At 43.4% G+C, this 57842-nt stretch overlaps 2 protein-coding genes and 1 long non-coding RNA gene across 5 annotated transcripts; 1 reads left to right on the top strand and 2 right to left on the bottom strand.

Annotated features, from left to right (window-relative positions):
• Positions 1–8264: 8264 nt before the first annotated feature.
• On the bottom strand, positions 8265–16891 carry LOC126930011 (uncharacterized). Of its 2 annotated transcripts, none has more exons than XR_007717421.1 (3): positions 16609–16891; positions 14222–14316; positions 8265–8497 (listed from the first exon to the last, which is right to left on the bottom strand). It is a non-coding gene; the product is annotated as an uncharacterized LOC126930011 (long non-coding RNA). The 2 variants fall into 2 exon arrangements; XR_007717422.1 differs by lacking the exon at positions 8265–8497 and adding an exon at positions 13615–13713.
• An 11196-nt stretch (positions 16892–28087) lies between these two features.
• LRRC10 (leucine rich repeat containing 10) lies at positions 28088–35761 on the top strand. Of its 2 annotated transcripts, XR_007717937.1 has the most exons (2): positions 28088–30613; positions 33732–35761. XR_007717937.1 is itself a non-coding variant. In XM_050750345.1 (1 exon), exon 1 carries the CDS (start codon positions 29409–29411, stop codon positions 30246–30248), a length of 840 nt encoding a protein of 279 aa, XP_050606302.1. In that variant the 5' UTR covers positions 28088–29408; the 3' UTR covers positions 30249–31678. The 2 variants fall into 2 exon arrangements, 1 of the variants encoding a protein (XP_050606302.1); XM_050750345.1 differs by lacking the exon at positions 33732–35761 and having other exon boundaries at positions 28088–31678.
• Positions 35762–37973: 2212 nt separating this feature from the next.
• CCT2 (chaperonin containing TCP1 subunit 2) lies at positions 37974–53948 on the bottom strand. The gene is made up of 16 exons (XM_050750344.1): positions 53741–53948; positions 52954–53028; positions 52479–52544; positions 51669–51780; positions 51285–51361; positions 51035–51147; positions 50083–50285; positions 47641–47741; positions 46687–46814; positions 46181–46284; positions 42481–42600; positions 41989–42117; positions 41687–41790; positions 41343–41442; positions 39533–39674; positions 37974–38249 (listed from the first exon to the last, which is right to left on the bottom strand). The coding sequence occupies exons 1-16, from the start codon at positions 53903–53905 to the stop codon at positions 38219–38221; spliced, it is 1770 nt and encodes a 589-aa protein (XP_050606301.1). The 5' UTR covers positions 53906–53948; the 3' UTR covers positions 37974–38218.
• Positions 53949–57842: the final 3894 nt, after the last annotated feature.

The raw sequence follows: 57842 nt of genomic DNA, 5'->3' as shown, positions 1-57842 counted from the left end.
TTTGAGACCAGCCTGGCCAACATGGAGAATGTCTTCAAATCAGTGGGGAATGTGGAATGGAGAGCCTCTTCATCTGCAGGACATCAAGGAACAGACCTCAGAGGCTGCTGATACCCGCTGGCTCCCAGCTGGTTGGAGTAAATGCATTCACAGTAGGTCTCCATGTCACTGACCTGTCAGTTCTTATAACCTTGGGGTGAGAAGGAAATTTTTGTGTCACCTGGTTCAGTGCCTTTTTGTGTGATAGAATTCTCTCTACAATCACCCTGCCAAGATTCATCCAGCTGGAATCCCTTTAGTGAAAGACAATTCACCCTTCCTGAGACAACACACTGCGTGCTGGGACATTACACTCTTTAGAGGCCTTCTCCATGTTGAGTGAAAAGCTGTCCCCTGACAGCCAGATCCCACTGGTTCTCATTCTGCCTCTGGGTCCACACCTAAGAAGTCCATCCTCCTGCCCACTTAGGACCTGCCTCAAACATCTGAAGAGTATGATACTTCTATACATGCTCTCAACACACACACACATGCACACACACACACACACAGACACACACACACACACACACACACACACACTTCGTTCCTTGAGACCAAACCTTGCCAAACCAAGAATCAAATTGTTCTTTACATCTGATGATCCTGAGTCCTTCCACTGTCCTGATCTGTCTCTACTGGCGGTGTCAAAAATGGTTCTACTCAAATGTGCACCCGGAAGCAAGCACAATACTCCTCATGTTTGGTGGGTGGGAGGTGGAATTTTTTTTTAACCAGTGCAAAGTAGAACAGCAAAATCAGCCTCCTTGTTAGGAACACTCAGCTTCTATCCATGTGGCCCGCGATGCTAGGGTCATGCCTGTTCTGTGGGCTGCTGTACCTCCCAGAGGCTAGACCACTGTCTGGCACTGGGTAGATGCTCAAGAAGTATTTGTTTAATAGACATGAATGATATATTGAAAGTATAAGTTCATTTTTGTTTTACCTTTTTATAGTAGCAGTTAGTGATTGTTGTTGCCAATAGTCAGGAGGAACTTTGGGATTTCATATCAGATATGATTCTGCAGGCTGGGCTATTGGCTACGTGTAGCAAAGTCTACTAATTGTCTCCCAGGATCCATTCTCGGGATCACAAGTGACTACATTTGGGCAATAGAATGTGAGCAAAACGTGACAGGTGCAATTTGCAGATCATCTCCTGGAAGGAGAAGCTGCATCGCTCCCTTTCTGCATTCCTGCTGTCTGGGAGATGGCTGACTGCAGCGATCTTGGAAGCCACGTGTTGAGGATGACAGAGCCACCCCCCGATGCTGGACCTGTTTCATGACTTGCATGACACTGGATTCGGGGGTCTCTTTGTTACAGCATTTCAGCTGGTGCCCTAACTAATACAACAACATATCCTGGAATTTCATCTCAGGAACTCTTCATAGCATCGGTCCTCTCTCCCATATTACCCTTTAGTAATATTCCAGAGCCCATTACTCCCAGTACCATAATCACAAGGTCTCTGAGCAACGACGACAATTCCAAGGACTAACCTTAGGCTTACTGTTGTCAATCAACATTTGACACCATTGGCCAGGTGTGATGGCTCACACCTGTAATCCCAGCACTTTTGGGAGGCCAAGGTGGTTTTGGAGGGCAGATCATTTGAGGTCAACTGGCAAACATGGTGAAACCCCATCTCTACTGAAAATACAAAAGTTAGGTGGGTGTGGTGGTGCATGCCTGTAATCCCAGCTATTCAGGAGGCTGAGGCACAAGAATCTCTTGAACCTGGGAGGTGGAGGTTGCAGTGAGGTGAGATCATAACACTGTACCCCAGCCAGGATGACAGAGTGCTACTCCATCTCGGGGAAAAAAAAAAAAAAAAATCTACACTTTAAAAACTCCAAGGCAAAAATATCTGGACAATAGTTGAAAAATACAAAAATGAAATTTAATTAAAATACTGAAAACATTATTATAAGAAGAAATCATCAAATAAAGACAGAGATTCCAACTTATTTTCTCCTCAAGGTCACTACCAGCAACAGCTTTGCCTTTGATCCTGTTATTTTCTTTGACCTATTTATGGCACAACTACTAGTCTCACAGCAACCATGCAGTGCCGGTCATTATTATTTACAGATGAAGAGTCTAAGGGCGCCAGGCACAGCGGCTCACACCTGTAATCCCAGCACTTTGGGAGGCCAAGGCAGGTGGATCATGAGGTCAGGAGATCGAGACCATCCTGGCTAAAACGGTGAAACCCCATCTCTACTAAAAATACAAAAAATTAGCTGGGCGTGGTGGCGGGCGCCTGTAGTCCCAGCTACTCGGGAGGATGAGGCAGGAGAATGGCGTGAACCTAGGAGGTGGAGCTTGCAGTGAGCCGAGATCACGCCACTGCACTCCAGCCTAGGAGACAGAGAGACTCCATCTCCAAAAAAAAAAAAAAAAAAAAGTAGGAGGGAGATCTGAGGGTCAGGAAGGTTCACATTGCTTTCTCAAAGCCACACAGCTATCAGGCAGCAGAACCAGCATTCAAGCCCGTCAGTCTCCAGGCAGCAACTTTCTGTTACCACCTCAGTAAGTAAGACTTTGCTAGTAACAAATAGAACAGGAGTGTGCTTTTCAACTTTGAGCTGAGCCTCCTCACTGAGGCTCTGGACTTGCCTCTTCACTGGGTGTTGGCAGGCACCAAGACAGAAGCTGCTGGATTTGTAGAGAAGCCAGCAGTGAGGGAAGTGTCTGAATCTGCAGTGACTTGACAACCATCAAGACAAAATTCAATTTGCCCTCGAATTTTCACACTCAGGGAAACATGCACGTGCACATACACACACATCAAAAGAAAGTTTGCCAAAGATTCGGGGTGGCAGGCCAGACGTAAACTGCGATCAAAATCATAGAGAGGGTGGTGACAGCCTCCACCCTGAAGGCCAGGAGCATAGGACTATCATGGATGACAGAGACATCAGAGAAGGTACCTGGAGTGCCACAGAGTTCCCGAGAGGGAGCCCAGAGCTGCTGACAGCAACAGACACAGCCCCGCCTGTCCCCACATCCCTTTACCTTGCTTCTGCATCCTCCAGTACGCTGTAGAAGCACTCTCCGGGCAATCTATATTAAAGGACGTATCACAGCAAATTGCAGACAGAGTGAACTTTCAAAGCCTCAGGCCTCATTGTTTCATTCATAATTTTTAAAAATCTTTCAAAAGACTAAAAGCAAAGCCCAAATTCCTCAATATGGCATACAAGGCTCCCCAGCTCTGGCCCCTGGTCCCCTCCTCAGCCTCACCTCTCACCACTCCCCTCCTCCTGCCCCAGCCATTCCCCAGCCTCACTTTGCACTTGCCTTTTCCAGCCTATCTGCCTGTATTGCAGTTTTACCAATGGCCTCGTATCTCTTCCAACCAAAACGTTTGTTTTTCTCCTGAGTGAAACCACCATACCCAAAAATGGCCTCCATTTGGTTGACTTCTACACATCCTTAAGAGGGTGGCTCTGATGTCACTTTATCTAGAAAGCTTTCTCATGCCTTTCAGGCCAGGGCAGGCTACAGAATTCCATATCCTCTGTGTCCCCTGTCACAGCACCTATTCCCTATTGGACTGCAGTTCTGTGATGGCACCAAATAGCATGGGACATTTCATTCCGTGTCTAACACACAGTAGGACCTTAATAAATATTTGTTGAATTTGCCTTTGGGAGACCATGAGCTCTGTGAGGCTGCAGAGGCTACAGTCCCAGGACCTGGTGTGATACCTTTCATATGCTAACCATTCACGACTGTTCTCAGACTAATGCTTTTCCCCCATCCCTCCTGCTACCTCGAATCTTTGGCAAACTTTCTTTTGACATGTGTGTATGTGCACGTGCATGTTTCCCTGAGTGTGAAAATTCTAGGGCAAGTTGAATTTTGTCTTGATGGTTGCCAAGGCCCAGTCATCACATGTTTCAATGTTATTGGCTCCCACTGAACCAAAGGCATGGTTTAGTTGAAACTAACTCTACCACTGTTTGACTTCCCAAGGGAAAAACTGCTCCAGGCCAGGCACAGTGGCTCACACCTATAATTCCAGCACTTTGGGAGGCCAAGGCAGGAGGATCACTTGAGGTCAGGAGTCCAAGACCAGCCTGGCCAGCATGGTGAAACCCGCATCTCTACTAAAAATACAAAAATTAACCAGGCATAGTGACTCTTGCTTGTAGTCCCAGCTACTCAGCAGGCTGAAGCAGGAGAATCGCTTGAACCTGGGAGGCGGAGGTTGCAGTGAGCCAAGATCACACCACTGCACCCCAGCCTGGGCAACAGAGTAAGACTCCATCTCAAAAAAAAAAAATAAAGAAAGAAAGAAGAAAAAAAAGAAAACAACGCTCCACAAAACAATAGGGCCATTTTATCATGTGCTAATGTGGATCTTGTATTACTCCTAAGAGGTCCTTCCAGGTCAACCCAATTAAACTTCCAAAGATACTTTCCCTCTTTGATTCCATAGAGTCCTTAAGAATCTTGGCAACTCCCAACAACCTAGGACTAAATTCATTGTCGGCTGATACTTGTGACTAATGTTAGTAAGGAAATATATGAGGCATTTCCTAGACACATCTGAAAGACATGGTGCTGAAAAGTCAATAGGTAAATAAAGCAAACGAGCCCAGCAGAAACTTAGATGCATTTCCATCATTGTGGCTTTGTTCCCATTTACTGCCAGTAATCTGTCTGTAACATCTTTCCCTGAGCTTGACCCAGTGAATTGATCCCAAGTACAAGGGATGGTCAATATCTCACAGAAGCAGCTCATCACCATGGCCTTTGCCATGGCTGAGAAATGTAAAAATAGACATCAGGAAGCCAATTTGCTTGCAACAATGAAAAAAAAGCAAAAGGAAAAACTCACACCTTCTCAAAACCATCCATCTGAGCTAGGGCTGATCATGTTTTGTGTCACAAGACCAAGGATTCCAAATCAGACTGACAATGATTGTGCCTCTGATCCAGAGGGCCTTTCACAGCCAGGTAAAATCACCATGAATGGCGCGTTCCTGGGAGCACTGCCAACTCCAGAGAAGCAGCAGGATAAGGGAGAAAGAGCATGGGACGCAGAATGACAGGACCTGGGGTTTTGTCCCATGGTGCCACTTACTGTGTGACCTTGGACAAGCCATTTCAATCCCTCCAGGCCTCAGCATTTCTTATATTAGAGAGTTGTGAGTATTTATTGAGATAAAGCATATAGAACACTTTTAGAAAAGCAAAGCATAAGTATTCGGTACTATGTGATGGCTAATTTTGTGTGTCGACTTGGCTGGGCCATAATGCCCAGATATTTGGTCAAATATTATTCTGATACTTATTTTCTTACAATTCTGGATTGTGGGAAAGGTAAGGATTAAAAAGAGGAAAATAATGACACTGGAGAAAGAAAGAAATTATTTTCCACTGAGACAGCAATCCTAAGCAGTGGTTCCAGATCGAATTTACTTTGCACCAAGAGTGAGGACATTTGGTAAATAAACATAAAGGTGAATATTAGATGAAAAAAGATCTAGGCAAATTAACATCATCTTGCACACTGAATTAATTACACATGTTAGCATTGACCGAGAAATGTAAAGTATCTCCAATCTATTTCCTTCCCATCACAGATGAGGACTCAAAGGCTCAAGGCTGGAAAGTGGCTGGTCTAAGGTCACACTGTGTGTTCTTAGGACAGTTAGAAAGAATGATTTCTTTAGAATATGCAACACTGCCTCCTAGAGTTTAGTCCTACAACTAGCACTGCAATTCAAGGAGGTCATTATACTGTTCTATAATACCACACCAGTATCTTATCAGTTGGGCTGCCATAACAAAGTACCATAGACTGAGTGGTTTATACACAACAGAAATTTATTTCTCACAGTTCTGGAGGCCGGAAAGCCCAAAATCAAAGTACTGAAAAATGTGGCATCTGGTGAGGGCCCTCTTCCTGGTTTGTAGACATCTAGCTGTATCCTCACATGGTCTCCTGTCTCGTAGTCTTTTAGTGAGGGCATCAGGAAGGCCCCACCCTCATGACTTAATCTAACCCTAATTATCTCCAAAGATCTCACCTCCAAATACCATCACACTAGGGATCAGGGCTTTAACACAGGGCTTTCAAGGGAGCACAAACACTCAATCCATACCAACTATCAATTACAAAATAAGTAAAATTCTTTGTAAAATACAAATCTTGACCGGATGCGGTGGTTCATGCCTTTAATCCCAGCACTTTGGGAGGCCAAGGCAGGCGGATCACAAGGTCAGGAGTTCAAGACCAGCCTGGCCAACGTGGTGAAACCCCGTCTCTATTAAAAATACAAATATTAGCCAGGTGTGGTGGTGTGCATCTGTAATCCCACCTACTCAGTAGGCTGAGGCAGGAGAATTGTTTGAACCCAGGAGGCAGAGGTTGCAGTGAGCTGAGATCGCACCATTGCACTCCAGCCTAGGTAACAAGAACAAGATTCTGTCTCAGAAAAAGAGAGAGAGAGAAAGAATCTTTTTCATTCTAAGTACCTTGGTTTGTGGCTCCATTAAATGTAAGAGATGTATAATTTTGTAGCCCTGGGACATGTACTCAGCTTCAGTGCTTTGGTTTTTTTGTTTTAAACTTTCATTTTCAGTGACATCTCAGGCTTGATGCCATTTCTTATTAGGATGCCTTAGCCCAGAAATCCTCCCACCCCATGAACCTGTGATTCTGATGCCTAGATTTTACTTCACCCGGCAGATACGTAGTGAGCACGGTGATGTGGTGAGCGTTGGTCTGGATGCTGGAGATACACTGGGAACCAAAGAAACAAAGTCTCGTCACTGATGGAGCTTACACTGGAGGGTGGGGGACAATAAACACATCACTCAATAAAGTCTATAGCTTGGGAGATGGTGATAGTGCTCTGGAGAAAAACTAAGCAGGCTGAGTGAGAGCGAGCAAAGAATTTTTGCAAAAGTAGCTGAGGATGAAGAACAGGATGTTTGAGCAATCATATAAAAGATGGGATAGGAAGTCACACGCTATATGAGGAAGAGTGTTCTAGATAAAGGAGACAGAGCTCTAGGTCAGAGCAGAGGCTCTGAGTCAGAGGAACCATTTTCCAGTCGTCAGATCCATCTGCAAAAGGAAAATAAGTCTTAGGGCCCCAAAATCACTAAGCCAAAGGGAAAAGTGGAGCTGGGAACTGCTGAGGGCAAACCTGCCTCCCATTCTATTCAAAGTCACCCTCTGCTCACTGAGATAAATGCATGTCTGATTGGAGAGGCTAATCAAAAACTCAAAAGAGGCCGAGCTCCATGGCTCACACCTGTAATCCTAACACTTTGGGAGACCTAGGCAGGCAGATCACTTGAGGTCAGGAGTTCAAGACCAGCCTGGCCAACATGGTGAAACCCTGTCTCTAGTGAAAATACAAAATTAGCTGGGCGCGGTGCCATGAGCCTGTAGTCCCAGCTACTAGGGAGGCTGAGGCAGGACAATCACTTGAACCTGGGAGGCAGAGCTTGCAGTGCTGAGATGGCGCCATTGCACCCCAGCCTGGGCGACAGAGTAAGACCCTGTCTCAATTAAAACAAACAAACAAAAAAACCTCAAAAGAATGCAACTTTTTGTCTCTTACCTATCTATGACCCGGAAGCCCCCTCCCCACTGAGTTGCCCCCTCCTCTGCTTCCAGTCGTCCAGCCTTTCCAGACTGAATCAACGTTCATCTTACATGTATTGATTGATGTCTCATGTCTCCCTAAAATGTACAAAACCAAGCTGTGCTCGGACCACCTTGGGCACATGTCATCAGGACCTCCTGAGGCTGTGCCACGAGCATGCGTCTTTAACTTTAGCAAAATAAACTTCCTAGTTTAGGAAGTCCTAGTTTAGGACTGAGACCTGTCTCAGATAATCCGGGTTCACACATTCATTTGATATTAAAAGCCTACGTTTCTCCCGTTCAGGAGAAAGGAAACTTGGTTTCTTCACCAATTCCTGATCCCTCACCTTGTGAAGATGGGATAGGAAGTGGATCCCCCCGCTGACAGTGCTGGGTACATCAGATCAAACACCGTCCAGTTGTGCCAGGACAAAGGTCATCCCGGCTCAAAGATGACTCTCTCAATCCTTATTCCAAAATGCTAGTATTGCCAAGCCGTTTGTAACAAAGGTGAGAAAAAAGCCCAGGAAGGAAGAAGCCCGCGGACTGCAGTAGGGCTATCGGGGAAGTTTCAGAGTTCACCTTGGGTGGAGGTTTTGGTGTCTAATCTACAACAACTGGGCATGACCATCCTATCAGGCATGATACTGCACTCCACCTTGATCCCCCAACCGGGCCCCACATACCTGTACACAAATCATCTGCTCCTGCCTCCCTTTCACATTTGGCAACCAGTATGTCCCACATGCTGTTCCAGGAGCAAGATATGCAATGATGAACATGACTGGCAACACCCTTCTTTTGTGGCATTTACCCCCATTTGGGGGAAACAGCCAAAACCTGGTAAAGGAGTGAAGAAGATAATTTCACAGTGTAATGAGGAGTATAAAGAAAATCAACAGAGCAATGTGGTAGTCACCATGAGGGACAGAGGGGTGTCTTACTTAGATGTGATGGGGGTTGGGGAAGGTCAGGGAAGGCCTTCTTTTTTTTTTCTTTTTTTTTTTTTTTTTTTTTTGAGACGGAGTCTTGCTGTGTCGCCCAGGCTGGAGTGCAGTGGCGCGATCTCGGCTCACTGCAAGCTCCGCCTCCCGGGTTCACGCCATTCTCCCGCCTCAGCCTCCAAGTAGCTGGGTCTACAGGCGCCCGCCACCACGCCCGGCTAGTTTTTTGTATTTTTTTTTTTTTAGTAGAGACGGGGTTTCACCATGTTAGCCAGGATGGTCTCGATCTCCTGACCTCGTGATCCACCCGCCTCGGCCTCCCAAAGTGCTGGGATTACAGGCTTGAGCCACCGCGCCCGGCCAGGGAAGGCCTTCTGAGGAGCTGCCATTTGACCTGATAGTTGAGTATGAAAAGAGCTAGCCATCGGAAGGGTACTCCAGATAGAAGGAGCAGTGAGGCCCTGCTGTGGGCAAGTGCTCTGTGCATCTGACAAATAGACGTGAGTGTGTTTGAATCAAAGCCTTGAGGAGGTGGATGGAAGTGAGATCACACAGGCCTTGCCGTTCAGAGTAGGGAGTTTGGGTTTTATTCCAGGTGCAGTATGATGCCATTGGAGTTCTTATGCCAGTTTCTATGGCCTGACTTACCTTGTTAATGCAGCATCTGCTGCGTGAAGACCGGTTTGGAAAGGTGTTAGTGGCTTGAACTGGACTATAGCTCTGGAGGTAGGGAGTGGGCGAGCGGGGGTGAGGAGAGTATTCAGGATATATATATCAGAGCCATTTGGTGAACTGGATATGGTTGAAGAAAGGAGGAATTGAAGGTGACTCCTAAATTTTCCCTCAAGCAAGTAGCTAGTTTGTGGTGCTACTTTGTAAGATGGAAAGGAGGGGAAGGCTTGTAAGTTGAGGGCGTGCTGAGAAAAGAATAGAGTTTTATTTGGGTGTATTAAACTCCATTCAAATAGAGATGTCAAATAGACAACTGTATATAAAACAAGTCTTAGAGGAAAGGTGAGGGCTGGATAGAGATAGTGGAGCTATCAACCCAAAGAAGGAAGTCGTGTTACTGGATGAACTTGGCTAGGAACTCAACCTTGGCTAGGTCCAGAATTCCACCCTCTTTCCATGTGGCCTCCCAGAGCCAGTGACTAGTAGAGCAGTGAGCATCTGCCTCTCTTCCAACCTCACACGCCACCCAAGCAGCAGAGATGACAGGCCTTCTCACCTGCCCCATCTGTCCTCCCCCTGTCCCCAGGAGATTCCTGGTGCTGTTCTGAAGGAAGAATGCCTGCCCTCCTTGCTGACAGGGAGGTTTGATTTGAGTGACACGTGCATTCCTGGGAGCGACAAGGTCAGCTTCTACTATCGCTAGAGAAAGTTCACCACTTTCAACTCTAAGGCTGATTTCTTTCTCAGCTTATGGCTGGAAACTCACAGATCAGCAAACTAGGAAGTGGCATTTCTGCTTCCTTTTCACATCTCTCAGCCTGCCATAGGCACACAATATTGGAATTGTGGTGTCTAGTGGAGTGGTGAACTCCCAGGTCCACCAGTGTCCTGATGATCTAACAATAATGATGAAAGTGATGGTGATGGTGCTAATCACTAACACTGACCGTTTACCATGTGCTAGACTTATAATAAAAATTTTACCCAGATTGTCCCATTGAATGCTCAGACTAATCTTATGAAGTTCTACTGTTCTTCTACTGTTTCCTCCATTTTACAAAGGAATAAATTTATAGAAAAGATTGGTCTCTTCCTGGTTATCTAATCTCCTTCTAACTCCTTGAGACAGACATAAGCTGTCCAAGAGGAAAAGGGAAAAGTCTTAACTATGTGTTTTGCACTATAAAAGTAAATGTGTCACATGTTTTGGAAAAAATGGAAAGAAATCACCCATTATCATTTTAACATGCTTCCTTCCGATCTTTTTCTTTCTCCTTTCATCTTTGTTTCATAACTGTAATCAAGGTATAACCTAAATTAATATATATAAGGTATAATATAAATTCTCCATTGAATTTTTATTTATTTATTTATTTTTGAGACAGGGTCTCACTCTGTCACCCAGGCTGGAGTGCAGTGGCAGGATCACAGCTTACTGCAAACCCTGCCTCCTGGGCTTAAGTGATCCTCCCACCCCAGCCTCTGGAGTAGCTGGGACCACAGGTGTGCACCACCATGCGCAGCTAATTTTTGTATTTTTTTGGTAGAGATGGGGTTTTGCCATGTTGCCCAGGCTGTCACTGAATAATATTTTTAAAGATTTTTTTTCAAGCACTTTCTATTCTTAAATGTGATTTCCACAGTTTTGAGTCAAGGTATATTAGTCCATTTTCTCACTCCTATAAAGAAATACATGAGACATAGGCGGGGAGCATTGGCTCACACCTGTAATCCCAGCACTTTGGGATTACAGGTGGATCACGAGGTCAGGACACCGAGACTATCCTAGCTAACACGGTTAAAATCCATCTCTACTAAAAGTACAAAAAAAATAGCTGGGCGTGGTGGCACACACGCCTGTAGTCCCAGCTACTCGGGAGTCTAAGGCAGGAGAATCGCTTGAACCCGGGAGACGGAGCTTGCAGTGAGCCGAGATCGTGCCACTGCACTCCAGCCTGGGCAACAGAGTGAGACTCTGTCAAAAATAAAAAATAAAAATAAAGAAATACCTGAGACTGGGTACTTTGTAAGAAAAGAGATTTAATTGGCTCACGATTCTGCAAGCTGTACAGGAAGCATAGTGGCTTCTCCTTCTGGGGAGGCCTCAAGAAACTTACAATCATGGCGGAAGGCAAAGGGGGAGCAGGCACATCTTTACATGGCACGGGCAGGAGTCAGGGCGGGGAGGCACCACACACTTTAAAGCAAACAGATCTAGATAGAACTCACTCACTATCATGAGAACAGCACCAAGGGGGCAATCTGCCCCCATGATCCAATCGCCTCCACCAGACCCCACCCCCAGCATCGGCGATTACAATTTCATGTGAGATGTGGGCAGGGACACAGATCCAAACCATATCACAAGGCAATAGGTATTTGCCTGGACATCCAGGACAGTCTGTGCCAGACTTCCATGGCAGGAGCTCTGTCTCATCACAGCCTGGCCAAGCGCTCCTCCCACAGAGCCAGGAGACCGAGTGTGGACGTGACACCTCAGGACAGGTCACAGGGTCCATCTGAATGCGCTATACTCAGAGCAGGTGTCCCAGAGGGAACAAGTGGGGTCTTGTGGCTGCCTCACTTCCAACAGAGGCTAGCACAGAGAGTGACCCAGGCTCCAAGCCTGGTGAGGGCCAGGGCAGCCAACCACGGTGCTTGGGATCCTTTTGTTCTGGACGTCAGAGGAACATGGCTATGTAGCAGACCTCTCCACAAATTTTGTTTTCCTTTTTCTGCAGTTTCCTAAAAAGTGCTCCCCTTCATCGTTCGTCAGAAGCCTCTGAGTCTGCCTCTTGTAGTACCGAGACATTCCCCACTGGGCATAGTCCCTGTAAGGCTGTGGCTTCGAGGTCAGGCTCCTAAGTCTGCCACTTACTCACTCTGGGCCTGGGTACTACTTAACCTCTCTGACCTGCTTCCTTATCTGAAAATTAGGCTAATAATCGTTCATATCCCACAGAGTTACTATGGGCATTTTCCTGGGTACTGAGCATGTAGTGGGGATTCAACAAATGGTGGCCATTTTTCTAGAAACTTTCTCCATATAGACAGTTCATGAAGGAAGCCACGGAGCACTGTCTGTGCATTGGGTGGCTGGGCTTGGAAACAGCACATCCTTCATCTGGAATGTCCAGACCCCTGCAACCTCTCAGCACTATTCAGGCGCCAGGCGGAGAGGGAGACTGCCTGAAGGCCCTCCTGTTCCACCTGCCACTCTCCCCTCTTCCCTGTGCTATTTCCTGAGGACACAGGAAGAACTCTACCAGCGGTAAGACCAAATTATGTAAACACTCAGACCAGAGCAATAGGAGGCCAGCCATGGTGCTGACAAGGGGGTCCTGGGAGCCTCCTCCTCCAGATGTCACCTCCCTATTTCTTCACCTAATAGTGGAGACTATTCGTGTGTCTACCTTGTCACCTAGTGGTGGTGTTCAAATGAGATTATATCCCTCAGCATGGTGATGGCATGGGGTCAATTCTTATTATTAGAAATAACTTCATAGGCCAGGTGTGGTGGCTTATGCCAGTAATCCCAGAACTTTGGGAGGCCGAGGTGGGTGGATCACCTGAGGTCAGGAGTTTGAGCCCAGTCTGACCAATATGGCGAAACCCCATCTCTACTAAAAATACAAAAATTAGCCAGGCCTGATGGTGCATGCCTGTAGTTCCAGTTACTCCAGAGGCTGAGGCAGGAGAATCGCTGGAACCTGGGAGGTAGAGGTTGCAGTGAGCCAAGATCACGCCACTGCACTCCAGCCTGGGCAACGAAGCAAGACTCCATCTCGAAAAAAAAGAAAGAAAGAGCTTCATGGAATCCATCCCCCAGCCTAAACACTATTTTGCACTCAGAATCTCAGCTGTTTCTTAAGACAGAAATCCAGCCTAATCCAAACATCATAGCTAATGTTTATTGAATCTACATGCAGGCGCCAGCCCTATTCCTCATGCCTTCTATGAATCTCTTTATTTAACTCTCACATCAACCCAGTCTTGGAGGTCCTACTGTTTTGTGTTTCACAAACTCAGAAGCTAAGGCAGAGAGATTTAATGACTTGCCTCAAGTCATCGAAAGCTAAGAAGTAGCAAAAACAGGCTCCAAAAACCCAAAACACTGACAACACCAAGTGCGCTGGAGGACATGGAGCAAGAGGGGCTTTTATTTACTGCTGGTGGTAAAGCAAAACCGTACAGCTACTTTGGAAGACAGCTTGGCAGTTTCTTACAAAACTAAACCTACTCCTACCCTATGATCCAGCAATCACGCTTCTTGTTATTCATCCAGATGAATTGCAAATTTATGTCTGCACAGAAACCTACACAGATGTTCATAGCAGCTTTATTCATAATTGCCAAAACTTAGAAGCAACCAAGATAGCCTTCAGTGGGTGAATGAACAAATCACTGTGGTATATCCAGACCATGGAATCTCGTTTAGTTCTAGAAAGAAATGAGTTATCAAGCCATGAAAATACTTAAAGATAACTTAAATGCATTTTACTAAGTGAAAGAAGCTGATCTGAAAAGACTACATACTGTATGATCCCAATTGTATGATATTGTGGAAAAGGCAAAACTATGGAGACAGTAAAAAGATCAGTGGTTTCCGGGGGGGAGGGAGGCATGACTAGGAAGGGCACAGAGGATTTTTAGGGCAGTGGAAATACTCTGTATGATACCACAATGAGGGAAACATATACGTTTATCAAAAACCATAGAATCTATAACACCAAGAGTGAACCCTAATGTAAACGATGGACTTTGAGTGATAATGGCATGTCAATATGGCTTCATCAGCTGTAATAAATATACTGTGTAGGGGAATGTTAATAGCAGGGGAGGAGACAAGGCGTATATAGGAACTCTCTGCACTTTCTGCTCAATTTTGCTGTGAACCTAAAACTACTCTAAAAGAATTAAGTTTGAGGCCATGTGTGGTGGCTCATACCTGTAATCTCAGCACGTTTAGGAGGCCGAGGTAAGACGATCCTTGAGGCCAGGAGTTCAAGGCCTAGGCTGGACAATGTAGTGAGACCCTCGTCTCTACAAAAGAAAAAAAAATAGAAATATGTTTTGTTAATTTAAAACAAAACAAAAGAGAACAGGCTTCAAACCCAGGAAGTTTGGCTCTGAAGCATACCCATTAACCACTATGTTATACTACCCTCAACTACAATGGAAGGAAAAAGTCCAACTTTTTTTAGAAGTTAAACACACACACACACACACACACACACACACACACACACACACGTAAAGGAAACTGCTGGGTTTTAGAATACAGTGACAGAGGCTGAGCGCGGTGGCTCAGGCCTGTAATCCCAGCACTTTGGGAGGCCAAGGCGGGCAGGTCATTTGAGGTCAGGAGCTCGAGAGCAGCCTGGCCAACATGGTGAAACCTCGTCTCTTCTAAAAATACTAAAAATTAGCCAGTTGTGGTGGCTCACGCCTATAATCCCAGCACTTTGGGAGGCTAAGGTGGGCGAACCACGAGGTCAAGAGATCAAGACCATCCTGGCCAACATGGTGAAACCCTGTCTCTACTAAAAATACAAAAATTAGCTGGGCATGGTGGCGCATACCTGTAATCCCAGCTACTCGGGGGGCTGAGGCAGGAGGGTGGTGGAGGTTGCAGTGATCCAAGATCGAGCCACTGCACTCCAGCTTGGGCAACAAGAGCGAAACTCTGTCTCAAAAAAAAAAAGAAAGAAAGAAAAAGAAAAAAAAAAAGAATACAGTGACAGAACAGGTTGCCAGCCCTCCCTGATCCATTCCATCCAGGCAAGGCTTGGAGGCCAATTAGGCCGACTCTGGCCTCGCACGCAGTGTTTGATAACAAGCACCTGACGTATGGCGTGATGCCAGCCTCCCCAGGGCGCTTTGGTCTGGAAACAGCTGTGAGTAATCTGGAGCACCCGGAGCAGAAAGCTTTATCAGTCAGCCTGCCCCAAAAGCTGCTGGGAAGACTATCTGCTGGTGCAGTCATGCCTCCAACTGCCCTATTTTTAGTGAAACGCATTCTTTCCAGGGCTGTGCTTCTGATGAAGGAGAAAGCCGACTTGGTCTTAAGACATCCATAGTCAGTGACGACCAAGCCACTTCCACTCGTCTGCCTGACTTAGGGTCTTCTGCAGGTTTATGAACCACCTTTCAAGGCATTTAACTAGGTTTATTGAGTGCTAGTTGATTCCCTGCCTGGTGGGAACCCAGTGGAATAACACTTTACGCCCTGGAAAGGGGGACATGAGACATGGTGAGGTACTGCTCAAACAACAGCATCTTGCCAACATTTCAAAGAACGCCATTCAAGGTCGATAAAAAGCTGTCTTTGCTTTGTAAGGAGGTAAATATCTACATCAGAGACCATAGGACTACTTTATGTGTTATGTGTTATACGTTATGGTAGGAGGAAGAGTTGAAGGAGGGGACAGTGAATCGGGAAGGTATAGAGTCGGCCCAGCCATCTTTAGGTCTTCCTAACACCAAACCAGGAGGCCAGATAGGACCCAGGAAGTGAGGAGTCGGCACCAGAGCTTGCTCAGGTTTAGCTCACTTGAGCATTTATCAGCAGACACTGGAATAGTCACAGCCCAATACCTAATTACAACACAAGTAAGAAAAGGATAATCATACAAAACAGTTTTCAGTTTTCAAGCACCTTCCATGTGCAAACTATTTAAACACATTATCATTTTTTTAACCTCAGGAAAACCTCATGCAGTGGGTGTTCTTATTCCAATTTTGCAGGTAAGTGAACTGAGGCTCTGAGAAGGTAAACAATGTTTCCTCGTCAGTGGCAGAGCTGATAGTAACACTCACATTTTTCTGACTACAAAGCCCATGCTTCCTCTTTCCATTTGCCATGCTGGCCCCTCTGAGCATCTTGGCCATTACACAAAAGGGTGGCTGGGCCAAGGTCTTTGCCAGGCCAGACGCTGTGGCTCAAGCCTATAATCCCAGCACTTTGGAAGGCTGAGGCAGGTGGATCACTTGAGCCCAGGAGTTCAAAACCAGCCATGGGCAACTTGGCAAAACTCTGTCTCTACAAAGAATACAAAAATTGCCTGGACATGGTGGTGCACACCTGTAGTCCCAGCTACTCAGGAGGCTGAGGCAGGAGGGTTGCTTAAGCCTGGAAAGCTGAGGCTACAGTATGCTGAGATCACACCACTGCACTCCAGCCTGGGCAACAGAGTGAAACCCTGTCTTTTTAAAAAAAAAAAAAAAAAAAAGGTTCTTTGCCAATTTTAATTGTGTGGCCCAGCATTTAACTAAAACTAAAGCAATGTTTTTCTCAAGCATGATCCCACCCCACTTGCCCCACCGTTAACCTACGTTTGCAGCTGAGCAATACAGCACGTTCAGTGACGTCAGAGTCACCCAGTGGGAAGTCCAGGCTGCCAAGCCTGATGTGATCCTTTGGGGTGATCTGGTCTGACTCTCTTGTTTCCAGATGATGGGAGGAGATCATGAGAAGTTAAACGACTTGCTCAAGGTTCCACAGCAATTTAAAAAATTCAAACGCAGATCTTCAGAGCGCAAGTCCAGGACCCTCCCCACAGTACCAGTCCCACTCCCCTCAGTAGGACTCCAACGGGGCAGGATTCAGCAAAGCTCCACACTGAACCCTACCGTCTGAAAGACACGTGGGACAGGCCATATTGAACCAATGACCCTTCTCCCTCCACACACAAATAGGAAAAACTCTCCAACGAAAGGAAAGCATAGCTTGCCCTGAGCACCTTGGGGAGGCCAGGTTGGTTTGTGGCGTTTTAGAGTCAGATGTCCACAGATCCCCAGTCAACTCACATAGTCCACTCATATAATTATGTAAATGCTCTTAGATCATCCTGGCACATAAATACACTTCCGGAGGAAAGAGCCTCAGATAGCTAGCTCACAGAGACACGTCCAGCTGGCGGTCTGTCCTGAACTCCTCCAGGGTCCCTGCTTCTCAAACATGACGCCTGCTGGACATGGGTTGGATCAAAGAAATCCTAAAAGGAGAGAAAAAGATGAGTGAGCTCACAGTGTCAGTCCCCTGCCCAGTTTCAAATTATCCCATTCCAATGTCAGCCCCGCTGCGTGGAGGGGATGAGAGGTGACAACCAAGGAGAGACGACGTCAAGGCCTCACGCTATGCCAAGGTCCACTTACCTCCCTATGCCCGCGACAATCGGAAAGCACAGCAGAGCCACCAAGATCGGCTTCATTGCTCTCGTTCAGCAGCCTCTCTCTACTCCTCAGGCTTCTTGGTAGCTCATTGGTTCATTGGTTCCCAAAGTTGTGAGGTTGCTCAATTCCAGGAGATTCTAAGTTGGCAGGAGTTTTATGGATATGGCTGGAGCTGACCACAGATTTGGGCAAATATTGACATTCTTTGTGAGGTGATACCAGGCGAGTACTATGTTGGCAACAGAGAAAGTTGGGAGGGCTGGCGGGAGGAAACTGACATGTATTCAGCTTCAGCTGTATTCCAGGTACTGTCATTTAATCCTTACCATGATTTTATTTTATTTTTTAAGACAGAGTCTTGCTCTGTCACCCAAGCTGCTGTGCAATGGCGTGATCTTGGCTCACTGCAACCTCCACCTCCTGGGTTCAAGCGATTTTCCTGCCTCAGCCTCCCAAGTAGCTGGGGATTACAGGCGTGCACCACCATGCCCAACTAATTTTTTGTATTTTTAGTAAAGACGGGGTTTCACCATGTTGGCCAGGCTGGTTTTGAACTCCTGACCTCAAGTGATCTGCCCGCCTCAGTCTCCTAAAGTGCTAGGATTACAGGCGTGACCCACTGCACCCGGCCCCTTACCATGATGATGATTATTATCATCTCCATGTACTTCTCTCTGTTTAATTTAGTTATCATTACTATCTCCATTTGACAAATGTAGAAAGACTTTCAAAGAGGTTAAGCAATGTCTCCAAGGCCATACAGTCGGGAAATGGTAGAAATGAAATTCTATCCCAAATCCAACTGAATGCCAACCCACACACATCATACATTCCAGTGTCAGGCACTGTGGGCTTCCTTCCTCACCTCCCTTTTCTTGCTTGCTGGAAGAACCCTGGTTGTACTGAAGCAGCAATATGCACAGCCCCTGGTGTCCCCAGATGGCATCTACCATCCTCTAAACCACCTCTAGCTACTGGCCCTGTTGCTTGAGCTGCAGCTCAGAATCTGTTTCCACACAGAAACCATCTTACACACAGCAGTCAGTAAGACTGCAATCACTGTACCATCACCATACTGTTGCTCTATGAATTAAGCAAATTATAGACTGATATAAAATACCATAATTTATAGCATTATTTCTACTGGAAAATGCATTGCAAGATCCACCAGTCCCCCACCTCCTACTCCGTCAAAAAACAAACAAAAACAAAACAAAAAGCCTTATAGGTGACTTCATGCATCTTTTATAAGGCTTATCGTTGATTCAAATTTCATGAGTCCCAACCCAAAGTTGTCTGCACATTATCAGCCCTCTACTTGTCAAGAAGATCTGGAAATATCAAAGCTGCCAAAGGAAATTCTTGAAAGTATAGCTGTATTTGATCCCACTCCACTTTATTAAATTGAAAGAAAACCTTCCTTGAGACTGAAGACAAATTGTATTCCAGTCAGGAAGATAAAATACTACTTGTTGTATCTATTTTATGATGACAGGGATGCACTTCCCTGGAAGACAGCTGGCTGGCATTAGGGCCCAGGGGCTCTCAACCTCAGCCCCACTGACATTTTGGTCCAGATAAGTTTTGTTGCCGGCAGCTGTCCTGTGCAATGCAGGATGTTTACCAGCATCCTAGGCCCTACTCACTACATGCCGGAAGCACCCTCTCAGTGTGACAACCAAAAATGTCTTCAGACATTGCCAACTGTCCCCTGGCAGAGGCTGATACATTTGGAGGACGTACTTAGAAGACTGCATTAAGCCCGACGGAACCATTGAAACTCTCCGATGAAGAAGTGCTGATCTGTGGGGTTTTGTTGTTTTTGTTGTTTGTTTTTGTCCAAAGGCCACTCTGAGACTGAAGTGCATTCTGATGGCAAATTCTACCTTTGTGAAGTAGGGAGCAGATGGTCATCAAAATGGACAAAAGCATCCTCTGGCTGTAATCCTAGGCCAGGCCTCTCTCCAGGCCATCCGGAAGCCCAGCTTCAGAGAGCACATCCCCTCATTGCCGGTTCCTGGGGACTACAAAGCAGAATTTTACCAAGGCCCATTCTCCTGACCTTGGTTCCTTTCGCGCACATATAGGCTATAAAATGCCACCCCTGGCTGAGCTCAGTGGCTCATGCTTGTAATTCCAGCACTTTGGGAGGCCGAGGCGGGTGGATTACTTGAGGTCAGGAGTTTGAGACCAGCCTGACCACCATGGCAAAACCCCATCTCCACTTAAAAACACAAAAAAATTAGCCGGGCATGGCCGGGCGGGCCTGTAATCCAAGCTACTCAGGAGGCTGAGGCATAAGAATGGCTTGAACCCAGGAAGCGGAAGTTGCAGTGAGCCAAGATTGTGCCATTACACTCCAGCCTAGGGATAGAGTGAGACTTTGTCTCAAAAAAAAAAAAAAAAAAAAAAAAAAAAAAAAAAAAAAAAAAAAAGGCCACCCGTCCCTCAACTTTGCCCCGGCTCCTCACCCTGTGAGTTGATGATGGAATTTCTTCAGGATTCAAGTTTCATTTCATGGCGATTTTTGAAGCTCATTTTTCTCAGAATAATTGTCTTAGCACAGCAGTTGCTATTGAACAGTTTCCAGCAGTTCAACATTGAAAGAGAATCTAATTAACTTACAGAATATCTTGGGAGACTTCTCTGGAATCCTGCTCTGGCCGCGTCCATAGAGCAGGCTCAGCACATTTTCATAGTGGTAGGCTAAAGTCTCAGGGGAATTCTTCAGCTTCCCCCCTTGCATTGTTTTCTGGAAAGTCAAAGATTGGAGCTTATCTTATAGTTACCAACCAAATGTGAATTCATTTCTGGGTTCTTTCAACCCTGTATATATCTTTTTAACTCTTCTGATAAATTTTATAAGTTCTTCTCAGAACCACTCTCCTTTACCTCAATGATAATCAAGGGTGGAAAATGTTATTTATTCATAAATATATATTATCAAGTCACTGGCTGCCAGCGATCTGAGTTTACATTAGCAAGCTAAGAGTAATGCATCCTTTGTTCATTTGTTCATTCATTCAGATGCTCTGGGAGGGCAGGAAATTGTGTCCATTGTGCACCACTTATTTATTGAATAGATGAATGCCCATATTGTTTGAAATGCTGTTGTTAGTGCTGAAAATACAACAGTGAACAGGATTGGCACAATCCCTGGCCTCAGGGAGTTTACAGTCCAGCAGGCAAGCAAGAGACCTAAGAAATAAAACCATCACAAATTGTGATAAGTGCTAACATGGAGAGAAACTGGGAGTAGAGTCAGCCTAGCTTAAACAGCGTGGTCAGGAAAACCCTCCTTGACAGCCATGGGAGGATGGGCGTGAACTACAGGCTAGTTGTGGTGAGTATCTGATTTTTTTTTTGACTGACAGCTTTCCACGTTTGGGGAATTTCTCACCTTATAAATCTTGGTGGTGGAAAATGATCACTCCCCATTATAGAAGCCGAAAGCTGAACCCCAGCCTCCCTTGTGGCTCGGCTGTGGCACGTGATCAACGAGTCTTCCCCGTTGGCCCTGATTCAACTGCTAGTGACACAAAAAAGCAGGACTTAGGCAAAATCCCTTCTGAAGAGGGAGGTAGCCATGGTGGGGGCTACACCAGGTTTGGAGGCAGCAGCCAGCCCCAGTGGGCTTGGAAGTACAAGCAGTGGGGGGCTGGGCCCAGGGGTGGTGACAATGATACCTTCACAAGACCAGCGCTGCACTGTAATTCAGGACATTGGTCCTAGCCATAGCATCCAAGTGCAGTTCTGCAGCACAGGCAAGGAGGTCTGTGAGCTTCCTAACATAATAAATTCCTTGTCATCCAAATCATTCAAAGACAGTTTATATTGCACTGAAATTAAGAACCGCAACACTAGAACTGCACCTTGAAGTGTTTGAAGACGCAACATTAATTAGCTTGAAGCCAAGGTTTGGGCAAACGCCTCCATGGAGCAGTTGAATTCAAAACCAACAGGTGCGAATGGTCAGACCCAAGCTTGGTGGGACAAGGTTGCTTCTGGACTGCTCTTCTGGAAGGCCCAGGATTCCGCCTGTGGGGCTCTTTTCTGTGTCCACCACCAGCGTCACCATGATTTCAAACCAAGGAGAAGCCAGCTGCACCTCAAAGCTAACTAATTGGAAAACAGAACAGTCACTTTATGGTTTTTAGTTTCAACACTTTTTCTTCTACCTTTTGCAATAAGGTTTGTAAAAACGCAAGCCCTCTTTTTCCTCTGTTCTCACACCACCGCCACAACAATCATCAACAAAGAAGACTTCTGTGACCCCAAAGTATGTGTGGGGATTTCTCCCCGCCAGCCAGCAAGGGAGCAACGTTGCCGTGGAAATCAGCCGGGTGCCCTCCAATTCAATTCCGACTCTGCCTTCCTGGTGAGAGTATCAGATCCCACAGGCTGAGGGCTCAGTCCCCAAAAGCGCCACCCCGGCCTTCAGACACCAGTTCCGGCCTCCAGGACTTCTGATTGATCAGCTTAAAGTTAAGGTCCCAACAAGCCCCCTCTAGGTTCAATTAATTTGCTGGAGCAGCTCACCGAACTCGGGGAAACACTTACTTTCAGTTACCGGTTTATGATAAAGGACGTTACAAAGGGTACAGATGAACAGATGCACAGACACGGCACGGAGGAAGGGGTGTGGAGCTTCCACGCCCTCCCTGGGCACAGCCCTTCAGGAACCTCCACGCGCTTAGCTAGCTGGAAGCTCCCCAGACCCTCTCCTCTTGGGCCTTTTATGGAGACTTCACTGATTGACAGTCTTCATGATTGACAAGCCTGTAGAAACGAGATTTGACAAAAAGGATATGATCTAAACCCAGCAAGGCCCATCTGTTCAGATTCTTCTTGGCCTCTGTGCAGCCTTCTTTCCTCCAGGGAATGAGGCAAAACCCTCTCTGGAATGAGGGTCTCCTGACCCACCAGCAGATTCGAGTCCTGAGATTCTGTTTCCTTAGACCTGCTCTTGGCACCTAAAGTGCCCCCAACATTACAACAAGGGATTGTGACGGGGCTATGGGAGTTATGAGCCAGGAACCATGGGCAAAAACCTATATATATAGTTACAATATCACTAATACGTATTGTTTTTTCTTTGGGATGTAGGTGTGTGCGCTTCCTTTTGGTATAGGCTGTTTTCAGTTCTTCTGGGGGTCACCTTGATCATTTTATTCCCCAAAATGCGGGTTTCATATGGAGGCTGAACCCAGTGGGGAATAGTCCACCATCAGCCTTGTCCCTCCTCCTCCTTCCTCACACACGCTCTATGAAATCCCTACCCACACCCCAGCCCCTGGATCATATCTAGGGTAGATTGCACAGCTTTCTCGACACTTTCAGGTATTAAAATTTTCAGTCAAATGTTTGTCCAAACTTTAATGTCTCATCCAAACTTTTAACATCTCATTCAATTTAAAACTTCTCTCCTTCTCCCAGGTGAGGCCTGGCCTGTGGCTTAGGGATCAACAATGAGAAAGAGCTGGGGTTGAGAGAGGGTCTCGGGGCTGAGTTGGGGCGGGGGAGGGGTGAGGGGGAGGGGGATACAGAGCTTACTGTTTTCCTTCTTTACTCCACATCCTCTCCCCTGATCCCCGCTCCTAGATCCTCCAGGCTTGGACACAGAAGAAGGGTGAGACTATTTCGCTCACTGGTTCTGTTTTCAGTTCCCCTCAGGCAGATACATGCCTTCTGTTGCAGCAGATGCACAAATACTGACCCTTTCCTGGAGGTGCTCTGCTGGGTCCTTCGGAGACACCCTCCAACCGGGGCGCACTGCACTCCTCGGGCCAGCGATGCACTCTTGGCCAGCCTCCTGTGGCTCTCCCTGCTCCCTGAAATCTTCCTGTTTCCTTTGCTGGGGCTGTTGGTTTCTGGATTCTGTGTCTTCCATTTTGATAAAGCACTTCCTTGACTGCTTTCTTAGAATTTGTGCATAAAAGGGAAACTTTTTGACATCTTTTCTACTTGAAAAAAAATCATTCTAAATCCTACTTTTACTAGATGTGAGATTCTATACTGGACATTATTTTAACCTTACAATTTTGAAGGCATTGCTCTGTTATCTTCTAGTTTCCAATAGTGGTACTGAAATGCCCAATGATGTTCCCGTTTCTAGTTCTGTGTATGTGTACTCTGTTGTCTTCTATCTAGAAACCTTTGGGCTCTTCTTTCCAGTGTCCTGAAATTTTCAGTGGTGTTGGTCTTTTTCATTTATTGTGCTACGAAGTTGACAGGTTCATCAGAGAACTCATATATGTCAGCCCTAGAAAACTCTTTTATTTGCTTCTTTCATAATTCTCTCTCTTTTTTTTTTTTTTTTTTTTTTTTTTTTTTGAGACGGAGTCTTGCTCTGTCGCCCAGGCTGGAGTGCAGTGGCGCGATCTTGGCTCCCTGCAAGCTCCGCCTTCCGGGTTTACGCCGTTCTCCTGCCTCAGCCTCCCGAGTAGCTGGGACTACAGGCGCCTGCCACCTCGCCCGGCTAGTTTTTTGTATTTTCAGTAGAGACGGGGTTTCACCCATGTTAGCCAGGATGGTCTCGATTTCCTGACCTCGTGATCCGCCCGCCTCGGTCTCCCAAAGTGCTGGGATTACAGGCGTGAGCCACTGCGCCCGGCCTCTTTTTTTTTTTTTTTAATTTTGTGTGTGTGTGTGTGTGTGTGTGTGTGTGTGTGTGTGTGTGTGAGAGATGAAGTGTTGCTCTTGTCACCCAGGCTGGAGTGCAGTGGTACGATCTTGGCTCACTGCAACCTCTGTCTCCTGGGTTCAAGTGATTCTCCTGCCTCAGCCTCCCGAGTAGCTGGGACTACAGGTGCCCACCACCAGGCCCGGCTAATTTTTGTATTTTTAGTAGAGAGGGGGGTTTCACCATGTTTGTCAGGCTGGTCTCAAACTCCTGACCTCAGGTGATCCCCTGCCTCAGTCTCCCAAAGAGTTGTGATTACAGGCGTGAGCCCCCATGCCCAGCCTCTCTCTTTTTAAATTTTATTTTATTTTATTTTTGAGACAGGGTCTCACTCTGTCACTAAGTCTGGAGCACAGTGTCACAATCATGGCTCACTGCAGCCTCGACCTCCTAGGCTCAAGCAATCCTCCCACCTCAGCCTCCCAAGTAACTGGGACTACAGGTGAGCATGCCACCACACTCAGTTCATTTTTCAATTTTTTGTAGAGCCAGGGTTTCCCTATGTTGCCCAGGCTGGTCTTAAACTTCTCTCACCTTGGCATCCCAAATTGCTGGGATTATAGGCATGAGCCACCGCACCCAACCTTTTCTTCAACTTTTGAGAAGATGTTCTCAAGCCTTCTATTACATTTTTTAATTTTATTTTTTGAATTGTGGTAAAATATGCAAAAATGTCCCATCTTAACTGGGCGCAGTGGCTCACGCCTGTAATCCCAGCACTTTGGGAGGCAGAGGCAGGTGAATCACCTGAGGTCAGGAGTTCAAGACCAGCCTGGCCAAAATGGTGAAACCCCGTCTCTACTAAAAATACAAAAAAAAATTAGCTGGGCATAGTGGCGCACCCCTCTGTAGTCCAAGCTATTCGAGAGGCTGAGCAGGAGAATCACTTGAACATGGGAGGCAGAGGTTGCAGTGAGCCGAGATCATGCCATTGCACTCCAGCCTGGGCAACAAGAGTGAAACTCCATCTCAAAAAAACGATCCTGTTTTTATTTTTATTTTGTTTGGGTATATACCCAGAAGTGGAATTGTTGGATCATTTGATAATTCTATTTTTAATTTTTTGAGGAAACACCTACTGTTTTTCTTCTATTTTATTTTTAATTGTGCTTTTTTCATATCTTCATTTCTAAGAGCCCTTTCTTATTCTTAGAATCTTTCTTTCTTTCTAATCGCATCCTACTCTTTTCATGGATGTTACGTCATCCAAGAAAGGCACAGTATTTGGAACACAGACTATAGAGCAAGATGATCTGGGTTCAGATCCCTGCTGGGCTACACACTAGCTTGTTCAGGTTGCATAAACTCCTTGTTCCCCCATTTCTTTCTTTATCAAGTGGAAACAATAACAGTACATAAATTTTAGGATTGCTGTAAGGATTAAATGACCTAGTAATACCACACCCAACACGCAAGTGCTATAGTTAACTCTCTGAAAATATTATGTTATAGTTTATTATTTTCTTCTAGTCTCTTGATTTTTTGTCTTGATTTTAAACATTCTTATTTCAATCTCTGATTTTCATGTAAGAGATCTTCTTCAAGTGTTTTGTTATCTAAAGTGCTGCATAGAAATTCCGTTTGGCGGGGCAAAGTTTGTCACCTTGTGTGGTTCAACAGAAACCCACCCTGGCCAGGCGCGGTGGCTCAAGCCTGTAATCCCAGCACTTTGGGAGGCCGAGATGGGTGGATCACGAGGTCAGGAGATCGAGACCATCCTGGCTAACACGGTGAAACCCCGTCTCTACTAAAAAAAATACAAAAAACTAGCTGGGCGAGGTGGCGGGCGCCTGCAGCCCAGCTACTTGGGAGGTTGAGGCAGGAGAATGGTGTGAACCTGGGAGGCGGAGCTTGCAGTGAGCTGAGATCCGGCCACTGCACTCCAGCCTGGGTGACAGAACGAGACTCCGTCTCAAAAAAAAAAAAAAAAAAGAAACCCACCCTGATATAATCGTACACTGTGTGAGATCAGGGTTTTATCTATCTTGTTAGTTGCTTGATTACCTGCATCTACAGCATAGTAGGTGTTCAGTCAATATTTGATAATATAATTAAACCTCTCTGACCCACACACAGTTTTCTCATCTGAAAAGTAAGGTAAAACATATTTATCTGGCTGGTGTTGTAAAAATAGATAATATATATAAGGCACCTGGTAGCAACATTATTATCATTATCATTTCTAGGGATGACATTAGGGCAGCTGCTTCATAACCATTCATGGTCACCACTGACCATGCTAAATATAGCAGCAAAGCAGAGTTAACAGGCCAGTTATTTTAATACAAATAAGCAAAGCAAGAAGAGGGCTCAAGATAATAGCCCTTGACATTCAATGTGTAGAAAGTCCCAGAAGAACACTGGCTTCAGTCGTGACCTGTGAGCAGAAAGTGGGTAGCTCTGCTGCATCACCAAACAGCTCTGTAGAATCGCCATTCACAAGGCGCTTCTCAACGGTGTGGTCCGTTACAAGCAATTCAGCAGCAAATTCATGGGATGCGGAGCAAGGGTGTGCCAGGCCCCCTCACCCATCCTGAAACTCTATTCAGAGAACAGGTAAGCTGATGGATTGGTTGTTTTTGGACTGGAGTTTTTAAATGTAAAATGATAAATGCCTCTAGTTAAAAAAAAAATCAAGAGTACAAAAGGATCTAAATGGAAAAGTCAGCATCCCTATCACCCACAAACCCTCAGGTAGATTTTCCAGAGTTAATCACCATTATTTCTTACAGATATTTTTATGCACACACAAAGACATACGTTTATTTTTTCACAGATGGGAATCATTAAAAAACTATTCTGAAATTTGCTTTTATCCTTTCCTACTTTATTTATCTGGAATCACTTCCCATATCAGTATATGTGGATTTACCTCCTTATTTTTAACAACTGCTGTATGTATAAAGTAATATAACAGATAAGCCCCCAATCTCAATGACGTCACATAATTAATATTTATTTCTCATTTACCTCAATCCAACTGGGGATCAAGTGGGAGTGAGGAGGGTAAGGAGATATTTTGCTCTTAGCACTTATTCAGGAATCCAGGATGACCACGGCCCTGCCACCTTCAACATATGACTTCCACATACTTGGTGGCTCCTAAAGTCACTCTGGGTGACAATATCCAGCCAGTAGATGGGGAAGGAGAGTGTGGAGAAGGGTGAAAGGTTTGTTTTACAGTAAGCCAAGTCTAGAGGTGACATCTAACACTTTTGCACACATTACTTTGGCCAGAACTTGAAGACTTTCACCTGTAGACCAGCACCAGGAAACTGTCCCAGCTGGACAGCTGCTTGTCTGGAACTACTGGACACTATGGAAGGGAAGCACAAACCTTTCATGGGCGGTCAAACATACCTGACACAGATGCACTGTAGGAATACATCCGAATTTATTTAACACCCAGAAGGCTAGCTTTCTTCTCTTTCTTCTGCTTTTCTGCTTATCTTTTGTCAAAGGCAAGTTTTTAAACTGTGGAAAGATATCATCTGATAAGAACGAAGACATGAGAAAGTAGACACCTGTAACCACTGCTGGTGGGTGTGTGTACTGGTTCAGATTTGGTGGGGTACAGAGGAGCCATCAATGAAAAACCTGTAAATGGCCGGGCGCGGTGGCTCAAGCCTGTAATCCCAGCACTTTGGGAGGCCGAGACGGGTGGATCACGAGGTCAGGAGATCGAGACCATCCTGGCTAACACAGTGAAACCCCGTCTCTACTAAAAAATACAAAAAAACTAGCCGGGCGAGGTGGCGGGTGCCTGTAGTCCCAGCTACCTAGGAGGCTGAGGCAGGAGAATGGCGTAAATCCGGGAGGCGGAGCTTGCAGTGAGCCGAGATCCGGCCACTGCACTCCAGCCTGGGCGACAGAGCGAGACTCCGCCTCAAAAAAAAAAAAAAAAAAAAAAAAAAAAAGAAAAGAAAAACCTGTAAATGATGCATATCTATGATCCAACAATACATTTTTTTTTTTTTTTTGAGACGGAGTCTCACTCTGTTACTCAGGCTGGAGTCCAATGGTGCCATCTCAGCTTACTGCAAACCTCTGCCTCCCAGGTTCAAGCAATTCTCCTGCCTCAGCCTCCCAGGTACCTGGGATTACAGGTGCACGCCACCACACCCAGCTAATTTTTGCGGTTTTTATTAGAGACGGGGTTTTACCATGTAGCCTAAGCTGACCTCAAACTCCTGGGCTTAAGTGATCCGCCCACCTCGGCCTCCCAAAGTGCTGGGATTACAGGCGTGAGCCACTGCACCTGGCCTGCTCCAGCAACACTTCTAAGGATGGTTTCCAAAGAAATGAATGGACTGTTGCTCACATCTGTATGCACATGGATGTTTGTAATAGTCGTGCATTGTAAACAACCTAGATGCCTAACCACAGAGAACTGTTTAAATTACTGTACATCCATATAATGGAATACTATGCAGGTGTTAAAAATAATTGCATAGATACCTGCAAACATAAAAATATGTTCATGATATGTCATGATTAAAAAATAAGGTTCCTGGCCAAGTGCCATGGCTCACGCCTGTAATCCCAGGGGGAGGCCGGGATGGGCAGATCGCTTGAGCCCAGGAGTTCAACACCAGCCTGGGCAACATGGCGAAACCTCATCTCTACAAAAAATACAAAAATTAGCCGGGCATGGTGGTGTGCACCTGTAGTCCTAGCTACTCAGGAGGCTGAGATGTGAGGATTGCTGGAGTCGAGGAAGTCGAGGCCGCAGTGAGCCAAGATTGCACCACTGTACTCCAGCCTGTGTGACAGAATGAGACCCTGTCTCAAAAAAAAAAAAACAAAAAAGCTCCTAAAGTGCAATTTTAAAAAACAAATGATTACTTATAGCAAAAAGGCTAGAGGACACATGCAAATGTATACAGTATTTATCTCTGCATAATAGAACTATGGGTGTTTTTTGTTTTCTTCTTTTACACCTTTATGTGATGTGTTAATATTTTATCATTAGGGAAAAAACAGCAAAGCTATTTTCAGCTTGAAATGAAAAAAAAAGTTGATAAAGGGGATTGGAGCTTAGGTGATTAAAGGCAAGCATGTGAGTCAGACATGGCCTCCCAGCCCCTGCTGGACTGCTGCACTGTCACCAGACACTCAAGTTGCTATCAGGAGCACTTTTCTCTGTCAAAGTGACTGGCTTTTGTCATGCAATCCCCAAGTTATAATGGGAGGGTAGGATAGGCCCCAGAGCAGTCAGCTGAGCCAGCCCCACTCCGTGAGTCGGTCCTCTGGGGCTCACCATACCCCCAGCCTCTGCATGGGGAACACCATCAGGGCCCTCGTGGCCTTCATCCCTGCTGACCGCTGCCAGAACTATGTGGTCAGGGACCTCCATGAGATGCCGCTGGACAAGATGGTGGATCTGAGTGGGAGCCAGTTACGCCGCTTCCCCCTGCACGTGTGCTCCTTCAAGGAGCTGGTCAAGCTCTACCTGAGCGACAACCACCTCAACAGCCTGCCTCCGGAGCTGGGGCAGCTACAGAACCTGCAGATTCTGGCCTTGGATTTCAACAACTTCAAGGCTCTGCCCCAAGTGGTGTGCACCTTGAAACAACTCTGCATCCTCTACCTGGGCAACAACAAACTCTGCGACCTCCCCAGTGAGCTGAGCCTGCTCCAGAACCTCAGGACCCTATGGATCGAGGCCAACTGCCTCACCCAGCTGCCAGAGGTTGTCTGTGAGCTGAGTCTCCTTAAGACTCTGCATGCCGGCTCTAATGCCCTGCGTTTGCTGCCAGGCCAGCTCCGGCACCTCCAGGAGCTGAGGACCATCTGGCTCTCGGGCAACCGGCTAACTGACTTCCCCGCTGTGCTGCTTCACATGCCCTTCCTGGAGGTGATTGATGTGGACCAGAACAGCATCCGTTACTTCCCCAGCCTGGCCCATCTGTCAAGTCTGAAGCTGGTCATCTATGACCACAATCCTTGCAGGAATGCACCCAAGGTGGCCAAAGGTGTGCGCCGTGTGGGGAGATGGGCAGAGGAGACGCCAGAGCCTGACCCTAGAAAAGCCAGGCGCTATGCGTTGGTCAGAGAGGAAAGCCAGGAGCTACAGGCACCAGTCCCCCCTCCTCCACTTCCTCCTACCAACTCCTGAGGAGTTTCAGTTGCAAGTCAGTGCCAGGGACCCAACTGCAGCATGTTTTGGAAGCCTCTCCATTGGAGTGGAAAGGATGGCTCTGGGTCATTTGGGGGTGGCTCTGCTAGTAGAGACTGATGGAGACAGCCAGGTGGAATGCCATAAATCACACTGAGAAAATATTTCTGGCCAACAGCTCTTCTTTCAGAGGGGAGTTGTGTGCCAATGATGGCATGAGAATCCAGAGAATTCTTGTTTGCAAGAAAACAGCTTCTCCATGCAGATATTTTGAAACACTGAAGAGCAAAAAGGGCTGGGACACTTTGAACTCCTGCACTCTCCAGAAGTGACTGGTCATGAGGCTCATGAGCTCCTCAAATAAGGTATTTGTCATAGAATTAAATATTCTGGTGGTCTGTCCCTTTGCAGGACATATTTTCTTTACTGTAAATGACCATAAACAGTATCAATGTATCACTGAGGCCACTGAAAAGGACATTTCTACCTAGGCAATCAGATTCACAGAAAAAAGTTGTTTGTTGTTGTAAAGGCTCAAGATGAAACTCTCCCCAGCAGTTTAGTGCCTGCTGAAAAGATCCCTGATGGACAATACCTCTGGTGGACTCCAGCTGCCCCTTTTATTATTATTAGAGACAAGATCTCGCTCTGTTACTAGGCTGGAGTGCAGTGGCACAATCATGGCTCACTGCAGCCTCTAACTACTGGGCTCAAGCCTTCCTCCCGCCTCAGCCTGCCCAGTAACTGGTACTACAGATGTGCGCACCTGGCTAAGTCTCTAATTTTTTCGTAGAGATGAGGTCTTGCTATGTTGCTCGAGCTAGTTTCAAACTCCTGGGCTCAAGCGATGCTCCTGCTTCAGCCTCCCAAAGTGCTGGGATTACAGGCATGAGCCACCACACGCAGCCTTCAGCTGTCACCTTAAACTTGACAATGGCTCATGCTGATTTAGTTCATTTTCCCTAAAGGTTTGAGCCAAGATCTGCTCCCAACAGTTCACTGTCACTGACAATGTTGGAAGTCATCTGGAAAAGATAACCTCTGTGGCAATGCAGTCTCATTAAAGTCAAGCCTTGTTGTGATTCCTGTCTACCTCCCTGAAGCAAAGCCCTTCTGTTTATTCACACTAACGAGCCAGAGCTGAGCTAAATTGAATCCCTGTCCTTGGAGGAAAACCACATTTCCAGAAGCATATTAGTTTAAAGGTAGTAGGTGAGAAATGTGATCACTTGAAACAAGTACTTTGAAATTTGAATAGCAAGTTGTAGTGTATATAGGAAGTCTCTGCCTCTTTCGCCTAGTATCTCTGCCTTTGTTTCAATGTGTTTTGATTTCTATAGACTGTTTTGACAGTGTATAAACCAAGGTATTTTGTTTTTTGAAAGTATGTAAATTGTGACCTTCTCACAAATATATAAACTTTAAAGAAATTGTTGTTAGTGGGTGATTTAATAACACAATTCTTTATGTACTTGAACCTTTTCAGCAAACAAGGACACAAAAAGTGTCATCTTAACTAAAACATACAGTACCAAGTTTTTAAAAGGACCTTTTCCATAAAAGCATCTTAACCCAACAAAGTTTGGTTCTAAAATGACATTACACAACAGACCTATTTTCATGTATGTCTTCCTACCAGAAATATTTCCTGCTAAACTAAAGGAAGAGAAATTTCCATGATATTGCATAATTCCTTCCTACTGCCACCTCCCATCTGCAAAGCATTTGCAACCCATTGATCAGACTATGAAAAAAGGCCCCTTTAATCATTTAATGTAATAGGTTTAAACTTTCAGGTCAAACATATTTAACTCCTTTAGAAACAAGCCCAGATTTCTGTTGGACAGTTAGGATTTATCTCATTCCTAATGACGGAAGCCAAATTATATTCAGCTGATGATAGAAACCTTTGTCAACAGAACTTGCATTCTAAGCTTAATCTATAGCAAGGTTTATCGATTGCTGACTTTCTTTTGACCCTGTCTTCCCCTTCCCAAGATTAATCGGCCATTCTGTAGTTGCAGACTATAACCATAAAACAGAGTGAAGCCAATTGATCCATACAGAACTCTCATCTACAGAGCTAAATGGTCTGAATCAGTAGTCAAATTATAAACATTTTGGCCCATAATCAAGCTGTTTTATTCTAAAACAATCAATACACAACAGACATTTCTCAAATGGTACGGTCAAGTGTTTGCTGTTGAATTTGCTTTCCAAAAAGTTTTCACTGTAGGATTTCAATCAATTTTATAAAGTATATAAATGCATACTTACATTTCTATAACTCTTCTAATGTTTTCTGGAAATGTTGACATAATTAGAAAGTAAAATAAGAAAATGTTGAAGCACCAAATGTAACTTTTTTGCTCCTCATTTTAAGTCTTGAAACTCAAAGTGTTAATGCATCAAAGGGAAAAGGTCTTCCAGAAGTTTACAAGGATTTTAGAGTCCATAAATAAGAGTGATGCCAACTGAAATCTTTAACATGGAATCAATGGAAATGAATCAGCAACCAAATTTGCTTCTTTATTTTGTCCTAAAATGTAACATCTCTAGAGTCTGTAATTTTACACTTAAAAGTGGGTTTGTGCCCTAATAAGCAACTGAACTCAAACTAAAGGCACATATCCAACACAGTGAACCAGAAGCAACGTAGCATACTGGCTAAGAACATGGCCCTTCAGACTACCTGGGTTCAAATCCCAGGCTTGCCAAGAACTAGTCAGTTATCATCTGTGTGCCTCAGTTTCCTCATCTGTAAAATGGTAACAGTTTCGGCAGGGCACTGTAAGGATTAAACCAATTACTGTGTATAAAATGCATAGAACAGTGCCTGGCATGTGACAGTGAAGGTTTACATAAAATGTTATTTTACTAAGTATTATATCAGGCAGCACAACACCTATGTTTACCCTAAAAGCAAGTGTAATTCCTTGCTTTAAAAAAAAAAAAAAAAAAGTGGCATCCCATGATTTGCAGGAGAAAAAAAAAGTGGCAATAGAACAACAAAGCTATTTTCCCTTCAGAAAATTTTCAACCATAATATCTAAAGTCCTGAATATAAGAGATATAACCACAATTTGGTCAAATGTTCCTGGCTTACCAAAATAGGAAAACACACAGACATGATTACCAAAGATGCATTTGCAAATTTCTAAATGAATATACTTTGATCCTTATCTATTATTCTAGAATTAACTTAATCACCAAAGTACTTGAAAACACGGGACTATTTCTTGGCATTAAATCTGTTTAAGGGGCAGGAAGCATGTGACTGAAGACATGGGTCCTGTTAGATACTTTTACTCTGCCTTTTGCTCGTTTTTTGTTTGTTTGTTTTTAAGCACACTATTTGTCATCTCAGTACCATAGAAAGGATACTACTACTATTTGAAAACAACAAGATATGCATGCCTTTCTTTCCTTATGGACTGTCCACTTCTGGCAAACACTAAGCAGGTCTTATCATTGAATCATCAGTGCCTTGTACAGTTCCACCACACTTCTTGAAGATGGGAGATTTTGTCAGTACCCAGCCCACGGGACAGAAGGAAAGGCTGACACGTGGAGCGCTGCTAGAGGCCGGGCCAGGTACTTTCCTCAGGTTAAGTTAATTCATGTCATCTTTTCAATACTCCTTTGAAAAGTGCTATTATATACTGCTCACAATTTTAAAATCATAAATGAAATCAGGGTTATCTTTAGTCTTCATATTGAGAATCTGAAAAGTTCTATAGTAATTTTGATTTTTAAAAAGGTTCTCTTTTTATCTTCTATTGACCTAATATGCTAATACGGCACATGGCAGACTTTTATAAAGGGTTTTGTACAGAGTATTTTGTTGACTTCTATTATTCGGAGCCCTGGCAAGAAACTGCATTCACCCCATGTGATTACATGGAGAGACTTTAGTGAAGACAGGGTGAAGTGGGGGAAAAAAACAATAGCAACCCAGACACAATAGCAGCAGCTGTCATCACCTGTAAGACCGAACAGGGTAAAAAAACGTTTCAGCCAGGCCCAGTGGCTCACACCTATAACTCCAGAACTTTGGGAGGCCGAGGGGAGGTGGGCCACGAGGTCAGATCCAGACCATCCTGGCTAACATGGTGAAACCCCGTCTGTACTAAAAAATACAAAAAACTAGCCAGGCGAGGTGGCGGGCGCCTGTAGTCCCTCCCAGCTACTCAGGAAGCTGAGGCAGGAGAATGGCATGAACCCAGGAGGCGGAGCTTGCAGTGAGCCAAGATCCTGCCACTGCACTCCAGCCTGGGCGACAGAGCAAGACTCCTTCTCAAAACAAAACAAAACAAAACAAAACAAAACACCGTTTCCCAAATCCATTAAGAGCTAAGAGCCATGGTAGAGGTGCTGCCTAACAAAGATATAGTAGCAGGTCTTGCAGGGATGCAGTTACCTCCAGAGACAAAGAGCAAAGGCAGGAAGAGAATAGATTCTGTCTCCCTATCTCCTGCCAGTGCATCCTCAGTTAAAGCAATAGAAAACCAATCCACAGGGAGCTGTGAGCGAGGCAGCTAGCAGGGGAAGACTGGATTTGGGGTTGACGAGTGTAAAACATCAAACCCAAATTATCCTTCCTCAGAGAAAAACTGAAGGTTAACTAGGATAGATTTTAAGCTCCTAAGCACTTAGACCCATTCCAAATTTCTACTTTCAGGTCACAAGTCTTGTGAAAACAAAAACTCACTACTTCCATGCTTGCTATTTCTGAGTTAAAAGAAACTCCTTCCGTCACTCATACACTGTTGGTGGGAATGTAAATTAGCTCCACCTTTATGGAAAACAGTATGGAGGTATCTCAAAGAAACAAAGTTACAACTACCATTTGACCGAGCAATTCCACTTCTGTGTATCTATCCAAAGGAAAAGAAATCATTTTATCAAAGACACCTGCAGTTGCAGCACTATTTACAGTAGCAAAATCACAAAGCCAACCACAAGCCACCAAAAGGTGACTGGACTTTTAAGAATGTAGTACATATACACCAATGGAATACAACACAGCCATAAAAAAGAAAAACACATGTCCTCTGCAGCAACACAGATGGAGGTGGAGGCCATTATCCTAAGTGAACACAGAAACAGAAAATAAAATATCACATGTTCTCATTTTTAAGTGGGAACTAAACAAAAGCAACACGTGGACTTAAATATGGAGGAAATGGACTCTGGGGACTCCAAAGCATGGAGGGTAAGATAGGCATGAGGGCTGAAGTTACCTATTGGGTCCGGTGTCCAATATATGGGTGATGGATATGCTAGAAGCCCAACCCCCATCATCACACATAATACCCTTGTGACCAAGCAGCACATGTACCCCAAATCTAAAATGGTAAAACCTCCATCCTAAAACTGTTAACAGGCCAGGCGTGGTGGCCCAGGCCTGTAATCTCAGTACTTTGGGAGGCCGAGGCGGATAGATCACAAGGTCAGGAGATCGAGACCATCCTGGCTAACACGGTGAAACCCCGTTTCTACTAAAAATACAAAAAAAATAGGCGGGTGTGGTGGCGAGTGCCTGTAGTCCCAGCTACTCGGGAGGCTGAGGCAGGATAATGGTGTGAACCCAGGAGGCGGAGCTTGCAGTGAGCCAAGATCACACCACTGCACTCCAGCCTAGGCGACAGAGCATGACTCCGTTTCAAGAAAAAAAAAAAAAAAACGTTAACAGGAGTTAGGTCTAGGTCATACTTACCTCTGAAACTGGAAAGATTATTTGTGAACTTGAGATTTTTCTAAAGACAACAATCAGTAAGGGCTTCAGAATATATGAAGGCAAGGTATGGCTATATTTTTGAATATAGTAGTTTCCATATTCTTACTTTTCTAAACTTCTTCATTGGCCAATCTGTTTTAAGGTCTTTGGAGAAAATATGCCTAAGTACCTAAGAAAATATGTGTAACTCCATGCCATCTGGTCCCTCAGGATAAACTCACCTGTCCCACCACATCCTTTGTGGGTTCTCTCATATGCTCTCCTGCTCCACCTACGTCAGTTGTGAGGATCACAACTAATGTGTGATAAAGCACTTAAAAAAAATCACACAGCAGATGGTATTGCTATTCAATCAGTGTAATTCTGATAATGTCACATTTTTCTAGTTTTAATCTCATCTACAAATATTAAAATATTGAGACAAATTCTCAGATGTCTCAACTTTTCCCCCGACCCTGAAACAAAAACATGTTTGGTCTATCAGTGTTTCTTTAGAAATCCTTTGCTCCTTTATGGGAAGGTCCCTCCATGTTAGCACAGCTGTCCAATAAAAACTCAACCTGTTGGGCTCTTACTTCTTGTCTATTCTGCTACATACTGATGCAGTAACAGCCTCCAAATCTAGAGCTGCCTTTTAAACCAGCGAACTCAGTCCATACTTACACCCATTCTCATTCTCTTATCCACTTACCCAAAACAAAAACCCTTTATATATATATATTAAAAAAAAACCCAATCAGTACCAATACTTAAGTCTAACCATACTCTTTTTAGAGAAATTACCTTACAAAGCATTGGAAAGAGGTGCTGTAAAACCAGCCTGGGCAGCACAGCAAAGTCTGTCTCTACAAGTAAAAAAAAAAAGAAAAAAAAAAAAAAAAAAAAAACACATCAGCCAGGCATGATAGTCCCAGCTACTTGGGTGAAAGAATCGCTTGAGCCCAGGAGATAGGGGCCGTATGAGCCTTGATCACACAACTGCACTCTAGCCTGGGGGACAGAATGAGATCCTGTCTCAAAAAAAAAAAAAAAAAAGCAAAAAAACAAAAAGTACTTAGAGCACATCATCTTGCAACATTTAATATGACTTTTTCAAGCATAAAAATATCATGTAACATAGAGACCAGCCTGGCCAACATAGCAAAACCCCGTCTCTACTAAAAATACAAAAATTAGCCAGGCATGGTGGCATACTACTATGTAATCCCACCTACTCGAAAGGCTGAGGCAGGAGAATCATTTGAAACTAAGAGGTGGAGGTTGCAGTGAGCCGAGATCGCGCCACACTGCACTCCAGTCTGGGGGACAGAGGGACACTCCGTCTCAAAAAACAGAAAAAAAAAAAAAAATCACATCACAGAAAGCATTGTAATTTTTTCCAATGCAAGAGACAGCATTTAGACTACACAAAATTAAATGAGTACTAGTTTATGGCATTTTCACTAAACAAAATTAAACGGGTAGTAAAATTTACACTTTTTTTTTTTTTTTTTTTGAGATGGGAGTCTATCACGCAGGCTGGAGTGCAGTGGTGCGATCTTGGCTCACTGCAACCTCTGTCCCCCAGGCTCAACTGATTCTCCTGCCTCAGCCTCCCAAGCAACTGGCATTACAGGCGCCCACCACCATGCCCAGCTAATTTTTGTATTTTTAGTAGAGATGGGGTTTCACCATGTTGCCCAGGCTGGTCTTGAACTCCTGACCTCAAGTGATCCACCTGTCGTGGCCTCCCAATATTAGGATTACAGGCATGAGCCACCACGCCTGGCCATAATTGAGGGTTCTTATGGCCCAGCAACAAAACCAAAAGATTAATATATGGTGTGTTTATCACACTTAACTTGGGCTTATATTAATCAAGATAATTATTTCAAAAATGTAGATGGCCAATCATTAAGCTGGAAAATGCCATATTTAAAATAATCATTAATTTTCATTAAGTAGAGTTCAAACAGAATACACACATATAAGACATAAGAACCAAGTAATTGTTCAAATGTTTATTTTAATGCACAGTATGAGAAATGAACTTTTAAATCAACTGATTTGTATGGAAAATGACACGGCAAATAAATTAGACCTATGTTAAAGAGAAGGTCAGCTAAATAGCCAAACTTAAGGATACAAAATGGGCACCAATAAACAGATTCCACAGTCTTCTTTAAGAGACTACCTTTCAAACACAACTTTGCTAGAAACTGGTCCAAAGATCAACGGCACGTGGGAATGCTTAACAGGGGTGGTGATCAGGGACACGTTTCCTATGAAAGTAAGAAAAAAGTCAACAGTGAAAAATGAAGAGCATGATTTTATCCGAAGTACTATACTAAATACAAACACAACTAGAATCCTGTACTAAAACTGTTATAGCTCTGCAATGGTTTGCATGTGTGTCCCCTATACAACTCACATTGAAACTGAATTCCCAATGTGGCAGTATTGGAAGTTGGGCTTTTAAGAGGTGACCAGGTTATGTCATGGACTAATGGGTTATACAGCAATGGGACTGCTGGCTTTAGGCGAGACTGAGCTAGCCACTCAGCCCCTCTCCGTGTGATGCCCTAGCACATCAAGACTGTTCTGCTTTGGGACTCTGCAGACACCCCCACCAAGAAGCAGCACCTTTTATTCTCATCTTTTATTCTTTGGTGACCATACAATAAGTGGGCATAGAACAATCTTTTGGAAAGATGGGATAAGGGTACTAGTAAATTTTTACTTAATGCTTGTTCAAGGATCTAAAGCTTGAGAAACACTGCTTTTAGAGGCAAACACAACAGTTAAGAGAAGCTGAAGAAGCTTAAGAATAGATCAAAGAGTACAGCATTATACAGGGGTCATATAAAGAGATAAACTTTTCAACCTTAGTAGCTTATGGAGGGACTAGGATGCTAACCACTGTCAAAAGAGTTATGAAGCAGCTGTCACAGGGCACTGATCTGAAAAACAAGTCCTCTGGAGATTAATAAGGAACATGAAAAAGAAGCCCATGGTCTGGTAAGTTTGGAAGGCTGGGTTAAACAAAATTAAGTTTCTTTACTGCAAATTACTCAGAATTTGCTAATAAAAGATACCTAATCTCTAAAACAGTATCAGACCAAACAAGGTATCACACATTTTTTAAGTGTATTTCAATTGTGGCTGAGGGCATTGACTTATTGTGAAGATTTCTGGGAGTAGGTGTGGCTATATGACATTGCCCCTAATCAGAACACTTTAGTTACAGAACTCAGTTTCCTTTTGCTATAATTCTGTTTAAAGACAATAGAAAGCATCACAGCATCTATTGTCCTCAGTACTTGACCTTTCCAAGCATGGCTCTTTCTGTGCCTTTTCAATCCTAAGAGCTACCTCAGCTGCCCATCCTCTTAAGTTTTTCTGGCTTAAGTGTTAAGAGTTGTGATATTTTAAATAACTTACATAATACTTTTATCCAGGCAAAACTGTCTCTGCTTTTCATTAACTCTAATTATAAAATGAACACAGCTCCCTAATTTTTTTGTTTTGCTGTTAATAATTTTTTCTGAGAAGAGTGTTAGGGTACCTGGGTGCTGCTTTGATGATGTTGTCCACACGCAGAATCACCTCTGCTGCTTCAGCTGCACTCAGAAGAACCTGTCGCTTCACTTGAAAACTTTCTGTTATACCCAGGATAGCCATATCGCCAATGGTGCCTTCCCTCATATCTAAAAAGAAAAAATGTTTACTAAAAAGTAGTTTTAACTATCAAAACATCTCTAATGATTTATAATAAAAATTAATCCTGTTATTAATAAAATTAGGACACCAACTACTTTACTCAGTAGGTGGATATGCCTACAAATGAGCTCAAAGAAAGCCTTTAGATCACCTGTGATCAGAAGCTGGAGACTGGCCTGGCAAACATGGTAAAATCCCGTCTCTACTAAAAATATAAAAATTAGCCGAGCATGGTGGTGGGCACCTGTAATCCCAGCTACTCAGGAGGCTGAGGCAGGAGAATCACTTGAACCTGGGAGGTGGTGGTGGCAGTGAGCTGAGATCATGCCATTGCACTCTAGCCTGGGCAACATGAGCAAAACTCTATCTCAAAAAATAAACAAATAAAATAAAAGGGGCCAGGCTCAGTGGCTCACACCTATAATCCTAACACTTTGGGAGGCTGAGGCAGGAGGATTGCTTGAGGCCAGCCTGAACAACATAGTGAGATCGCCCCCATCTCTTAAGAAAATAAAAATAATTTAGTCAGGCATTGTGGCATGTGCCCTAACTACTTGGAAGGCTGAGGAAGGAGAACTGCTTGAGCCAGGGGTTCAAGGCCACAGTGAATTATAATGGTGCCACTGCACTCCAGCCTGGGGAACAGCAAGACCACTGTCTCAGTAGTAATAATAATAATAATAATGATGTCAACTACTGGTCACCCTATTAATTAGAAGACAACAATGTCAAATAATGAAAAACAAATGGGGGCCAGGCACGGTGGCTCAAGCCTGTAATCTCAGCACTTTGTGAGGCCGAGACGGGCGGATCACGGGGTCAGGAGATTGAGACCATCCTGGCTAACACGGTGAAACCCCGTCTCTACTAAAAAATACAAAAAAACTAGCCAGGCGAGGTGGCGGGCACCTGTAGTCCCAGCTACTTGGGAGGCTGAGGCAGGAGAATGGTGTAAACCTGGGAGGCGGAGCCTGCAGTGAGCCGAGATCCGGCCACTGCACTCCGGCCTGGGAGACAGAGCGAGACTCTGTCTCAAAAAAAAAAAAAAAGAAAAACAAATGGAAGAAAATTCAGAAGTCATCTACACAACTTCTCTTCTTGTGAGAATCCTGCTTCACTTTCTCACAGATTAACCGGTGCTCCCTCTTGTTCAATGACAGGATTATCTATCTTCTTAAGACTACTCTATAATGTCCAGCACAGCTTGTCAGAAAGTTTTTCAATACGAATTAAATCTGCCTCATTGGCCACTCTTATCTATAGATTGGAGATCTGTGATCTGTACTCAAGATTATCTCGCAGTAAGTTTACTATGAAATTAGGAGTTAATACTGATTGTATAAGCAACATAATAGTTTACGTTATTTTCCAGAGTGTAAGTATTGTTTATATTTAAATCCTATAGTCATTATATACCAAATAGTTACAAATCTTCTAATCAGTTTTATATGTCTTATGGAATAACAAAGTTTGGGAAATGCTGAGCATATAAAGTCACACACATTTTCCCAGCACATATAATGGTTACGAGGACAAAGCAGAAGAGTCTTTTATATGGTTGGTTATCGTTAACTCTTTATGCTCCAAAAGAAAAAAAGGGCCGGTGAAAAGAGTTACTTTTAACAACGGCCACAAAGTTCCCCTTGATTGCTTACCCAGTCCAGCAGTGGTATTGCCTTCACTGTGAGCAGCCCTGAGCTGGGCCACCAGGTCTGCACTGTCATAGCCTGCATTGTCAGCTATGATGGTTGGCAACTATGAAATGAAGAAAACAAGTAACTACTCACTCTAAGAACCACTGATTTACTCCTAACTAGGATAGCTTTTTAAAATTATGCATTTAGAAACAATGTAATATCTGCTTCAATTACTGCTCATGAAGAAGAGAAACTCCAGAATTAAATTTAAAAGCAGTATTAACCAGTTTATTTTCTACTCATTTTAAAACTATCAATCACCACAAAACTTAAGTTCAGATCTCTCATTCTGATTAACTTACCATTCTCAGTGCTTTAGCGTAAGACTCCATTGCAACAGCTTCTTTGCCTGGTGTTCTATTGGCAAGCTGTGTCACAGCATGAGCCATCAACATCTCAGAACAGCCTATAGATTAAATTTCCAACAAAATATTGTAAAACTTAGTTGTCTCCAAGATACTGAATTACTGACTTTAAGATATGCCAAGCATTTTAAAATTTAGTGCAAAGGCAATATAAAGTTTCTATAAGAACCATTAAAACCACTTATGACTTATATTGTACTTCAAGAAATAAAAATATTCAACATTTTCTAAATGCTTACCTCCTCCATAAACTGTTCTAGAGTCCTTTACAGTTTGCGCAAGAACACAAAGAGCGTCATGCAAAGATCTTTCTGCTTCATCTAAAATTTGTTGAGTGGCACCACGCAAAACAATGGTACAAGCCTCACCTAAAATTAAAAGTCACAGTGACCACTTAGGGACAAAAAGTTTGCCTTCTATTATTTATACAGGTGTTGGTTATATTACTGGGTTCTGAAAGCTGATCTGTCTTCCTGTATTATACATTCTCCAACAATCAAGGTTCATAATGGTTCTAAGTTATCAAGGAAAAAAACTATGTTGAACATGCACTTTTCACAAAGACACAGTAATACAAGATTGACCTCAAGAGACTGAAACAAAATATGTATCATGCTTCTGAAGAGTTAAGACTTGTAAGATACACTATTCTAGTAATTACAATAGCCTTTACTTCAACAGAGCCTAGCAAGAATTTAGACACCTTAACCAGGATCTACATAATCACTCACCAAGGGCAACCCCAGAAAAGTGAATGAGTTTGTCTTCTCCAATCATGACTTCCTCGATAAGTTTGCAACTTCCAAGCTTCACCAGTTCTGGGTGATCAAAGGTAGAGGCAATTTCACCACCTATAAACATAAACATTTATTAGCTAAATGCACGGCAGGCTTAAAATTCCTGTTTTCTAATAAGCAGTAATGGATAATGATAGGTGATGTGTTTAACATTTTAAAGATTGATTGCTTATTATATACCAGGCACTCTTTAAATACTTCATATTGACTAATCTTTAAAACAATCCTCTTGGATAGGCTCCATTATTATCCATTTTACACACGATAAAAATGAGGCCAAGAGGTTTACTTTCCTATCCAAAGTTACCCAACTAGGATGAACATAAAAAGCTGGGGTTCAAACCCAAGCAGTCTGGCTTCAGATCTATAAGCACACACTATACAATACTACCTCCCAAAGGTTAAAGTGAGTCTTAAAGCAGTTACTTTTGAACTGAAATTCAGATTCTCTTCTGAATCCAATCTGTAATTCCCAGCACAAGACATGAAAATATTTGTCCTGTATGTCAACCACTATACACTTCATGAACCGCTTAATAATCACCTGGTATCTCTATCACAAATGAAATGTCCTAAGGCCTAAAAAAAAGAAATGCATACTACGAATTTCCCAGACCAAATTTAATAAGAACAAATTAATTTTAGTCCTTATGTCTCATTTCTATTCCTATTTTCCCTCCATCTTCCATGCTGTAAACTGAACAGGTCAGTCACTTCATTCCCTATTTCCTAACTAAGCAAGTCAGGTTTCCTTTTCAAAATTCTTTTCTCTAGCTGACTACTCTTTTCATAATGTGAACTGCATATATTATCAATCAACCCTTCTCTTCCTATTCCTTACTGATAAATCTGTCAATGCCCTATTATTTATTTTACAATAAATTCATAAAGACTCTGGTCTTCTAAACTACTAATTTATACTCATAATTTGTATAAAGTTCTTTTTACTTCTGGCTGAGAAAATTCTGAGACTGCTTTGTGTTCTAGATGTGAGACACAACAGATATTTCAGATGTCATATCCAAAAATAACACTAACTTGGCTTATGAAACTTTTCACTTCATCCTTCTACATGTAAGGCTTTGTTTCTTTCTTTTTAAAAAGACAGTGTCTTGCTATGTTGCCTAGACTGGAGTGCAATGACTGTTCACCAGGCACCATCATAGCACACTACAGCCCCAACCTCCTGGGCATAAGCAATCTTTCTGCCTCAGTCTCTTGAATGGATGAAACTACTGGCACATGCCACCATGCCCAGCTCAAGACATTTAATGACACCTGCAAGAACCAATGTTATCAAACACCTTTGACAACTACTGAGCTTTTAAGGATGGGAGCCACCATGTGGTCAACTTCATAGATGTATAGTTGGTGTACTTTAAATAAACATTCTTCTGGGTATATACAGCAATTTCATGTCAAGACCTTACGATACGTTTATCCCATCAATATATTATTACCATTTACTTCTCACATCTTTTTTTTTTGAGATGGAGTCTCGCTTTGTCACCCAGGCTGGAGTGCAGTGGCGCCAATCTCAGCTCACTGCAACCTCCATTTCCTGGGTCCAAGTGATTTTCCTGCCTCAGCCTCCCAAGTAGCTGGGACTACAGGTGCCCACCACCACGCCTGGCTAATTTTTGTATTTTTAGTAGAGACAGGGTTTCACCATATTGGCCAGGCTGGTCTCAAACTCCAGACCTTGTGATCCGCCCATTTAGGCCTCCCAAAGTGCTGGGATTACAGGCGTGAGCCATCGCACCCGGCCTCTTACATCTTTATTTTGTGGAACTAAAGAATGAATTACACAAACATGAGCATCTTAAATTTTGTTTATTTGTCGCCTTAAAGCATCAAGTATGCAGCGGCTCCTAAAGAACTTTAAAGCAGGTAAACCCACTTCAAGTAATTAGAAGAAAATGTCTCTTGGTTAGAGGAAGACTATGCTTCTCAAATGATTTTAAAAAATGTCTTAAGAGATCATTCTGGGATGAGACCAAGTCCACTCTCCAAAGGTTAGTACACTATAATTTCTTCTAATAATCATGGCAGTTCCAAACCATGTGGCAGCCCTACTGACTTCACAACTCATAACCCATGTCTCCAGTTCTCCTTAATTCCTATTTCCAAACCCACTTTCCAACCTATTCATTCATTTTCAAGGACCTAAAATCTAGAAAAATCTGTTAAACTTAGTTTTCTAGGGCTTAGAGTTTACTATGAAAACCATTAACAAAACTATACTTATACCCCTAAATCTATAAACATTTAATAAACAAAAATTTTTAAACCATTAGTTACCACAATAAAGAACAGACAAGCTACATTTTTTTTTTTTTTTTTTTTTATTTAAAGACAGGGTCTTGCTCTGTCACTTAGGATGGAGTGCAGTGATGTGATCATAGCTCACTGCAGCCATGAACTCCTGGGCTGAAGAGATCTCCTGCCTCAACCTCCCAAGTAGACGACTACAGGCATGTGCCACCACGCCTGGCTAATTTTTTGTAGAGACAGTCTTACTATATTGCCCAGGCTGGTCTTGAACTCCTGGCTTCAAGCAATCTTCCTGCCCTGGCCTCTCAAAGCACTGGGATTACAAGAATGAGCCACTGCAACCAGCCTGAACTCTTATGTCATTTTGATATAGACAGACATGTCTGATTTACAAACACAGTTTCTATTTGACTCAACTGGAATTATATCACTCATACTTCTTTTAAAGGGTATTGAGGTATACTAATTTCCATTATACAATGTTGACTGTTTCACTTATGCTAACCTTTATTACTTTCAGAAACTTAAAAAAATTAATAAAAGTAATGTTTCAGTACTTGACTCACTCTTCAGCATACAGTAAGTGTTCAATAAAGGTTACCTATTATAACTGTACTACTACAAAGGACACAAAGCATTCAGCTACTTACTTGGCAATAAAAACAAATGAACAAACTAGATAAATATAAATAGACTTAAGACTTTTTAAAGCTCTAGTTTGTTCAGATTTTAACAATGGTCTTACAGGTTTGTGAGAAAAAATACATCTATCTTTTTTTTGCTGTTGTTGAGACAGGGTCTCACTCTGTCACCAAGGCTGGAGTGCAGTGGCACGATCGCCATGATTGCAGCCTCTGCCTCCCAGGCTCAAGACAGTCTCATCCCTCAGCCTACCAAGTGGTTAGGATCACAGGCGCTCGCCACCACACCTGGCCAATTTTTTTTTTTTTTTTTTTTTTTTTTTTTTTTTGTAGGGATGGGGTTTCGCCATGTTGCCCAGGTTGGTCTGAAATTCCTGAACTCAAGCGATCTGGCTGCCTCGGCCTCCCAAAAGTGCTGGGATTACAGGCACGAGCCACTGCACCCAGCCAAAAATCTACCCTTAAAACAGTGACACAATGAAAGAAATCTATACCTACAGCAAACGTGGTATATAATTTGGTATAGTAAATGTAATGTATCTGCATATCTAAATTAAAGATATCCAAGAGTATAGATTTCAGAATAACTGTTGAAATTCTAAACTCCTTAAAGGGACTCCTTCCTTTGATTTCTTAACAATGAATTGCATATAGTAACAAATAATAAATCCAAGAGTGACTATTGTGTTTGTTAAAAAAACAATACCTTTTTTCCATACCTGTGACAAGAGCTAGGCGTTCCACACCTGCAAAATCTGCATGCTCAATAGCCATGACACCAGCAGCACCAAAGAGCTGTTCAGGATAATTATAAATTAATTGCCTGTAAATAAAATATATGAAAACATTATGCTCAAAACTATTACAAGATAAACTACATTAGACTAAAAAACAAGTAAACATTTTTACCACACAAGTAAAAGAAATGCAAATTAGAACAAGATTGCATTTCTTACCTGTATAATTAGAATTTATCAATTACAGTACTAATGCATCCACTACTAGCATTGAAAACAGGTGTTCTTTATTATAGTAACTGTATAAATCAATCCCATAATTCTGGCCACTGTAAGTGTGCATAAATCACAGTTTACAAATTATGAAAATCCATAATTTAGGTGAAGTTACGTAAGGCAGTTCCTAACAAATCATTAATTCAACATAAGTAAATATAAAGTATTCCTTAAACTTTCATAGAAAAAAATCCTTTCTTACAAGCACAGACCTGTTAATAAAGCAATTTATTCCATGCTTAAGAATACGTTCAACTTTCTCCTTCATTTTTTCCTTTTCCGCATGTTCTATTTCTGCAACCTTTGCTGTAGAATCAACTCTTACCCGGGAACCAAATATCTAAGACAAAGAAAAGCATAAAGAGAGCATCAGTTTCATTACTTTTTTTTTGAGATTGAGTCTCGCTCTGTTGCTCAGGCTGGAGTGCAGTGGGGCAATCTCGGCTCACTGCAACCTCCACCCCCCGGGTTCAAGTGATTCTCCTGCCTCAGCCTGCCAAGTGGTTGGGATTACAGGTGCACGCCACCACGCCCAGCTAATTTTTGTATTTTTAGTAGCATGGGGTTTCACCATCTCATACTGGACAGGTTGGCCTCGAACTCCTGACCTTGTGATCCGCCTGCCGGGCCTCCCAAAGTGCTGGGATTACAGGCGTGAACCACCATGCCAGTCCTCATTACTCTTTTTAAAGAGTCCCATAGCATATCTCAACATTTTTACCAATGTATATATCAAAAAGTATATGCATGTGTATATATACAATAGACACCTATCCCAAGCTTTTTAGTGCAATTGATTGCTGAGTTTATAGAAGCCAGCAATTTCTTTTTTCTTTTTTTTTTTTTTTTTTGAGACTTTAGAGACAGAGTTTCACTCTTGTTGCCCAGGCTCGAGTGCGGTGGCACAATCTCCTGGGTTCAAGCGATTCTCCTGCCTCAGCCTCCCAAGTAGCTGGGATTACAGACATGCGCCACCACGCCCAGCTAATTTTGTATTTTGTATTTTTTTTTTAGTAGAGACAGGGTTTCTCCATGTTGGTCAGGCTGGTCTCAAACTTCCGACCTCAGATGATCCACCGCCTCGGCCTCCCAAACTGCTAGGATTACAGGAGTGAGCCACTCCGCCTGGCCAGCAATTTGAATTTTTAAAAAGTACAGTTACATACCTTTATTTTGTCTGTATCCATACCAGTATTTGCAATAAGAATTTTAGCATTTTCAATTCGTTTTGGTTGATTTACTCCAATTTTTTTATCCAACAGAAAGCCTACAATAAAGAACAGTATCATATTTAATACTTCAAAGCAGCCTTAGTAAATCTTATAAAGCTGTCTGCTTTATCATATCACTATTTCAAAGAAGCTATTTAAGTCCAATTTACCAAGCTCTTAGAAGGTATAAAAGCAAGCTTGTCCAACCCACCTTATTCTGTTGTTGTTTTGCTTTGTTTTAGGCTTTTAGCGCCTGAAAGCCATGGATTTTAGCTTCTGTCTCTAGTGATAAGAAAAGAGGGATGAGGAAGGGGCTTTACTGGCCCAACCAGAAACAGAAACTAGGAACCCATGACTGTATTCTCTTCCTTGGACACTCCTGGTATAAAGCATCCCACTAGAAGAGTTATTACAAAATTCATTTAATGGGTTACTTAAAAAATATTATATGAAACAGGAAATATGAGAACACAGTACAGACAGTAAAATTAAACAGTATTTTGAAACTTTTGTTTCAGATATATACTACACCCACATTTGTATGGGTTGCAAAATAAAGACAACAGGTTAAGTCCACTTTTATTAGCTTGAAATCACCACCACAAGAGAAAAACTGAAGATTCAGGTATTGAGGCTGGTGGTAAAAATGAAAAACCATGGACAATGGAGTCAGATAAACCTGACCCCAATCATGCCCCTGCTGCTGGCTATATAACCTTGGACAAATTATCCAACCAGAGATGCTAATTTGTAAAACAGGAATGTAACCAGTGGCAGAGGTGCTAGTTACCAGCCTAGTCCTGTTGCTTTGGAATCATCATACAAACCCAGTACCACCTACCTCTCCAGGCCTTTTTTGGTTATGTTAGAAACTTTTCTCTTACGAAGCCACCTTTATCTTGGGTTTTCTACTCTATTCAAGTGAACTTAATCCTCACTCACCAGGTCATGATGACTAAATGACTAAAGTTCCTATTACAATTCCTAGTACACAGCAGACATTCAAGAATGGTGCTGCTTGTGCTACTATTCTTGTTGTAATGCTCCTATTAGAAATGCTACACAGCAGCCAGGCATGGTGGCTCACGCCTGTTCCCAACTCTTTGGGAGGCTGAAGCAGGTGGATCACCTTAGGTCAGGAGTTCCAGACCAGCCTGGCCAACACGGCAATAATCAGTCTCTACTAAAAATACAAAAAAAATTAGCCAGGCATGGTGGCACACGCCTCTAATCCCAGCTACTTGGGAGGCTGAGGCAGGAGAATCGCTTGAACTGAGGAGGCAGAGGTTGCAGTGAGGCGACATCATGCTGCTGCACTCCAGCCTGGGTGACACAGCCAGACTCCGTCTCAAAAAAAAAAAAAAAAAAAAAAAGAAATGCTACACAGCTCTTGTATATAAACTTAACTAAGAGTATTTTCAGAATCATGACATTCTCTGAAAACAAATCAAGACCTATAACATACACCAAAACCAGGACTCCAAACCACTGGTAAAAGCAGAAGTTATAAAACACCATCTAATTCTTTTTTTTCCTTCTCTGTACGAGAATGCCTATACTTTTTGACAGGTCATTTTGTGAAGTAAATTCAATGTGAAGATGATCTGGAAAACTTCACTCTATAAACAAAAATGTACTACTAAGAAAACAGTACTTGTTATGTCTCATTTATCACTCTTTAAGAACTAGATCCTCTTGCCCTATAAACATACATAATTACTAGTTAATTTTTTTTAAATTCTTTTCTAAAAAACCTAGTCATCCCCCAGTATACAAGGGATACTGGTTCCAAGATGCCCACACACACCAAAATCCACACATACTTAAGTTCCAGGCTGACTGGAACCAGTAGATTTGAAAAGTTGGCCTGCTATATAAACGGGTTTCAAATCCTGCAAATACTGCATTTTCCATCCACATTCGGTTGCACATGCACAAACCACGGACACAAAGGGCTGACTATATTTATTGAAAAAACCTGCGTTAAGTGAATCTACATAGTTCAAACCCATGTTGTTCAATGGTCAACTGTACATCCTCGACAACCAGCTAACACAATGATATGACTGACCCAGACCCTTCCTGGAGAATACACATATAATCCTGGTAAAAGTACCATTTGAGAATAAATGATTTCTAGCAAAAGAAAACTACATTTCCTCTTTATCAGAGACTGCAAATAACTTCATGGAAGTTAATTGCATGTAATGTAATGCTGGAATAGTGTGGGAAGAGGAGTACACTCAATGAAATGACAAAAATGGTTGCACATATGGTATGTCCTTAAATTCCAGTTCACTGGCTTTGTAAAGTGTCACTGGTCCCAAAACAGAATTCACTCAGTATTCAGCCCTCAGCATCTAATCAAAGCTTCTTGTATCTGACATTCATACATACCTTCATCTAAATAAGAATCTGCCAAACTTCCTCCTAGCTTCTTGATAATATGAATTGCCTCGAGGTTGCCAGAGCCTTTCAGTCTGAGAACTGCTTCTACAGCTAACTTTGTAAAGTGGTCTTTGTGATGAGTAAGAAGTTTTGAGGATAATGTTGTGCCCGCAATATTCATTAAATCTTGACGGAATTTTACTTCATCGGAACTAAATAAAACCAACCAAATACACATATTAACCTTACTTTTCAAAATTTATCTAGATATTCATGTCAATAGATAATTTTACCCTAACTGGTCAAGTTTGTAAGCTATAAGAAAAGAATTAAACCTCAGCAGTAATCAAGAAACACAAATTATTTTCCCCACCAAACTGGCAAAATGCCAAAAAAAAAAAAAAAGTGGGGGGTGGGGTACAGCACACAAGCAAGCAAAAATCTAATATTGGCAAGAATATGAGAAATGGCCGGGCACAGTGGCTCACGCCTCTAATCCTAGCACTTTGGGAGACTGAGGAGGGTGGATCACTTGAGGTCAGCTCAAGACCAGCCTGACCAACATGGTGAAACTCCATCTACACTAAAAATACAAAATTAGCTGGGTATGGTGGCACATGCCTGTAGTCCCAGCTACTTGGGAGGCTGAGGCAAGAGAATCGCTTGAATCCAGGAGGCAGAGGTCGCAGTCAGCCGAGATCACACCACACTGCACTCCATCCTGGGAAACTCTAAGAGCCAGACTCCGTCTCAAAATAAATAAATAAATAAAAAGAATGTGAAAAACAAGTAATATTATACAGTTGCAAACGGGAAAATTAGTAAAAATGCCTTAAAACAGTGGTCCCCAACCTTTTTGGCACCAGGGACTGGTTTCAAGGAAAACAATTTTTCTACCTGCATTAAGCATGTTATGAAAGAACACTAAATGTTTAGAACAGTAGTACTTTGGTGTACCAACCCATGATCGACTGCAGAACTCAACAGTGCCTCTCTTGCAGCCTTTGTGGCTTCTCTCCAACCCGCTATGATGGTCTGTGGATGAATCTTTTTTGCAATTAAAGATTCTGCTTCCTATTAATAGTTATAAAATAAAAGTTATAAATAGAAAATTATTAAGCACTCAACAGTAAAGATGGAGGAAGTAAGGACTTGATTACCTCTGATACTCAAAAACAGTAGGAAAAACAGAGTTGCTCAGTTGCTCTTACCCTTAATAATTCTGCTGCTAAAACGGTAACAGAGGTAGTGCCATCACCAACTTCATCATCTTGAACCCTTGACATATCTAGAAAAAGAAATTAGTTAACTCAAAATTGCTTCTTTGCTTACTAAATTCTCCAAAAATATTCACTACCAATCTAAACTTATCAAGGTTCCTCATACAAAAAATTCTTTGGAACTTTGAGGTCTGAAATGCAACAGTTTACCACCAATATATGGCACTCCTAAAGCTTGTATTTTAACAATGATAATTAAAACCCAGTGGATATCAATTGACAGTACAATTGGTCAACACAGCCTATTTATAAAGTTATTTCAAAAATGTTAACCAATAGTATTATTAGGTTGGTGAAAAGTATATTCAGACTTACCAACTAAAACTTTAGCTGCTGGATTGTCAACACCAATGTTTTTCAGAATAGTGGCACCATCATTGGTTACCATAAGAGAGGCATCTCGTCCGCTGCTTAGAAGAATTTTGTCCTAAAGGGAACATAATTGGTTCAAGTTAAGATATAAGTACATCTTGAAGAACGCATGGTTCAATCAGTATTCTCATACAGTGCTAGTGTTATCAACACCCTGGATGGCTATTTTGTGGTATCCATTCATCAAATGTTTTCAATACATACACCATGTTAACCAAACCGTGGTATCTACCCCTAGAAACATCAGAAGCACAGGGAGACACTAGTTTTTGTTTCAACACTGTTAACTGCAAAAACAATGGAAAGAAACTATCAGTACAGCCATAATTAAATTATAAAATAATTAAGGTACAGGATAATATTTGACAGTTAAAGAGGAGGCAGTATTATCTACTTACACTGAAAGGAATTTAAAAGACCAAGCTACAAAACAGTATTGATAAATAGTATCTATGTTTTATAAAACAGTATCTATTACATGAGTATAAAATACATAATAAAGTACACATAATTCTACATAAACAGAAAATCAGAAGTAGTACATGCAAATTATAACACTACTTGTCACTGAGGAGGGGCATAGGATTGGGGATGGTGACTCTGGGGACTCTGATTTTTACTAAGAACATACTTGTCTTTTATAATTAAACGTTCTAAAGATTAAAAAGCATTTTAAAATGTTTGTTATTAATTATATTTCCACTAAGGGCTCTAAAACAATATTAAAACATAAAACTTTTCTATTTTTCTTACCATGCCTTTGGGTCCCAAGGTGCTCTTTACCAAGTCTCCAATGGCGATGGCACCAATAAAAGAAGTCTGGAGTAAAAACCAAGGAGATTATCAGAATCAACTTTACCGTCTTCAAGTACAGTTTTATCTTTATTTATTTTTTTTTTTTTTTTGAGGCAGAGTCTCGCTCTGTCCCCCAGGCTGGAGTGCAATGGTGCGATCTCAGCCCACCGCAACCTCCGCCTCCTGGGTTCAAGCGATCTTCCTACCTGAGGCTCCCAAGTAGCTGGGATTACAGGCGCCCGTCACCACGCCCGACTAATTTTTGTATTTTTAGTAGAAACGGGGTTTCGCCATGTTGGCCAGGCTGGTCTCAAACTCCTGACCTCAGTTCATCCGCCTAACTCGGCCTCCCAAAGTACTGGGATTACAGGAGTGAGCCACCGCACCTGGCCTCCAGTTTTATCTTTAAAACAAAAGTTAGAACAAGGCTTACCAGGCGAGCTGTCTCTGCTCTCTCTTCATCAGCTCCTGCCTTGAAGATGTTAACAGGTGCAAGGGAAAGGGACGCCTAAAAAAGAAAACCAAGAGGCATTTCGTTTAAGTACCAATACTCTAACACATACACTGAGGTGCCTTCCACTTGTCTTACAAGTGGATATCTAAGAGAAAACTCATTTACAATAATGTTTTCAAACAAATGAAGCTTCCATCATCGGAGAAGGCATTTAAGTGGGAGAGAGGGACTTGTAGCAGAGCGACATGGCTTTTCGGATTTACAAGGCCCCAGGAGTATAAACTATACACCAGCGAGACTGACAGTTACCTACGGCTAGACAAAAGACGATGTGGAACTAAGAATGAGGCAGGGAGGGGTTTTTTGCCATCGAGGGGACGCCTGCCATGCGGGCGAGGGAACGCGGCCTCCATCTTCCACCCTCGGGTGGCTCCGGCCCCGCCGCTCCAGGCTCCGCCCCTAGAGGGAGGGCGGGGCGGGTCCCACACTAGAAATTTCTTCGCTTGGGGTGAGGCGCGGGCCTAGGCTCCCGGGACTATGCAAAGGCCTGGGCAGGAGACGCTGGCTTTGCGGTCCACTCCTCCCCTTCGTGGTGGGCTCCACCGGCTGGCCTGGCACAGGCCGCACGCCCCACGGCTCGCACCATGTGCGGCGGGCCGGAAAGCCAGAAACGGAGCCTACAAACCTAGCAGGACAGAGGAAGCAGTGGGGTGCCAAGAGCACGGGGAAGCAGGGGCAGGGCAAGAGACAGGGAGGTCAGGCTCACCATAGTTTCGAGGAATTCCGCACACAAGTGAATCCCCTCACAGCTCGTGCTCAGGGACAGCAGACAGAAGGAAGCCGGAAGTGACGTCACACACCCTACTGTCGGGGGCGGGGCCCCGGCCTTCGCGTCCCTCCGGCTGGCCGTTACCGCCAGCAGGCGTCCCATTTTGATTGGAGCCCCACGGGCCGGAAACGCAGCCTTTCACACTGGAGGGGGCGTGGCCGCCGCTCGAGGACGGAGGAATTGGGCGGTTGAGAGAGGAACAACCCAAGAACAAAGAGGCGGCTGCCGCACGAGTTGCCATAGCAATGGAGTTCTTGCTCACACTATTTTCTTAAATTTAATCTTTAAACATTTGTGTTAAAATCACACATGTACACAGTTCAAAGTGTTATGTGCCAATAATGAAACCATAATTTACCTACCTCACCACTTCCTGTCTCCAGGAAAACTGCTTTCAACTTTTTCAGTTTTTTGGGGGAGCTATTTACTATCATATTCCCAGATAATATTATTGCTATGTTAATTTTAAACATTATTTACTGAGTATTACAGAAGAGGACTTCCTTTTCTCTTACTGAATTTTCAAAGGTTATTTCTAACTGGCCGTTGACTGTCCAGGCTAAGGTCTTGTGAACTGACAGAGACATTTATAGTATTTTATCTTTGCCCTATTTACTCATTTTCAGGAATTTTTGCATTTCAGTCTTTTTTTTTCTCCAATAGTAGAGACGACTTACTAGTCTTTGTTTATAATAAACTGAAATATTTGGGACTGATCTTGACACTCTTACATGTTTTGGCAGACATCAAGATCAGTCCCAAATATTTCAGTTTATTATAGACAGTTTTCTACTTTCTTTAAGTTGACGGATGTCTAAAGCAAAATTTGTTCTCTAAAAAATTTTTCTGTCATCTACTGATACCCTGTTTTCTCCCTTTGATCACTTAACAAGCTCCTTGGCAGGGCGTGGTGGCTCACGCCTGTAATCCCAGCACTTCGGGAGGCTGAGGCGGGCAGATCACCTGAGGTCAGGAGTTGGAGACCAGCCTGTGCAACAAGGTGAAACCCCGTCTCTACTGAAAATACAAAAATTAGCCGGGCGTGGTGTGCGCATGCCCATAATCCCAACTACTCAGGAGGCTGAGGCAGGAGAATTGCTTGAACCCGGGAGGCAGAGGTTGCGGTGAGCCGAGATTACGCCACTGCACTCCAGCCTGGGCAACAGAGTGAGACTCTGTCTCAAAAACAAACAAACAAAAACCAAGCTCTTGGATTTTTCTTTTTCTGTTTTGTTTTGTTTTAGAGACGGGGTCTCACATGTTGCCCAGGCTGGCCTGGAACTCCTGGGCTCAAGCAATCTTCCTGCCTCAGTCTCCTGAATAGCTGGGGTCTCCTGGATTTTTGACATTGCTAACATTAACAGGAATTTTCAATTTTTAGTTGAAAGTTCTACCCTTTGGATTTCCTCTAAGTGGGTTGATTTCCACCAGGGGTTGGCAAGCTGGGAGGAGTCAAACCCAGCCTGCCAACTGTTTTTGTATGGCCTGAGAGCTAAGAATAGTTTTTACATTTTTAAGTGGTTGAAAGAAATAAAAAATTTCCTGACACATGAAAATTCTGTGAAATTAATATTTCAGTGTCCGTAAAGCTTCGTTGGACTCCATGGGCATACCCATGCATGTTTACTCTGTCACAATACAAGAGCAGAGTTATGTGGCAGAGTTGAGTAGTCACGACAGGTTGTGTGGGCACACGAATGCTAAAACATTTATTATCTAATTCTTTACAGAAAAAGTTTGCTGACCCTGGTTTACAGTATTCCTCAGGTCCGACATGAAAAGGGGGAGTTCAGGCTGAACAAATTGTTTTTTTAAATCTCCCAAGAATTTTCTGTTCTTTGTAGGAAAACTTGGTCTTCTTTCAGGAAATGTACTTTCCTAGGCCGATCCCAAATCGCATTCTGGAATGAGAAGATTCACAATGAAAAACTAAGATGCCTGCACAATATTGAAAAAGGTTGTTTTTATTGTGGGCAAAATTACATACCTGGAGATATTTACTATGTCCTCTGGTAGGCAAGCCTGAGACTGTATGTGATGGGGAAACCAATGACTGCTCCCTGCTGGGCTTTGAATGTAGCCAGAGGCATTTGGATGGGGAGAAGGAGGCAGGCCCTGCTACCTTGTGGAACTGAGGCTAGAGGCAGCCAGGAAGAGACCCTATGATGGGACCCTTGGAAATGTGTCCCTTCTCCATTGCATCTTTTGATCCTTCCTCCTTTCCTACTTCCCCCTCCTTTGATGACACCTCTACACCCAGAAGCTAAACACTCAGCTTCTAGACCCAGACTATATGAGTTTGAATTTCAACCATTTTACATGCTGGCTTTGTAGCCTTGGGTGGGTTTCACAGGCTCTTTAAATCAGTTCATTGAAGGCCATTCAGAGCATGATCAATGTGCTAGCTTACCAAAAACTGTCTCTTTTAGCTGTCTATACTTTTTTTTTTTTTTGAGACGGAGTTTCACTCTGTCGCTCAGGCTGGAGTGCAGTGGCATGATCTCAGCTCACTGCAACCTCCGCCTCCCAGGTTCAAGCAATTCTCCTGCCTCAGCCTCCCAAATAGCTGGGGCTACGGGCATGCACCACCACGGCTGGCTAATTTTTGTATTTTTAGTATAGACAGGGTTTAACCATGTTGGCCAGGCTGGTCTCAAACTTCTGACCTCAAGCAATCTGCCCACCTCAGCCTCCCAAAGTGCTGGCTGAGATTACAGGCATGAGCCACCACGCCTGACTTTTTTTTTTTTTTTTTTTAAATTGAGACAGGGTCTTACTCTGTCACCCAGGCTGGAGTGCAGTGGCGTGATCTCCACTTACCGCAGCCTCTGCCTCCTGGCTTCAAGCGATCCTCCCACCTGTCTCGCGAGTAGCTGGGAATACAGGCATGCGCCACCACACCGGCTAATTTTTTGTATTTTTGGTGGAGATGGGGTTTTGCCATGTTTCTCAGGCTGGTCTTGAACTCCTGAGTTCATGCAGTCTGCCCACCTTGGCCTCCCAAAGTGCTGGAATTACAGGTGGAAGCCACTGCGCCCAGTCTATTTATACATTTTATAGTAATTTGTATTAGATAGGTTACAGGGCCTATGGAGGTAGTGAGACCTTGGGAATCCATGTTTCTGTGATTAAACACGTTGTGCGACTTTCTCCTGGCTCTTCTTCTGTCCTCTACTCTCAAGTCCCTTGATCTTGGCTTATCTTAGTTAACCCTTCCTCCTCCCTCAAAGTCTTTGTGACCCTCTCCTCTCTATGACTCTGTGTCCTCCTCTCTCTTCCCCTTGGTATAATATGGCTTTCAGTGAGTTGACTTTTTGTTAACTCGTCAGCTTCCGGTTATATAATCTCTCTGTGCCTCAGTTTCCTTTTGTGTAAAATGGAGATAATTATCACAAAGATTAAATAGCTTAGAACAGTGCCTGTTTAGCTTAGCTATTGTTATCATTATGTCCCAAGTCTTCTAATAGGCTTTGTTAAGTATAGTAGCCGAGGGTGGGTATGCTTGGCATGATATGGAAGTAGGAAAGCACTGTAGCATACCATGATTTGATGGCTAGAGGTGATTTGGGAGCAAGGGTAGATGCATTATCTGGAGTGAAATAACTAGCCAAAGAGGCAAACAACCACCAGAACAGTTATGGGACTTGTCAACATTCCTCAGGAACACTAAGAATACCTGGGGAAGGAAACCAAATAAAGGACCAGGAATCCAGAGTTGCACTGAGTAGGGTCGATCCAGACACCTAGTGTTTGGGTAGTAGAGAGGTTAGAAGATTTGATAATTCTCATGTTGCAGACCATGATAGTTTGTACACAGGAACCAGTCTGTGGAGCACACTTAGAGTAGCACTTAAAAAAACAAAAACAAAACAGGGTCTCATTATGTTGCCCAGGCTGGACCACAGTGGCATGATCACAGTTCATTGCAGCCTCAACCTCCCAGGCTTAATCTATCCTCCTGCCTCAGTCTCTTGAGTAGCTGGGACTACAAGCACACACCACCATGCCAGTTGATTTTTGTATTTTTTCATAGTAACAG

Source organism: Macaca thibetana, chromosome 11 (genome assembly GCF_024542745.1).
Source record: "Macaca thibetana thibetana isolate TM-01 chromosome 11, ASM2454274v1, whole genome shotgun sequence".
Classification (NCBI taxonomy): Eukaryota; Metazoa; Chordata; class Mammalia; order Primates; family Cercopithecidae; genus Macaca; species Macaca thibetana.
This window is presented reverse-complemented; position numbering and strand designations above follow the sequence as displayed.

Bases quoted from the DNA above. Each gene is read 5' to 3' on its own strand.
- LRRC10 (XM_050750345.1), top strand. From the start codon at position 29,409: ATGGGGAACACCATCAGGGCCCTCGTGGCCTTCATCCCTGCTGACCGC.
- CCT2 (XM_050750344.1), bottom strand. From the start codon at position 53,905: ATGGGACGCCTGCTGGCGGTAACGGCCAGCCGGAGGGACGCGAAGGCC. The intron at 51,362-51,668 runs GTAAGTCTGAAT...TTCTTTTTCTAG, and splicing joins AGCAGCTAAAGTTTTAGTTG to ATATGTCAAGGGTTCAAGAT. The intron at 41,443-41,686 runs GTAAGTTAATCA...TTCATTTCATAG, and splicing joins ACGCTAAAGCACTGAGAATG to TTGCCAACCATCATAGCTGA.